The 72,089-nt window shown below is 31.8% G+C and overlaps 2 protein-coding genes and 4 non-coding genes across 6 annotated transcripts; all 6 read left to right on the forward strand.

Annotated features, from left to right (window-relative positions):
* The first annotated feature begins 13,625 nt into the window (after window positions 1-13,625).
* LOC124915127 (60S ribosomal protein L8-3-like) lies at window positions 13,626-15,833 on the forward strand. Its single transcript, XM_047455789.1, has 2 exons — window positions 13,626-14,114; window positions 15,334-15,833. Exons 1-2 carry the CDS (start codon window positions 13,675-13,677, stop codon window positions 15,671-15,673), a joined length of 780 nt encoding a protein of 259 aa, XP_047311745.1. The 5' UTR covers window positions 13,626-13,674; the 3' UTR covers window positions 15,674-15,833.
* On the forward strand, window positions 14,378-14,496 carry LOC124916899. Its single transcript, XR_007096973.1, has one exon. It is a non-coding gene; the product is annotated as a small nucleolar RNA snoR83 (small nucleolar RNA).
* On the forward strand, window positions 14,700-14,820 carry LOC124916896. The gene has a single exon (XR_007096970.1). It is a non-coding gene; the product is annotated as a small nucleolar RNA snoR83 (small nucleolar RNA).
* Window positions 14,882-15,003, forward strand: LOC124916903. Its single transcript, XR_007096977.1, has one exon. It is a non-coding gene; the product is annotated as a small nucleolar RNA snoR83 (small nucleolar RNA).
* LOC124916898 lies at window positions 15,104-15,226 on the forward strand. Its single transcript, XR_007096972.1, has one exon. It is a non-coding gene; the product is annotated as a small nucleolar RNA snoR83 (small nucleolar RNA).
* A 12,310-nt stretch (window positions 15,834-28,143) lies between the features above and the next one.
* LOC124915887 (UDP-glucosyltransferase 29-like) lies at window positions 28,144-29,508 on the forward strand. Its single transcript, XM_047456636.1, has one exon. It carries the CDS (start codon window positions 28,144-28,146, stop codon window positions 29,506-29,508), a length of 1,365 nt encoding a protein of 454 aa, XP_047312592.1.
* The last annotated feature ends 42,581 nt before the right edge of the window (window positions 29,509-72,089 follow it).

Genomic DNA, 72,089 nt, shown 5'->3' on the forward strand with positions numbered 1-72,089 from the left:
GGATATTTCGTTTAAGAAGGTCACAAGTAAAATAAAAGTAAAAACGTTGTAGGCGCTAATTGATTATTGTTATTGTCTGTAATTCAATTATTGTTTCATTGTCAAATCTAGAAATTGTCTAGATCTGATCTTAAACTTTTGTATTTTTTTTCCCTCTTTTGGGTTTTTTTAATGAAATGGCACTAAGCTGTTTTCCAAAAAAAAAAAGTTGAAAGAAGGGTCGTTGATGACCTTTCTAAAAGTTGGAGGGTGATTTGTTTCAAAAATTAATTTGTGGAGTGAGCAATATAAATAATTAAAGAATCGCCTAGGTAATTTGCCTAAAATTAATAGAGATATATAAATTTGTAAGCACTTTTGTATTTTTTATTTTTTAAATGTCAACTAATTTATATATATACTATTCAAATAACACGTCATTTTTTAAATAAATAAATGAATCAATTAACTCACTTTTAATTATTATAGGGTAACTGAAACAAATTATATAAATATATAAATATTAATTAGTTAATATATATATAATATTTTATTATTATATTATTATTTTATTTATATATATCAATAAAAATTTTATTATTTTTATTATTTTTAATAACTCTTATCTCAATGGGTCATACTTTGCTGCTACAAATTTCAGACATATATCCCCAAGATCTAAGGGGACCCTCATTTTATATATTAAGATTTGACTTATACTTGACAACTCATTTTCATTAATAATGTTGTTTATACATTTATACTTGTGGACTTTTTTGCTTTCATATATTATGATGACATTATTAATTTTTCAAATACTGTGATATTATTTATTGAATAATTTTTAAATATTTTTTTTTTATATCTCATTAATTATTTTAATTATATTATATATAAATAACATTTAAAATCCTATACTAAATAATTTATTTTGTTATAATCTTAATTCAAATAAATAACTAAAATAATTAAAAAGAATTTGAATCTAAAGAAGACCTTAAACCGTCTAATATGTTATTCAACCATTAAGAATATGTGAAAACTCTTTTTTTTTTTCTTTACCTAACTTTTAAAATAAAATTAAAGTGTTTAGTTTTTAATTTGTGAAATATAGTTTAGATATTTTATGGAATAGTGAATTGATAGCAATTAAATATGCTCAAATATTTTGTTAAAACGACTTATATAAAATATGTCCAAAATATTAAAATTTTGTAAGTATTATTTTTTATATATTTATTTGAAAATGAATCAAAATAATTTTAATATATTTTAATATTTGTTAAGAATGCTCTAATTAAAATAAAATAAAAAAGTTTTGATCAATTTTAATATTGGTTAAGAATGTTATTATTAAAATAAAAACAGATCAAATAAAACAAGTTCTATTTTTATTTTTTATTTATTTTTAAATGTTAAAAAGACACATGCATGTGACCTTTTTTATTATAGAATTATTGAAATAATTTGTGAATTATTTCAATAATTTTGTTTGATTTGAAAAATAATATATTTAAAAAATATATGATAATAATTTATTTTTTTAAACGTAGAAAGTTAAAAATTTAATATTTTTTATTTTAACAACAAATATTTCTGTGCGATTCAAACGGATAAAAATATAAATAATATAAATTTAATAAAATAATAATAATAATAATAATATGTATTCAATATTTAAAATTCTTAATAAATTACGAATAATATATTAAAATAAAAATTAGAACGTTTATTCCACATTTTATTCACTTCGATAAACAACTTATCTTTTCACATATTTTTTTCAAATGAACATTTCATCTCGTAACCTTATAATTTTATTTTGGTCAATCAAATATTTGATTCATATTTTTTTAATATTTAACATCGTGACCTCACATTTTAGTCAATCAAATATTTGATTCATATTTTTTTAACCGTTTCAGTTGATATCGGTCTACTATCCCTCGGCAAACTACATTCCAATCACACTTGGTTAAAAGGTTGTACTTGTTTTGTTATATTACAAATTCGAAACATACATATAACATTTTTAATTTTATTTTTAACCGTTTTAAGTTTATGGACTGGTCAACCCACAATTAAACCCAAATATCCATTTACTCTCACATATATATCCAAATTAACCACAGCTATCGGCCCCAAAATCCGGACACTTTAAAGATTAAGCATAATTATATATATATATATATATATATATATATATTAATTAGTTAAAAAGTTGAACTTATATTGTTAAAATGTCGAACTTATATTGTTAAAATGTCTCGCCTTCATTAAATTTGGTGTTGAATTTAAAATATATAGTGTTATTATCCTAATTGGTTAAAGGGTTATACTTCTTTTCTTAGGTTACAAGTTCGAAACATACGTATAGTATTTTTTAATTTTATTTTTAACCGTTTTAAGTTTATGGGCGGGTCAACTCACAATCCGACATAAGTATCCATTTACTCTCACATATATATCCAAATTAACCACAGCTCTCAACACGACAGTCCGAACACTTTCAGAATTATGTTTCATTATAATTATATATATATATATTATATATATATATATTTTTTAACTAGCATGGATCCCATTATTTGCATAGGGTTATATAAAAAAAATATTAAGACGGTTGTTATGAGTGACGAGACTCCTCTAGCTCAAATAGCTTATCCTTTAATCTAACTCTTCATCTCAAATTTATCATTTAATCTTGACTTTTCCATCTCAAACTTATAATTTAATCTTGACTCTTCCATCTCAAACAAAGTTTATTCTCTAATCTCAACTTTTCATCTCAAACATATCATTTAATCTCGACTCTTTCATCTTAAATGTATCCTTTAATCTAGGGGTGAGCATATTATGGGTTGACCCAACCCTAACCCAAACCCAAAATATTAATTTGGGTAAGTTAATTTGGGTAGGGTTGAGTTTAATTTGGGTGGGTTAAAATTACCAAAATTATATAAATTTAATTTAATTCTCTCTTATTAATCCAATATAAACTAACCATATTCCAACTTCAATATATTATCTTGATTTTTACTACGTTGATCTTCATTATTATTTAACACGTTTTTGACATGTTTAACACGTTCAACATATTTTTCACACGTTTAACACATTTTTCGCGTTTTTGGCACGTTTAACACGTTTTTGACATGTTTAACACATTTTCACACTTATAATATGTTTTTGACATGTTTAACAGATTTAACACGTTTTCATACTTATAATACGTTTTTGACACGTTTAATACATTTTTCACACGTTTAACATGTTTTCACGTTTTGGGCATGTTTAATACGTTTTTGACATGTTTAACACGTTTTACACGTTTATCACACATTTAACATATTTTTCACGTTTTTGACATGTTTAACACGTTTTTGACGTTTTGACAACTTTAACACGTTTTTAACATATTTAACATATTTTTAGCACATTTTGTTATGTTTAAAATTTTTTTCACGTTTTTGTCACATTTAACACATTTTTAACATTTGAACACGTTTTTGCATATTTAACATGTTTTTTGACATATTTAACACATTTTTGGCACGTTTAACAATTTTTTTGCAAATATAACACGTTTTGGCATGTTTGACACATTTTGACACGTTTAATACATTTTCACATTTTTTATATGTTTAACACATTTTTTACATGTTTAACAAGTTTTTCATATTTTTGACATGTTTAACACGTTTTTTACGTTTTTAGCACGTTTAACACATTATTGATATATTTAACACGTTTTGACACATTTAACACTTTTTTATGTTTTTGGCATGTTTAACATTTTTTGACATGTTTAACACGTTTTGACACATTTAACACGTTTCTTACGTTTTTGGCATGTATAATACGATTTTGCATGTTTAACACGTGTTTGGCACGTTTAAACTTGTCAAAATGTGTTAAAAAATTGTTAAACGTGCCTAAAACGTATTAAACATGCCAAAATATGTTAAACGTGCAAAAAACATGAAAAATATGCCAAAAACATGAAAAATGTGTTAAATGTGTCAAAAACGTGTTAAACATATTAAAAACATGTTAAACGTGCCAAAACATAAAAAACACGTTAAACGTATCAATAATGTGTTAAACGTATCAAAAACGTGAAAAATGTGTTAAACTTATTAAAAATGTGTTAAACATGCCAAAAACGTGAAAAATGTGTTAAACGTGTGCAAATTTTATTAAATGTGTCAAAAACGTGTTAAACGTGTCAAAAATGTGAAAATGTGAAAACGTGAAAAACGTGTCAAAATGTGTTAAACATGTCAAAACGTGTTAGATATGTTAAAAACGTGTTAATCGTGTCAAAAAATGAAAAACGTGTTAAACGTGTCAAAATATGTTAAACGTGCCGAAAACGTGTTAAACAAGTTTAAAATGTGTTAAACATGTTAAAAACGTGTTAAACTGATAAAAATGTGTTAAACATGTTAAAAACGTGTTAAACGGATAAAAAATTGTTAAATGAGTCAAATACATGTTAATGAAAAATAAAAAATTAATTTGGGTTACTCAACCCATATTTATTAATATGAGTTAGGTTATGGGTTGAGTAAATTTAATTTGGGTTGAATATGGATTAGGTAATACGGCTTGGATTTACCCGTTTGTTCACCCTACCTCCATCTATGCTCGAAGATTTCACAATTCGTTTGATTAGTTTTTTCAACCTCTTTTATTCTCGTTTTAATAGAAAAAAAATTGTGACAAGAGATTATTTTGATTGAACATATTCACTTGGAAAGCAACATTCCTACTCTCATCCTAATCACATATAATGTAACTCATACACTACTTTATCAGATACAACATTCTTATAAATTAAAAAAAAAAAAAATTATCATGTAACCACATAGAATAATCTAACCTAACAGGAAAAGAAAATTAGTTTCAAAAAAAAAAAAAAAGATTATTTTTATTATTTATATATATATATATATATATATATATAATTAAAACATTTGTTTCTTAATTAATTTTTACACTCTTATCGTTTTAATATATTTATATATTTATATCGGAAGGGAAATAAATTTTCTTATAAAATGAATGATTATAGAGATAATTTTTTATTTTTTATTTTATAATTTATCTTTTCATTATATATATTCAAATATATAAATAGAGTAAAATAGAATTAAAATATTAGTTTTTATATATTAGAAATAAAAAAAATAATTATATATGATATTTATATAATAAGGTAAATAAAAAATTATATTAATAAGAGAGAAATATGTATATATAAATTAGGTAGAAAATATAATTTATTTTATCTTTTAAATAAGTTATTTATTTATTTATATAGATTAATTAGGAAAGATAATTAATATAGATTATATGAGAGATAAAACTTGATTAATTGTGAGAGTGCACAACTCCAAATTATTTTGTTAAAAGTTATTATATATACTAACAAGATTCACGTGTTGCACACAAATAAAAATATAAATAAAATAATAATAATAATATGTACTAAATATTTAAATTTTTTTAATAAATCATAAATAATATATTAAAATAAAAAATATAACACTCTCATTCCACAATTTATTAATTTCGGTAAAACAATTTATCTTGTCACATATCTCATCATATATTTTTTTCGAATAAACCTCTTATCTCATAACCTTACACTTTCACTTTGTTCAATCAAATATTTGATTCATATTTTTAACATTTAATACTGTGACCTCACATTTTGGTCAATCAAATATTTAATTCATATTTTTTAACCACTTTTAATTGATACCGACCTATTGTTCCTCGACAAACTACATCTCAATCACACTTGGTTAAAGAGTCGTACTTGTTTCGTTAAGTTTCAAGTTCGAAACATACCTATAACATTTTTAATATTATTTTTAACCGTTTTAAATTTATGGGTGGGTTAACCCAAAATCCGACTCAAATATCAATTTACTCTCACATATATATTTAAATTAATCACAGGTTTCGACCCGATAATCCGGACACTTTTAAAATTAAGCATCATTATATATATATATAATAGTTAGTTAAAAAGTTAAACTTATATTATTATAATATCCCGCATTCATTATATTTTTGGTGTTGAATTTTAAATATAAAGTCTTATTAGCCTAGTTGGTTAAAGTGTTAAACTTGTTTTGTTAGTTTGTAAGTTCGAAATATACATATAGAATTTTAAATTTTATTTTTAACCGTTTTAAGTTTATAGACGGGTTAACCCAAAATCTGACCCAAGTATCAATTTACTCTCACATATATATCCAAATTAACCACAACTCTCGACCCGACAATCCGGACACTTTTAAAATTAAGCATCATTATATATATATTAGTTAATTAAAAAGTTGAACTTATGTTGTTAAAATGTCCCGCGTTTATCAAATTTGGTGTTAAATTTAAAATATAAAGTCTTATTAGCCTAGTTGGTTAAAAGGTTGTACTTATTTTGTTAGGTTGCAAGTTCGAAACGTATATATAATATTTATAATTTTATTTTTAACCGTTTTAAATTTATAGGTGGGTCAACCCAAAATCTGACCCAAGTATTCAATTACTCTCACATATATATCATAATAACCACAACTTTCAACCCGACAATCTGAACACTTTTAAAATTAAGCATCATTATATATATATATATATATATATATATATATATTAGTTAGTTAAAAAATTGAACTTATATTGATAAAACTTCTCGCGTTCAAGTAGAATTTAAAATATAAAGTTTTATTAGCCTATTTTGTTAAAAGGTTGTAATCGTTTTGTTAGGTTGCAAGTTCGAAACATACATATAGCATTTTTAATTTTATTTTTAAGAGTTTTAAGTTTATGGACACATGTTTAAATATATTACTTTTAGATGCATGCATGCCCTAGAATTAGATAAATGAATAAGATATAGAATAATATTCTTTTAAATGACCAAATCTGAACTGCCAATGATGAGGTAGTAGCTTTCGAAGTTGGTGCAACTTTTTATTCCTCGACTCTTCTTCTTCCAAAAGCATAATAGAGTAATATTATAGGTGACCTGTAGGGCGGGAAGGTTATATCTTTTTAGGGGTTGGCTTTCGATTCGAGGATTTCCATGGCTAGTCTAGATGTCCCTGCCTTGCTTGGTATGAATGAGGTAAGCTCGATATTTTGGGGAAAACAATTCATAAAATAAATCATTCAACAAAAGTTTAAAGTAGAGACAGTCATGTGATAGACACGTGAGATATAGCGTGAAAGTCATTTCTCATGTGTAATCAAGCTCCAAACCAAAAGATGAATCTCTAAAATGCGTTTGAACACGCAAAATATTTTTTCTTTCTTAATTTCTCGAAATGTAAATTAAGTGGCGACAATAAATAAATCAAAACAAGTCTAAATCGACGTTTTTAAATACACTAGTTAAACCTACCATTTTGGTTCATCATCTCACTCGAGACTCGGGATCTACAGTCTGTGTTTAGCTAGTGTCGACTGAAAACAGCCCAAGACTTGAGAGGATTGTGAGTTATGGGATGCGACTATCGAGTAACGAAAACCCCTTTATAGGAATGGTCAATTTTTGGCGTTAGTAGTAATCATTTACCATCAAATCGCCTCTAAAGTTCTCGAGAGCATATCTTTATGGAGTGTTGTGTGGTGAAAGAGAAGAAAGATGTCTAATATATTACGAGAGGGACATTTGAAGAGTAAGAAAATGACAATACAATAAATAAAGAAGAGAGAGTTAAAATGATGATAAAAACGTAAAAAAAGATAAAACAATGTCATTTTCAATGTGGGACACAATATCGATGTCCCACTTAGGACATCGTTGTCCCGAGAAATTTGATGAAATTGCCCTCATAATAGGCATAATTCTAAAAAAGTTCCACGCTTGATAAACCTTGTAAAAAGGGCATTTTCGCCCTATGAAATGCCGGTCATGACCCCGATAAAACTTTTACCGCTGATGTGCGATCATTACAGATGTGAGAATCGTGTAATGCTCGCACATTATCATACGAGCATTACACGATTCTTGCATCTGTAATGCTCGCACATCATTATGCGCATTACAGATTTTTCGCACATATGTAATGCTTGCATATCAAAGTATATAAATTCTAATTCTAATTTTGACCCTCATTTTAAAACGTTTCAAATTTGATTTCTCCACTCTCCACGACTCCACTCTCCAACGTCTCATTTCAACCCGCACCACTTCAACTGGGAATCGTCCATCTGTCTCGTTTGAACTCATCATCATCGTCTGTCTGTCCTTCTGTTCGTCTTGTCGTTCCATTATTTAAGTCAGTTTAGGGTTTGAGTTTGTGTTTAAGGTTGTGTGATGTTCTTATTCAATGTGGCTTTTATGTATAACTTCAATGTATGCTTATATATTGTTGGATAATCCTTAGTCTTTAGGGTATTTGTAGATTTTAGGGTTTATCTATTTATATTGATGATATATGGTATATGTATCTGCATCAGTTCACTCACGAGCATTGTATATTCACGAGCATTGTATATTCACGAACATAGTATATTATGATGTTTCTTAGCTTATCCAATGTTGTATATTCACGAACATTGTATATTCTAATGCTGCTTAGCTTTTCCAATGTTGTATATTCATTATTATTGTATATTCTGACGTATTTCTAACAACGCCGAATGCAACATGATATAGTTGTTCGTAATCTATATCATTTTGAGTTTCAAAGACAACCTCCCGCTGTTGAAACTTCGGGAATACGTCAGGATAATCAATTGCTGGAACCACTACACTTTCTTGAGTTGGATTTGTTGGGTTTCTAGGTAGTGAATTATCTACTAAAGATACACACAGGGCAGGGCAATGGTGGAGTGATATCGATGTTTCAAGTAAAAAGAAGTTCACATTCATATCTTGTTTGATATCAGTTATATAGGAAAAATTTTCATCCATACCCGAAGTATTATACTTGGTTTGAAGCAATTAATCATATCTAGATTTATCAACATTAGTAGCATAATAGATCATATCAACTAATTCAGCATATGTAGAATTTAAGGGAACATTCAAACCTCTGGTTGACTTTGGAACAAAATGAGTATTACAATCCGTAATTTTTTACTCTCCATCAAGGTAAAGAATTACTTGAGTTGTAATTGAAAACAATTCAACGATTATACGTGTATTGTAATGTTCTGTTATTGCTTCACATAAAATAAATTTACCCATTTAAAAACGAAGAGTCGTGGGTCTTCAGCTATTGAACTTGAACGAACGGAGCTGAGAATATACAATAACCGTAAGTTAGCAATAACCAGAATTTTACACATAAATCCAACATTGGAAAAACTAAGAAACATCAATATATAAGCATACATTTGAGTTATACATAAAATCCATACTGAATAAGAACATTACACAACCTTAAACACATACCCAAACTCTAAACTGACCTAAATAATGGAACGACGAGACGAACTGACGAACTGACGAAGATGAATTCAAACAAGATGGACGGACGGACGATTCCCGGTTAAAGTGGTGCGGGTTGAAATGAGACGTTGGAGAGTGGAGTCGTAGAGAGTGGAGAAATCGAATTTGAAATGTTTTAAAATGATGGTCAAAATTAGAATTAGAATTTATATACTCTGATGTGCGAGCATTACAGATGTGCGAAAAATTTGTAATGCTTGCATGATGATGTGCGAGCATTAAAGATGCGAGAATCGTGTAATGTTCGCATGAAGATGTGCGAGCATTACATAATTCTTGCATTTGTAATGATCACACATTAGCGGTAAAAAAAAATTGGGGGCATGGTCGACATTTCATAGGACGAAAAAGACCCTTTTTACAAGGTTTATCAAGTGTGTGCCTTTTTGGGAATTAGACTTATTATGAGGGCCATTTCATCAAATTCTCCGTTGTCCCACCTAGGACAATAGATCCGAAGAGAGAAGGGGGTTAGAGCTGTCCTAATTGCCTTAACTATCATTAAGAGATAGTTAGTGGAAGGTTTTTTTATTAGGTTTCTTCATAAAAAAAAAAAAATCTATTTGATAAAAATGTAAAAAATAAATATTTTTTTTTCTTATACCAGAATATTAAATAAATGATAAATTAATTTATATAATTAAATAAATGGTAAGTTTAGTATCTTAATAAATAAATAAATTATTAAACATGGTTCGGTTTGGGTTATTCAAATAACTCAAACAAAATCAAACAACACTTCACTCCCCTCTTCTTCATTATATTACTTAATTAATTAAGTAAATACTAAAATACTTTCTATTTTAAAATATTATTTTTTATTTTATTTATATATATTAATACATTTTAAGTCTTTTTATCAAAAATAATTATTATATCTTCAAAATCATCATCAATCATTATTTTTTTTCTCTAGGTTATTTAAATAACCTAATTCAAACAAGGCTTTAGATGAATAAATTAGTATTAGATTTTAAGTAAAAGAAAAGTTTAAAAAAAATATAAAGTGAAACATCAAACCAGCTCTAACTGATAAGTGTTTTCAAGGACACCTAACTGAGCTACTAGTTTCTAAAAGCCCTATATGTATATTTATTTTTCGTTGGGTTAAATACTATATTTGTCAACGATTTTGGTTGAAAGTTTTAAACTTATTCATTAACTAGAATTAAATTATCTATTTATTTAATGTTAGTTGAAGGTCTCAAATTTATATAAATTAAACACATTAAAATTTGATCATGTAGTTACACATTTATTTATATTTGTAAAAGTACTTAGTAAAAAGTTTATAGAACTTTGGGCACTGAGTGATCCATAATCTGGGTTACACCCACAAATATTCCATAAATTGAGTAACTAAAATCTAAATTTTTATATAATTTATGCTCTATATAATTTATGAAACCTCATCATTTATACAAGGCATCAAATATTATCATATAATCTACTTTGGTACTCATATCTCTTCAGACATTGGATACCTTATAATATTAAATATTATGTCATTTCATTGTTTGGGATACCTTATACTAAACTGTTAATATGATCTCATTTCATTGGTTGATTTTTATTAACTTAGATTACAAAATAGTCCAAATTTGTTAAAGCCCAAAAGACAAGATACAACCCTATAAAAGACCAGAATAAATTAGTTACTTTAACTACTCTAACAAATTAATAAAAGAAAATTAAATATATTTATATTTTCTCTATGCAAATGTAATATAATTTCGATGCCAATTTTTGTTCAATGAAAAATCTGTTTTAACAACAAAACAAATATATCACATAAAAAGGTGGAGATTAATCTCATTTAAATGTATGAATTATTATAAATTAATTTAAAAGTTTGTATTATTAAAATTTAGACATTTAACGTAGGAAAGAAACTATTAACCTTATTAACTGTATTAATTTAAAATTCTTTTATTTTATTATTATATTAATCGATTGACTTTTTTTTTTCTTCTAATTATTAATTTTTTAGACTTGTTTTTTATTTTTAATTAAAAACTATGAAAAAACACAATTATAAAAACTAGAAAAATTTCAGTACCATTACATACACGGATAAGAATAAAAATAAAAGAAATTAAATAAATTAAATAAATTATAATAATATTTATTCAATATTTAAAATTAATAAAATAAAAAATATAACACTTTGTCAATCAAATATTTGATTCATATTTTTTAATAATTAGGATCGTGATCTCACACTTTGGTGAATCAAATATTTGATTCATATTTCTTTAACCACTTTCAAATGATACCGGTCTATTATCCCTCGACAAACCACATCTCATTCACACTTGGTTAAAGGTTGTACTTGTTTTGTTATGTTGCAAGTTCGAAACTTACAAAATAGCATTTTTTAATTTATTTTTAATCGTTTTAAGTTTATGGGTGGGTCAACCCATAATCCGACCCAAATATCCATTTACTCTCACATAAATATCCAAATTAACCACAGCTCTCGACCCGGCAATCCGGACACTTTAAAAATTAAGCATCATTATATATAAATATATATATATATATATATATATTAGTTAGTTAAAAATTTAAACTTTTATTGTTAAAATGTCTCGCATTCATCAAATTTGGTGTTGAATCTTAAATAAAAAGTGTTGTTAGCCTAGTTGGTTAAAGGGTTGTACTTGTTTTGTTAGGTTGCAAGTTTGAAACATATAAATAGTATTTTTAATTTCTTTTAACCGTTTTAAATTTAGGGTGGGTCAACCCACAATCCGACCAAAGTATCTATTTACTTTCAAATAAATATCAGAATTAACCACAACTCTCGACCCGGCAATCCGAACACTTTAAAAATTAAGCATCATATTATATATATATATATATATATATATATATATATATATTGATTTAGTTGTAATTTTATATTGGTAGACAATCTTGATATGCCATAAAAAAAAATACATGACAAAATGCATAATCTTATTTTAGCTCAATTTGAATAATTAATATATATATATATATATATATATATTTAAAATAAATTAATTTTTATTAATTCAAAAAAAGTTATATATCAAAATTTAAATTACAAAATAATTAATGTCAACAAAATCAAAACAACTAAATACAAATATATATGTTAAATAATATGACATATTTGCAATAATTAAAATTTTAATGATCTAAATCGAACAATCTTGTAATTTTTTGAGATTACTCCAAAGATTCGTAACGATGAATGATGAAGTAGAACAAGCTGAACAAACAAATCAAACGATGTTGAAAGAATCTCTATCAAATATTCTAAACGACATTAAATTTTTTCCTCGACAATGGTCGGTAAGTAACGCTGAAAAATGTTATGTCAAATTATCTGACCATATATATATATATATATATATATAGATGGTCAAAATATGAAAAACCCGTATATTTGACGACTCTTTATTGAAAAAATGAAAAAAATTTCATATCTGATAACTTTATCTATTTTGTTGTTAAAAAGAGGACGAATATAAACTCGAGAAAGCATTATCAACACAATTGTAGGATATGAGTAACAAATAATTCACCGAAGATTTAAAGAATTATTAAATCACAAAAAATCGGGATAAAAATATGATGCGACTAAATAATATTTCGCATCGACAAAATATAACACTAACTCATAAATTTTTTTTTCATGATATCCTCTAATATTAGAAAAATCATCAAAATTAAGAATGTTTTATTTTTTATTTTTTTATACATACGAGTTTAAATGCTTAAACAAAATAGAGAACCAAAAACTCAATTTTAAAAAATAGAGTAAAGAGAAAAGATTATATATATATAATTACTCTCTTATTATCTTGTTCTCTAGGTTTTAATATAAATATATATATTGCTCTCTAAATTTTAATATAGATATGTTTAACCCATCAAAAACTTTATAATTAAATAGAAGATAAATAAAATTATTTTTTATAATTTATATGTCAAATTAAAATTTTATTAGCTCAATGATGAAATTTTTTTATAATAATTTATAATAATGAGAGAAAAAATAGATTAATTATATATATTTAACATTATTAACACTATATGTAGGAATCATTTTTCCTTGAATTTTTTAGATTGGGCTCTAAAGTCCAGCCCACCACCCAGAAAAACCCTAGATCCACAGTCGTCTATGTATATATTTCTATGCTCCCCATAAATCATCTCTCTTCCGCCCACAAAAACCCTAACTTAGAGAAATGGGTAGAGTTATCAGAGCTCAGAGGAAGGGTGCTGGATCCGTTTTCAAATCACACACCCACCACCGCAAGGGTCCGGCCAAGTTTCGGAGTCTCGATTTCGGTGAACGTAATGGCTACCTAAAAGGTGTAGTCACGGAAATCATCCATGACCCAGGTCGTGGCGCCCCACTCGCCAGAGTCACCTTCCGCCATCCTTTCCGCCACCAACACCAGAAGGAGCTCTTCGTTGCTGCTGAAGGTATGTATACCGGCCAATTCCTCTACTGTGGAAAGAAGGCTTCTCTAGTTGTCGGAAATGTTCTTCCTGTCAGGGCTATTCCTGAGGGAGGCGTTATTTGCAACGTTGAACACCACGTCGGTGATCGAGGTGTGTTTGCTCGTTGTTCTGGTGATTACGCTATTGTGATTAGTCACAATCCTGACGATGATACCTCTAGGTATTGAAATCGAATTCATTTTTTATTGTTTTAATTGCATTGATGTGAATGATCCTAGTATGTTAATCCATTTTAGATTTCAGTTTTATGTTCTCAATATGACAGATCTATGTTTTATTTGCATTGGTATTTTCTGTGATATCTAAATCCCTGCACTAGATTGTTAGTACTGTGTACATTTGATTGTTTTATCAATATATGCAAGTTCTTGTATTTGTATAAAAGAATTAGTCTCTTTTAAGTTTGCTATCAAAGCCTTCATAATCCCAGCTAAAGTTATTATATTTATCTGATTCATGGGAGGCACATATTAATGATGGCAGTTCGCTGATAGCACCTTTTTATTTGATAAGGTGTTTTGATAGTCACTCACCATAAATACTTTTTCAATAATTGTTCTCTATTTTTGAATTTGTTAGGGTTCATACTTCACTTGTAGAAGCTGTTATTTATGTAGTTTATATATTTGACTGTTGAGAATATCACTAATTAACATTTGGAAAAGTTATTTATCTAAAGAAATTACCTTTTCACGAGTGTTAGGATATTATTAGGTTCTTTTAAATTTGTATCTTGGTCTTCATAATCCCAGCTAAAGTTCTTGTGTTTATCTGATTCATGGGAGACCCATATTAATATTGGAAGTTCGCTGATAACACCTCTTTTTATTTTATGAGGTGTTTTAATAGTATCTCTCCATAAATGTATTCTCAATAACTATTTTGTATTTCTGAAACTTTTTCAATGTTGATACAATGTCCTTCATAATCCCAGATAAAAGTCTTTTGTATTTGTCTGATTCATGGGAGGTCAATATTCACTATGGAAGTTCGCTGATAGCACCTTTTACTTTAGTGGGGTGTTTTGAATAGTTCCTTACCATAAATAATAGATTCTCAATTTTTTTTAAAACTTCTCAATCCATTGTTGTTTACTAGTTTGTTAGAATTGGGTGCATTTCAAGTTTTGCTTCAATATGTGCCTTCATAATCCCAGCTAGATTTTGTTTGTATTTATCTGATTCATGGGAGGCCAATATTAACACTGGGAGTTCGCTGTAAACACCTTTTGTTATTTTATAAGGTGTTTTGATAGTATCTCACCATAAATAGATTATCTTAAATCACTCATAGGTTTAAAGACTCTTTAAGTTTCAGTTTATCTGTTTGTTTACCCATTTACTAATATAGCATCATTTGATGTGTGATATGATATGCAGAATTAAGCTTCCATCTGGTATAAAGAAGATTGTCCCAAGTAGCTGCAGGGCTATGATTGGTCAAGTTGCTGGCGGTGGAAGGACAGAAAAGCCGATGTTGAAGGCTGGTAATGCTTATCACAAGTATCGTGTGAAGAGGAACTGCTGGCCTAAGGTTCGTGGTGTGGCTATGAATCCAGTTGAGCATCCTCATGGAGGTGGTAACCACCAGCATATTGGTCATGCTAGTACTGTTCGTCGTGATGCACCACCCGGTCAAAAGGTTGGTCTTATTGCTGCTAGGAGAACTGGTCGTCTTAGAGGCCAGGCTGCTGCAACTGCTGCTAAGGGAGATAAATAGATCTTTTATTATTAATGATATCATCCTTCACATTGTTTGTCTGCTTTTGTTTCAAGTATTTGACTATTATGTCTTGGATTTTTGTGTCAATTTTGTTTCAGCATAAACCTGGATTTAGAATGAATTTGTCTACTTTGTTAATGGATGATACTTTTTATTTTATATATTTGTCAATATCTTCTCATTAAATGTTCATTTCAAAGTTTTCTGTTATTTGTATTTTAATAAATTAGAGCTATTTTGAAAGTTGAATTTATAACTTATTTTAAAATTTTAACTATACTTTAGAGTTAAGAAAATTATGAAATTTCCTTTCGTAAATGAGGGTTTAATACAATATTATATATATTAATATAATTTATAGTTGAATAGAAAGAAAAGATGATTGGGCTGTAAATTATAAATTTAATTTTATATATGTTAGTATATAAATATTATTTTTTGAAAATAATATTTCAATTTTATATATACAAATAATCATTATAATTTATATATATGATATTTTTTATTAAATTATTTACATATACAAATAATTACATAGATTTTTATACTTTATATTCTTTTAAAATAAAATCTTATAAGTTTAGGGTAGATTTTAATTTTGGAGTTTAGAAGCGTTTAGAGTCTTGATGTATACTTAATTTGAGTTTGATTTTGATACTAGATATTTAGTTTAGATGCCCTTCTCCATATTAAACTTGAAATTAAGTTTAAGTTGAAAAAAACATTAGTTATATATTCGTAGGGATAGAAAAAATTACAAATTATAACTAAAAAATTGTATCACAAAATATCAATTTTTTTAATATATCGAATTAAATATAAGATATCAATACCATTGGTAAGGTAATAGGTATATGTATAAATATATGTATAATTACGAGATTTTAAAATTTTCAATATACCGAAATAATATTTAAAAATTATTATGAAATTTTAAATAAGATTTAATGGTAATCAACAAATTAACTAATGTTAGTAAAACATATTTAAAACTCATCTTTTAAGAATTTATTATCTCTCTCTAAACTTTAATTTATTATGTTTCCAAATAGATTAGATTTAATTAAATTATAAAAAAACATTTTAAAAATTAAATTACGTTAATTCAAATTATTATTATTATTATTATTTTATTATTGTCTAATGTAAGATGTATTATCAATTTATAAAAAACTTTCAAATGAGATTGAAGAAGATTACGAATCTGATTATAACTAAATTTAGCTTCTAATATTGGTTAATATGTAAAAATATTTGGATTATTAAAATTAAACTTTTATTTTATTTATATATTAAAAAAAGTATTAAAATAACACATAATTTATCTTCACTTAATTTTATAAATATGATATATATATATATATTATTAAAATTAAACATATTAAATAAGAATAAAATTGAATTAGAAAAACAAAATATGTATTTATTTTAATATTAATAAAATATATTTTATTTTAATTTATAATATTTATTTAAATTATTTAATTGGGACTACATCTAAATTTTTTAATTGATTACTTGTTTAATATATATATATATATATATATATATATATATATATATAAAATTAGTCAAAGATAAAATAAATAAATATACATTATATAAGCATTAAAATAAAATATTTAAAAATAAACTAAATTTTATGAATAAAATTGAATTCTTGTTCTACCACCTAAAATTAAAACTCTTATAATAAAATTGAATATATTATATTTGTAAAATTAAGTAATGTTATAAATAAATAATTCAAATAAATATATATTATAAAAAATATATACAGATAAAATAAAATCCACCTAAATTTGAAATTCCTGTCCTATAATAAAATTAAATTTTAAGTAAAAATAAAAATAAATAATTTAAATAAAATTATATTATATAAAATATATAAAGATAAAATAAATTTATATGAATAAAATAAATTTATAAATAAAAAATAAGTTTTATTAATATATTTTATTTTAACTTTTATGTAATATATTTTTATTTTAATTTATAATATTGGTTTGAATTATTTAATTTAGTATGTTTAATTTTAATTATATATATATATATTATATTTATAAAATTATATAAAGATAAAATATATTAATATTTTGATGTAATATATTTTATTTTATTTTAATATATAATTTTTTAATTATTTAATTAAGCATTATTAATTGGAATTCTATATTTTATATTTATAGAATTAAATAATTATTAAATTTACAAGAAAAATGAGGAAAAAATCCATTCATTTTGTGGTTGTCCTAGATTTTGCAAATGAAATTTTGATTTAGTTATTGTCTTATTTTTGTAAATATTCGTACATATTAAAAAACAATTAAAATTCTTTAAGAACAAAAACTATATATTACAAAGAAAAATAAAATAAAACAAAATATCACAAAAAACATGAAAATAAAAATAAAATGTAATCATATTACCCGGTAATTATCTTGTTAATCCAACAAATAACCACTTTAGCACGTCCGACTCATTGAATCTCAATCTCAACAAGTTGTCCTAACTTTTGTGCGGCTGTTTTTTTAAAAATACTTTAGCTGGAGATCGAGAGATTGATCCGTTGTATTAACTACTCACTGTGTGATTACTCTAGCTCTCTCTAGCTCGCTATCTTTCGAAAACAATCGGCCTCAACTCTCATGCCTCATCTCTCACTTTGCTCCTTGCTATCTGATTGTTTAATCTCTCTCAAGCTTAAATGTGAATTAACTACTCAACTCACTGTGTGATTACTCTGTAATTAATTTATTATTAATTCTGTGTGAAATTTTAGTATTGTAAGTTGAACAGAGATTGTTATTTTCAATAGAGAGTTAACTAGAAATTCAGAAGCATGCAGTTGTTAAGTCCTGTGGTTTCTGACTAGATTTGTGTAGTGTGTTCTATACCGATCAAAGTCTTCTAGTTAATATCTTTACCGTTGAGAAAGAATGAGTGACGTTAGAGTTTTATCTCCGAACATCCATAAAACTCTATGTGTTCTTTACTTTATATTGTTTGCATTTCTTTGTCTGATGCTTCAAATCCAACAAGCTGTTCCGCACTTGAATCCGTTTCAAGAGCTTGTGAAGATTTGCGAAAAATAAAAACAGATTTTAACTTCTAACAGAGTTAAAATTGAATTGAAAGTCATAAGCTGTTAACAATAGTCAGACTCCCGTCTTTATTGTCAACACCGATCCTAACAAAAATTATTGAGTAAAACACAAAGAAAAACATAAATAAAATGTAAAATTAAAGTATTCTAACTAAGGATATAAGAGAAAAACAAAATCGGCCATTGAATTGGCCATTTAAAAAAAAACTTAAAGCTAAAAATGAACAATATGTTTTGATTTGTTTATTTATTTATTTATTTATTTATATATTTTATGATTCTAGGTTTAGGATTTTACTTTATATACTTGTTTATAAATGTGTTATTAACATTATTATAAAGTTTTATTTAATTTGTTATCCATTTGGATCACCAAGATTGTAGTTAGTTAGGATATTGTCGAAATTTAAGAGCAGCGTACTTTGCTGCTGTAGCGTACTTTGTTGCTGTAGCGGCGAATTCCTGACGCTTGTTCTTCAGCCTTTCAGCGCTTCTTCAAGGGTACCGACGCTTTCTAGGCGACACTTGCTCTGCTGCTTCCTTCCGTTTTTATTTATTTATTTATATATATTATTTATTTATTTTCTGCTTTTTAGACTTAGGGTTGTTTGGTTAACTTTTTTATTTTTATTTTCTTAGTTAAAAGTTTGTATCTTGCTTGATTCTAAGTTAGAAATTATTATTTTAAAATTAATTTTTTTAAACTAAAATTAAACCTAGCCATAACTTAGAGATATGATTTTTGTAGACTTATAACTTTTTTCCTTTAAACAAAAAATCATTTTAAAAAAATCAAAACATTTAGAGTCTCTATATAATTCATTTCAATAAAGATTTTTTTTAAATATTCTAGAATTAAGCTAATTAAATTAGGATTAATAATTTACTTAGTTTTGATTCTTTAGGATAACTTTATGTGTGAATTATTTGTTCTTGTTTTTCTTTAAGTTTTGTATTTGTATATTCTTTCTTTGTCTTTCATCTAATGCAAACCATTTGAATGTTAAAATGGAAAAATTCTAAATCGTAAAGCGTAAGGAATTTAAAAATGGTCAAAATTAATTAATAGAGACCTTAGGGACGTTGTGGGACATAGAGTCTAAAAAACCCTTTCCTACACGTACCCATACGCCGAACTCACTCTCTTATTTCTTAATTTTTAAAATTTGGTGGCGATTCTCTAGTCGCGAGGTTAATTAATATTGAAAAAGTTAAAGTAGGCCTATGCCATACTTCCCATTAAAAACTAACAATCTCTTCCAGATTCGACGGGATGGTAAGTTATGGAGTTGTCTACAAAGCCTTGTTTTATAAACTTAAAATTTTCAAACCTCAAAATTAATTCCCCTCATCAAAATATATTTTTTAAAAAGACGTCCCATAGTTTTCAAACTCATCGATCGATAAAATGTTTTAAAAAAAAAAAAAAACCGATCTTAGTTTTCTGGCGACTCTGCTGGGGATATTCGATGTTTAGCTCCACAAGTAATTTTTTGGCCAAGTATTTAAATTTTCTTACGCTTTAATTCATACTCCATGATAACATTACTTGATTATTTGCATAAGGCTTGGAGCTCCAACGTGGACGTGTGTGAGTATACATCGTTGGATGAAGCTCACACATCTATATTTTATGAGCTAGAGGTAGTCAATGTTGATGACACCATCAGCCCAAGCCAATGAGGCTTTTGTGCGATTTTTATGAGTTGAGAAAAAACCTAGGAAAAACCTTAGACTAACCCTCTTTTCTTTTCAAATATCCTCTACTCTTAAAAATGAGGGATTTTAAAATAGCGGTGATGAGAAACGTCCAAATTGAGGATCCCCACTTGCATCGATGGTCTAAGGACTTTCCTTGTTGGAGGACAAGATCTTCTCTTAATCCACGTCAACTTTAGATCAAAAATCCAAAAATCCAATTCTACCAAGCCATTGCCTCATCTCGTCCTGTCGAGCAACAAAGACACGTCACGAAGCCCTTTACTTGACTACTATCTATATGATAAATACATGTATGCATATTGATATATCTAGATGCTCAGTTTATCCATTCAAAGTTTTAAAATTCCATGAAACATGTGTATAATTCCAAAATTTTGAGGCTAAATCTAATAATTGAAGGGAGGAAAATTGAGGAAACCGAGAAAAGATAAAAGAAGAATCTAATTTAACTAGTTTTCTTTGTATCTTTATTACTCAGATTCTAGACGTAAGCATGGTCAAGAAAAGTACCATCGAGGAACATATATATAATTTGAGCATTCAAAGGACACTCGAGGCCATGAGAGCCAAGAAATTAAAAATAGCATCGAAAGATCTCGAGGCATGAAAATGAGACGCAAGACTTGCTCTGATGAACGCCAAGAAAGATGAGCGAGGCATGAGGAAATATTACCCACTCAGAACAACGCGGGAATACATCTCTATTTAAACCTTATCATTCTTGAGATCAAAGCTAGTAATGATAGGATGAGGGGTGCTTGTTTTCATTTGATGTCTTGTGTTTGTGGCTTTATCCAAAACACTTAGGATTTTATTAAAATAAATCATTCCCATGTTACTCATCTTTTCTAAATGCTATATATTGCGAATGGGTAAATTGAACATTTATTGCGTATTAGGGATTATGCGCATACGAGCTACGCATTGCTTGTTTTTATTTGATAAAGGGTTCAAACTCACTTCATTCTCTTGAATGCAGCATATTCATATTCATCATCATTCGCAACGACTAACCCACCAAGAAGGTTCAATGAGTCGGTTCGTCTAAGGCTAGACGATCTTCATGATACGCTGATACAACTGGGGCAACATTTTAAAGACCTCACAATAGAAATCGAAACTTATGCAACAATTGAATCCCCCAGACCGAAGAACCTGCAACAAGAAAGAGAAAGGGAATGTATGGCGTTCATGGACGGTTGGAAAGCTGCAGAAAGGTCTATTCAAAATAAGAGTCAGGCGAGCACGTCAAACCCAAGGACGAGACTTTTAATCGATAAAAGTTTAAATGTGTTAGAAAAATTAAGATAGTTAATTTTCTTTCGGTTTAAATAACTTAATCAAATTTCTTAATTACATTTGCAGGAACAGCTTCAACCGAATCGGCTGAATCCACTAAATCGGCCAAACCATAATGCTCAACTTAATCTATCCTCTCGGATTAAACAAAATCGACCAAAGCATATGTTGAAGATAAGTCGGATCGGCTCAAACTCATGCCCGACAAGAAGTACTAAACCGAAAAATTCTGGCTGGCTTAAAACATCGAAGATCATATGGCCAATGGGAAAATTATTCAAAATAATAAATAATCTGAAAATGACGTAACGAAAATATCTCGGGAATATGCAAAGAAGGATCTGTTATAAAGCATGCGGCAAATCTAATGATTACAGATCTTACCCAAGTTTACAAGCAACCTTCACGGTGCAGGCGGCTACCCTCATGCATGACCGCCACATGTACAAAAAACAAAGCTACCTACTCTAACCCGCTCGGCTAACCAATCAACAGATGAGAGAGAAATATGATCGTTGTCACATTTCCCATATAAAAGGGAGCCAAAGGCATTGAAGAAACAACAACGCGCGAGCAATAATTCCAGCATTCACCTGATCAAACCTGAAAAGCATCTGAGTTCATACAGTCTTCTTGATCAAAAGTAAAACAGTTGTAAACGTTAAATATTCTGTGAAAAAGTGTATTACAATACTGTGTGAGTATTGTAAAATGTGTATCGAGCAATAAATAAGACTCAATAATATTGTGGTGTGTAATATTCTATTAGGGTGTGTTTGATAGCCCTAGACTTGGCATTATTGGAATTGGAGGGTCCAATTCCAATTCTTATGTTTGTTAGACACTTTAATATTAAGAATTGAAATTGGAATTAGAATTCCAATGGAATTCAATATAGTGTAATTTGATAGTTCTCAATTCCTATCTTTTTAGGTCGGAATTATAATTCCAAATTAACACGTTTTTCATTATTTTGTCATGTTTAACACGTTTTTCACACATTAAACACGTTTTACACACGTTTTTTACACGTTTAACATATTTTCATATTTTGGCATGTTTAACACGTTTTTGGCACGTTTAACACGTTTTTGGCACGTTTAACACGTTTTGACACATTTAACACGTTTTTCACGTTCTTGACACGTCTAACACGTTTTTGACACATTTAACATGATTTTCACGTTTTTAACACGTTTAACACGTTTAACACGTTTTTGTCACGTTTAACACGTTTTGACACATTTAACACGTTTTTCACGTCCTTGACACATTTAACACGTTTTGACACATTTAACACGTTTTTCACGTCTTTGACATGTTTAACACGTTTTTGACACGTTTAACATGATTTTCACGTTTTTAACACGTTTAACACGTTTTTGACACGTTTGACACGTTTTTTTAATGTTTTGGCACATTTTGCACGTTTTGGCACGTTTAACAAGTTTTTCACATATTTAACACGTTTTGACGCGTTTAACACGTTTTTACGTTTTTGACACATTTAACACATTTTTTTTACGTTTTTGACATGTTTAACGCGTTTTCACGTTTTTGACACATTTAACACGTTTTTGACACGTTTAACACGTTTTCACGTTTTTGGCACATTTAACACATTTTTTTACGTTTTTGACACGTTTACCACATTTTTGACACGTTTAACACATTTTGGCATGTTTAACACGTTTTCACGTTTTTGACACGTTTTCACGTTTTTGACACATTTAACACATTTTTTTACGTTTTTGACACGTTTAACATGTTTTCACGTTTTTAACACATTTAACACTTTTTTTACGTTTTTGACACGTTTACCACATTTTTGACACGTTTAACACGTTTTTCACGTTTTGGCATGTTTAACACGTTTTTCACATATTTAGAACGTTTAACACGTTTTTGACACGTTTTCATATTTTTAACACGTTTAAAACGTTTTTAACACGTTGTTGACACGTTTCACATGTTTTTTTACGTTTTTGACATGTTTGACACATTTAACACGTTTAACACGTTTAACACGTTTAACACGTGAAAAACGTATATAACGTATAAAACGTGTAAAACGTGAAAAATATGTTAAAACATGTGAAAACGTGAAAACGTGAAAAATGTGTGAAAAACGTGAAAAACGTGTTAAAACGTGTAAAAAATGTGAAAACGTTTGAAAACGTGAAAAACGTGTTAAAACGTGTGAAAAACGTGAAAAACGTGTAAAACGTGTAAAACGTGAAAAACATGTTAAAACATGTGAAAAACGTGTGAATAATGTGTGAAAAATGTGAAAACTTATTAAAACGTGTAAAAAATGTGAAAACGTGTGATAATATGTAAAAAACGTGAAAAACGTGTTAAAACGTGTGCAAACGTGTGCAAACGTGTTAAAACGTGTGAAAAACGTGAAAAACGTGTGAAAACGTGTTAAAACGTGAAAAACGTGTGAAAATGTGAAAAAATGTCAAAAACGTATTAAACGTGCCAAAACGTGAAAACATATTTTAAAAGTTAACATTTTGAACCGATATTTTATTTTACAAACATTGGAATTAGAATTGAATTACAATTCTATCATTTTCCCAAACATAGGAATTGGAATTGAATTACAATTCTATCATTTTTCCAAACATAGGAATTGAATTTTAATTCAATTCCAATTCTGCAGAAAGGTCTATTCAAAATAAGAGTCAGGCGAGCACGTCAAACCCAAGGACGAGACTTTTAATCGATAAAAGTTTAAATGTGTTAGAAAAATTAAGATAGTTAATTTTCTTTCGGTTTAAATAACTTTATCAAATTTCTTAATTACATTTGCAGGAACAGCTTCAACCGAATCGGCTGAATCCACTAAATCGGCCAAACCATAATGCTCAACTTAATCTATCCTCTCGGATTAAACAAAATCGACCAAAGCATATGTTGAAGATAAGTCGGATCGGCTCAAACTCATGCCCGACAAGAAGTACTAAACCGAAAAATTCTGGATGGCTTAAAACATCGAAGATCATAAGGCCAATGGGAAAATTATTCAAAATAACAAATAATCTGAAAATGACGTAACGAAAATATCTCGGGAATATGCAAAGAAGGATCTGTTATAAAGCATGCGGCAAATCTAATGATTACAGATCTTACCCAAGTTTACAAGCAACCTTCACGGTGCAGGCGGCTACCCTCATGCATGACCGCCACATGTACAAAAAGCAAAGCTACCTACTCTAACCGGCCCGGCTAACCAATCAACAGATGAGAGAGAAATATGATCGTTGTCATATTTCCCATATAAAAGGGAGCCAAAGGCATTGAAGAAACAACAACGCGCGAGCAATCATTCCAGCATTCACCTAATCAAACCTGAAAAGCATCTGAGTTCATACAGTCTTCTTGATCAAAAGTAAAACAGTTGTAAACGTTAAATATTCTGTGAAAAAGTGTATTACAATACTGTGTGAGTATTGTAAAATGTGTATCGAGCAATAAATAAGACTCAATAATATTGTGGTGTGTAATATTCTATTAGTGAATATCCTTCTCACTGTTTGAGAAGAAAGGGTGACGTGTGAGAGTTTACTCCGAACATCCATAAAATTCTGTCTCGTGTTCTTCATTATTTTCCAGCTATACTATCAACCTAACCGAATCATTAATCACTCCAACCGAACCGAATTATCACCTTATTAACCCAACCGAATTTCCTCAGTCTAACCGATTTCTCTACTCTACCTTCTCTAACCGAATTGTGTGTGTTGCTTCAAGTTGAAACAGACACTTCTGCCATTGAACTCGGTTCAAGAGTTTGACAATTTGCACTACCATAGAAGAAGGCGGACTAGGAATACAAAGTTATGTTGAATGGAACAAAGCCCTCACCATCAAGAGCTTATGGGAGTTGGAGCAAAAAGTGGACTCCTTATGGGTCAAATGGGTGCATACAAGATTTATGAAAGAAGAGCAGAGTATCTAGACACGAAACATCAATGAGAGAATGGCATGGTCATTGAAGAAAAATCATAAAAACAAGAAAAAATGCCTTTCAAATGGTGAAAACCACAATTGGAAATGGAAGAGGGGTACTATTCTGGCATGATCCTTGGCTGGATAATATTCCCATTATATTCAAAGAAGAAATGCAAGGAAACAGAGTTAGAAGAGAATACATCAAGTACTCATTTAGAGACGTCTATGAAGGTAAATGTGATTCACTTTTGAGTCGTATTCCAGAAGGTGATAGAATCCTAAACCTAATGAGGCAGAAGCAACTTAATGATGAAATATGCTGGAAAATAGAAAGCAATGAGAAGTTTATTACAGAAAAGGCATGGGAAATGGTTAGAACAAGAGGACAGGAGGTAGATTGGCATAATGTGGTATGGTCTCAAAAGATTATTCCTCATCACCAATTTATTCTCTGGCTGGTATACAGGAAAAGGTTGACAACAAAAGACAGAATTCGAAAATACATAAACATTCCTGATATCAACTGTGTTCTATGTTCGGGAGTTGAGGAAAACATAAACCATTTATTTGGGGAATGCTCTTTTGTAATACAAATCTGGAGGATGTATGCTGCAAACATGAACATCATCAACTTTCTAAGAATATGGAAAGAAATCCAAGAGTGGATGAAGAATAAAGCAAAAGGAAGATCCTTCTATGTAAGTATGTTGAAATGCTATTTTGGTGCAGTAATCTACAATATCTGGAAAGAAAGAAATTCAAGAACTCACAGTGGAAGAAGTAGAACCGCTGAAGATATTTGGAGAGATATAACTTCAGATGGAAATGCACTCATTCAATCCTGAAGAGGAATCGAAAAGAATGAAGAGAATAGAAAGCTCTACCAGATATGGAATATTTCGTTTGAGAAGGTCACAAGTAGAATAAAAGTAAAAATGCTATAGGCTCTAATTGATTATTGTTATTGTCTGTAATTCAATTATTGTTTCATTGTCAAATCTAGAAATTGTGTAGATTTGATCTTAAACTTTTGTATTTTTTTCCCTCTTTTGAGTTTTTTTTAATGAAATGGTACTAAGCTGTTTTCCCCCCCAAAAAATAAACGGTTCTAATCTCTAACCGGATTAGTGCCAATTGGTATTTCACTTAATTAATTTTTTAATATATAATAATTATATAATGTTTATTTATATTATTTTTTTCTAACTAAATTTATTTTAAAAAAATATTAAATATTTTTTGTGTTTTATATTTATATATATTTTATATTCCGTAAAGTAATATATATATATATATATTTAAGAGAGAAAAAAAATAATTAAAAAGAAGAAATAATTGATGACATCATATATATATATATATATATATATATATATATATATATATATATATATATATATATATATATATATATATATATATATATATATATATATATATATATATATATATATATATAATTGAGAGAGAGAGGGGGTAAAAAAGAGGAGAGAATTGATGATATCATTATATATATATATATATATATTTTTTTTTTTGTTTTTTAAATAATTATTTTTCAAATTATCTATAATAAATTTATCAACTAAATTATTTAAATTATTAATTAAATATCATATTGTAATTACTTTCTTTGTAAAAAAATGAAATATAAAATGTTATATTAATTATTTAATATAAAATAATAATATATATTGATTAAAAGTTTAAGTTTATAATATTCTAGGATTGTCTAAATAATCAAGATTTACTAAATATTTACAACTCAATATGTAATATTTTTCATTTAATTAATTTTTCAAAATATAATAATTTTATAATATTTATTTATATTATTTTTTTCCTAACTAAATATATTTTTAAAAATATATATATATAATAAAAGAAAAAAATAATTAAAAAAGAGTAGTTAAGAAAGAAAAGATATAATTGATGACATCATTATATATATATATTTTAAGAAAAAAAAAGAGAGAATTGATGACATCATTTTCTATATATATATATATATATATTGTTTTTAAATAATAATTTTTTCATGATTTAAAATAACTTTATCAATTAAACTCTATAAATTATTAATTAAATATCATATTGCAAATACTGTCTTTGTAAAAAAATATATATATAAAATGTTATATTAATTATTTAACATAAAATAATAATAAATATATTGATTAAAAAATTTTAAGTTTATAATATTTTAGGATTGTCTAAATAATCAATCAAGATCTTCTAAATATTTAAAAAGTCAATGTTAATTATGTCATCTCTATGTAATATTTTCAATTTTATTATTACGAAGAAGATTACTACAATCTTCTTACGTTCTATATAAGTGTGTGAGGAATTAGAGATATTGGTAAAGAGAGAGAGATTGATGGAAGCTAAAGATACAGTCATGTTGAATATTGTGATGTTTCCATGGCTGGCTCACGGTCACGTCTCTCCATTCTTAGAGCTAGCCAAACGGATTGGAAAAAGAAACCTTACAATTCATCTATGTTCTACAAAGGTCATTCTTGACTCTATTAAGAAAAGAGTAAATCAAATCGACCATCCCTTCCTCCATTTCATAGAACTACAACTTCCATATCCTCCCGAGCTTCCTCCACACCACCATACAACCAATGGACTCCCTCTCCACCTCAACTATACACTCATGAAAGCCCTTGACAATTCAAGTCCCGCATTCTCTACCATACTCCAACAAATCAAGCCAGATCTAGTTATATATGATCTCCAGCAGCCATGGGTTCCAGAACTTACCGCTTCTCTCTCCATTCCTGCTGTTATGTTCCACATCACCAGTGTTGCCACACTTTGTCATGGCCTACACTCGACGATCAAACAAGGGGTCGAATTCCCATTCCCGGAACTGAATCCTCAAGACTCATATTGGGTCAAAAAATATGTTCAGGAAATGAAATCCGCAGAAACTAATGATAAAGAAAGGGTGTCTAACCTTTTCTCATACTTGAGATCTTCAGAAATAGTCTTATCAAAGACTTTCGGGGAGATTGATGAAAGATACGTGGACTATACGTCATCGATCTTAGGGAAAAGAGTCATTTCCACAGGCCCGTTGGTTAAAGATGGTGCAGAAGGTGACGCAATAAGTGAAAGCGGCAAACATGTAATGGAGTGGTTGGATAAGAAAGAGAAAGGGTCCACGGTCCTGGTGTCGTTCGGATCCGAATGCTACCTGTCAAAAGAAGAGAGAGAAGAGATGGCATACGGATTGGAACAAAGCACTGTAAATTTCATATGGGTAATTCAGTTTCCATTTGAGGAAAGGATTAGTGTTGAAGAATCTGTTCCTGAAGGTTTTCTTAAAAGGGTCGGTGAAAGAGGGCTAGTGGTTGACAAATGGGTTCCTCAAGCAAGGATCTTAGCACATGAAAACACTGGAGGTTTTATAACCCATTGCGGTTGGAGTTCGGTAACTGAGGCAATAGGATTTGGGGTACCAATCATTGCTATGCCTGTGCAATACGACCAGCCGATCAATGTTAGGTTAGTCGTGAACGCTGGCGTTGGGTTGGAGGTCTTTAGAACTGAGGATGAAGGGTTCAATAGAACAGAGATAGCACGAGTGACTAGAGAAATTGTATTGGAGGATAAAGGGGAGGAGATAAGAAAGAAAGTAAGATATCTGAAAGAGAAATTTATTAAGGAAGGGGATGATCGAGAGATAGATCTACTTGTTAAGGAATTGATTGGAATTTGTAGGAAACGCAACTGATCTTGATAATGTTGTTGTGTTTGGGTAGATGATAATAAATGATCACAACTGATTAAGAGAATATTTTAAGGTTGTTTCAAAATATTTTAGTTTGAATAAATTGATTTGGCAATATTTGAATGTCAAACTGTTAAAATAGGCTTCTAGTATTGAAGTGATTAGTCTTTATTTGAATTATCTAAAAGTTAGTGATTAATTAATTTATAACTATATTTATCAATGTTATAAAATGAGGTTAAAAAATAAGACAAGGCATTATTTTAAAAGTTTATAAAAATCAACTAAATTATTGTGGATGGAATTAAACAGAAATAAGTTATTATCTGATTTTCATCGTAATTAAAAAAAAGTTAAATGTCCTTGATACATTTCTTCCTCGTTAAATTTAAATAAATTAAGAAATTTATATATCTTTTTGCGACAACTTCCCGTAGTAATAAATAGACAATCTTCGTTGTAAATCAGGTCAAATCTATAAAGCTATCGATTGGATATGAACAAAATGAAATAACAACGAAGATCCTAAACATACTTGTTTGTCTCAAAATTTCAAATTCAGATTGAAATGTATTTGAGTCATCTATTTGACTGTGTGCTTCAACTAGAGATAAGCTCGCAATCTACATGAGAAGAATATTTTAACAAATCAATCATTTTGAGTGAAGAATCGTAATGTAGTTGTAGAACACAATAACTCATATCCTCATGGTAATGAGTTCGAGTGTGGTTATAATACATTTAAACATAAGTTCATTTGAAGATAAATACCTTATTTTGGTTAGAAATTCTTTGTTTCAACTTGTGATTGTCATAATTCTTAAATTGTTGCATTGGGAATTCATAAATATACATTTTTATAATTTTAAAAAATCTGAAATTTTCTTATTTCATTCAAGGCATTTTCAAATCTTAGGGAGGCTAACTCTAGTGATAGAAAAAAAAAAAACAAATTTCATTTTTAAACAAAAAGACCCATATGTCATGGGGACATTAAAACTAATGAAAAAAACGAAAACATTGAATCCATATTAGGAGCATTTTTATAAAAATAATAAAAATTCCATCATACTTGAATGCGTGAAAATAATCATTTTAGATGAAACAATAAGAATATTTGAGTGATCGGCTTATTTTTCAATCCCTTAGAAATATGTTGTGAGTTATCTTTTAACACAAGCTCTACCCCTTCCCTAACAAAATAATTTTATAGTTGTCTTGCATGTAGGAATTGTATGATCTAACTTGGAAGTATCGTCTTGAATTTGACTTGTTTGAATTTAGTATGATGTTGACTTTACTTCGTCCAAATAAAGGGTATCGCCCCAAATAATACTCATCTAGAGTTATTATAGTGTTAACGTTAATTCGCCAAATTCAGAGATCATCCTAAATATTACTCGTTTGAGTAGTATGATATTCACTTTACTTCACCCAATTCAAGGGTATCGTCCCAAATAGTACTCGCCTAAAGTTGCTATGATGTTAACTTTAATTCTCCCAATTATTTAGAGGTAAAATCCAAATTAGTACTCGTTTGGAATAACTATGGTGTTGACATTACTTTGTGAAATATAAATGTTGTCCCGAGTAGTACTCTTCTGGAGTGACTATGGTCTGAATTTACTTTGCCCAATGCAAGAGTATCGTCCTGTATAGTACTCGTCTAGAATTACTATGGTGTTGACGTTAATTCTCCCAATTCAAATGTATCATCCTGAATAGTAGTCGTTTGGAGCTACTATGGTGTTCTAATGATATTTCTAATCTAAAACATTATCTTAAGTAGTCCTTGTTAAGGAGTGACTAATAGATTCACTATATTTTTATTTTTAGAAATGTCCAGATATACATATTAGTAGTTGATCGAATCCCTTAGAGATGAATCAAGTCCACCAAGATCGGACCGCTGATTGAATCTGATAGGTGAAGGGATGTTACACAAGTCTCCCAAGAGATTCATCATGTTTGCTTTATTGTTTTATCATTTAAAATAAATGAGTTCGAAAGAAAGTATAAATTTGAAAGTTCGAATGTAGTGCCTATTTCTCAAGCTTGAAAATACATTTTATTGAAACAAATTGAGAGATATTGAGAGAAATCAAGAATTCTCACTATTTTTTAGATTCATAGACCCATTTCGATTTAGTGGGATCTTTCACACGTTTTTTCCCACCAAGATCGAGTGCTTTCTTAAAATTTTGTCAAAGTGGACATTTTATAAATTCTCATTTTCACTCCCCGGTTTTATATATATATTAATAAATCTCGATTTTATTGTACAGATTATTAAATAAATAAATTATTTTGGAGACATCGCTCAGTCAATCGGACTCCCCAAATAATTAATTTTGGAATAAAAAATAAAAAATAAAAAATAAGATAATAATTAGGATAAATTTGAATAATTAATTTATTTTATTTAACTTTCATTGTTATTAAATAAATGATTATTTTTAGAGACATTGTTGTGCCGATCACTTTGTAAATAATTAATTTTGAACTAAATAAACCAAAATATATAAAAATGAGTGATAAGTTAATATATAAATGAATTTAAATGAATTTATTTGTGATTATTATGATATTATTTGTTTTCCTAAATATTTTAGGAAAAGAGAAAGAAAAAAATAGTTATAAAAAAGTGATCGGAAAAGTGTTGGATCGGTGATGGCTCTAGTAAGACCACCAACGGAACAATGATAGAGCACACTAGACCATGTCATGTAGGATTGTCAACAAAGCCCAGACCAAGGCCACGATGTGCGCCTAGGCAGAACTCGACCGCGTGTTTGGGCCTATGCAAGTCGCTGACTGTAGAGCCGACCCTGATAATTGGGGGCTCAATGTAAATTTAAATTTTGTGGCCCCTAATTTTTTTTAATTAATAATTATAAATTTTATAATTAATATTTATATATAATATAGAATTAGTAATATATTATAATACGGAAAGAGATAAAAAAAGTTATATATATTGTATAATATATATTTAATAAAAAAAGAGAAAAAAGAAAAAAAGTAAGGTTAATAATATAATATATATATATATATAATTAATAATACTATTATATGAAAAATTGGGGGCCTATAAAGGTGGGGTCCCCTATACAACTGTATAGGTTGCTTTACCTTAAGGTCGGTCCGGTCTGGCTGACTAGCGTCCTAATGCAATTTTCAAATTGCTTGGGCTTATTCTACGTTTCTTGGTGGATCTTCAACGATTCTTCTGACTATCTATCGCGGTAGCCTCCAACTCTCCCAATAATTTCCTAGAATGTGTTTTTCTCCCTCTATTCTATACATAATTTAACTCTCAAAAATACTATGTCACTATCGGATGTGAAGAATCCAATTTAGCTAGCAATATTTAAAAAAGGATAACCATGGACTCTCTATTTAATTCAAAATTTTGTAGTTCTACTCTTAAGTATATTTTTTATAATGATTTTTTTTCTATTTCTAATCGTTTTGTGAGCCCAATTTCATTTAATCTATATATTGAAAATTTTAAATTATGTATGCGTTTGATGATTGAATTGAAACATTTCATATTGGAGTAATTCTAAAACTTTATGTATTCATGTTGTAACGGAACGCGTTAGATGATGTAAGCAATAAAGAACAACACAAATTTAACATGGTTCACCAAGATAAATTGGCTACGTACACCAGAAAGAGAGTTAAAACGTAAAAAACGTATCAAAAACGTACCAAAAACGTGTTAAATTTGTCAAAAAAGTGAAAAACGTGTTAAATATGTGAAAAAATGAAAACATATTAAACGTGCCAGAAACGTGTTTAACGTGTCATAAACGTGTTAAACGTGCCTAAACGTGTTAAACGTGCCTAAACGTGTTAAGCGTGTTAAAACGTGTCAAAACGTGTGAAATGAATTAAAACGTGTTATATACAAGCGAGTCAAAACATGTTAAATGAATAAAATATTTGTTAAATGAGTTAAAAACGTGTTGAATAAGTAAAAAAAAATGGAATTATAATTCCGACATAAAAAGATTGGAATCGAGAACTATAAAATTGCACACTATATTGAATTCCATTGAAATTCTAATTCCAATTCTTAATATTAAAGTATTTACCAAATATAAGAACTGAAATTGGACCCTCCAATTCCAATTCCAATGCCAATTCTAGGGTTACCAAACACACCTTTAGGCTTGTTTAGTTTCCTCTTACACCAAACAATTTTTGTTAATGGATTGGAGCCTCTAAATGATTTTAAGAAATATCTCAAAACATACAAGATGGTCAAAAATATTATTTTTCAAAATTTTAGGACTTGTTTGGAAAATGGTCTATCTTCAGAAATTCATATCTTGAATTCTACAAGTCTAAAATTATGAACTTTTAACCATAGGTCTACCCCCATAAATTAAAGGAATAGGGCTACCCCATAAATTAGACAAAAGTTAGGATACTCACAAGAGTAAAAGAGTTCTAAACTCAAAATACATGTATAACAATCCTCTCAAACAATCAATGGTCAATTACGTACGAGTAAAGACTATTGTAAACCCTTTCCTAATGTGTAATTAAGTACAAAACCCTTAAAATAAATATGTGATTTTCTTTCATTTAGTTTCTTTGTAAAGTAAACTAAAGTGACGACTCTCAAAGTCAATTAGCTTATTACGTCTAAGTACATACTACTCTAAAATCTATTCGGGCCAAATGAAAAAGTCCATGTTATTGAACTCTATTTCGGTTCATCATCTCTAAGACATGACAACTTCCAAAAGAATAGTCTTCATATACTTTTTTTGAGATCCTAGAGAAATATAAGGATTCTATAACAGAACCTTCGTAGAAAAGATTTTTCTTAAAATACATATCTGAGGTTGTGTCTATCATTAAAGTCCATCGTTGCATCCCCTCCGCGGGCGGAGCACCAGAAATGATAAGTAAGACACGAGATCGACCAATTTTCGGATTGTACGAACCAACCTTAAAGACAGAGCATTCGAATAAAAAAACCGGACAGATCCTTTCAAAGAGATTAAATATTTTATTCTTAAAAATATCTGGACAAAATAAAATGCGTACAAATATCAATATTAAATATTTCTTTAATTTATCTTATTTGTTTAGTATTTTATTTATTTATTTGTAAAAGAGTCCATAATTTAATTAATTTTGATTCCTATTTTATACAGCATTGTTTCTAAACTAATCATTTATTTTAACATCGTGTAATGAGTCCATATATGAATTAGTAGAAAATTAGTTTGTTGGCCTGAATTTTTAGAAGTTTTAAATTCTGGTGTAAAGAATGAGTGTCACAAAATACACTTTTGGACAAAGTTTGGATAAACGATTGAGTGTAGAGAAAATGCATGTCCAAGCTTGACGATAAACACGAATTTGTACACTAGATTTATAAATTTTCTTGGACATTTTTTTTATAAAAATAGTGATAATAGATAGAAGTTTCAAACCTACGTACTGCCAAATGAGAGTCACGTGAATTTCTCGCTTGGTAGGATTATTTAGTCACGTGAATTCTTTTCACTTGAAATGCTCGATATATATTATTTGCTACATTGGATTTTCTCTATATATGTTTATTTTGGCGTGTGTAGTTCCAAAGTGATATTTGTTTCACCTTAGAACTCATTTAATGTCTCGTCTTTGTTGGATTTAATCAATACATACTTCTTTTGATGTGTGTAAATCAAATACATGGCCTTGAGATGATGGAAATGCACCACAACGGTAAATAACAAATGCGGAATTTATCCTTCGTTTGTAACACTTTCCCAAACTGTTTAAACCTGTGAGGAAGATAACAAATAGGTATGCACAAATGCAATCAACACAGCCCCTAAATCAGTGAGTAATACACCAAGCAAGCACGCACACAAACAACACAAAATTTTAGCGTCGAAAACCCCTCAATGGGTAAAAACCACGGGACACCTAGTGCCGCTTAAAATCCACTATCACCAGCAAGAGAGTAATACAAAAGTCTTCTCTAGACAATACTAGAGGCATAAAATTCATAATACCCTTGGAAACATGCACATCAAGGATATAGAAACAATCAAAGAACAAGAAAGGAAGAATATCACCAAAAACAACTCCTACTGTTCCGGCAACGAAACCCCGATCTCTAGACCTCAGATTCCGATCTCCAACGTCCAGAATGTTGGCCCAGAAGTTGTGAAGCTGCTGTCCAAAAATTAGGACGATCCAACGGTGCAAACTCCAGCAATCATCAAAACACTAAGGCTGTTAAACTTGAAGTTTTCCTCTCCTTTCTTTCTTGATTTTCTCTCTCTTTCTTTTGCTCTTATTTCTTGCAAAAGAAGATTTCTCCCCTTTTATATTACTCCCAAATAAGTGAATCAAGTGGGGGCCTAAATGGACCGATTTGCTGGGCTTTTCCTCATTGACCAAGGAAAACAAAAACCCAACAAATCTCCTCCTTTTCCCTACTATGAGGAAGATTTCGCCATCCCGGCGATCGAACAACACACCTTCAACTTTTCCCTTGCCAATGCCTTTGTCAACATATCGGAACCATTATCATCAGTGTGAACTTTATCAAGTTCAAACAACCCATCTTCAAAAGATTCTCTAATCCAATGATACCGCACATCAATATGTTTCGTTCGCTCATGAAACATGAAATTCTTAGCAAGGTGTATTGCACTTTGATTATCACAAAGAACCACGTAGCGCTGTTGCTTGAAGCCAAGCTCCTGCAGAAATCTTTTCAATCACAATAGTTCTTTGCAAGCTTCCGTTGCTGCCATATACTCAGCCTCTATTGTCGATAAGGCCACACACTTTTGCAATCTTGATTGCCAAGAAACAGCTCCCCCTGCAAATGTCATCAAATATCCAGAAGTGGATTTCATGTTATCCTTATTTCCAGCCATATCAGAATCTGTGTATCCCATAAGCACCAACTTTTCATTTCCAAATGTGATACCCAGTTTGGAAGTACCGCGCAAATATTTGAGAATCCATTTAACTGCTTCCCAATGCTTCCTACCAGGATTTGACAGAAACCGACTAACAACACCAACTGCATGAGCTATATCCGGCCTTGTACATACCATAGCATACATCAAGCTACCGACCGCTGAGGCATATGGAACCTTATCCATATCTTCAATGTCCTCCTTTGAAGTAGGACAATCTTTACCTGTTAGCTTAAAGTTGGTAATAAGAGGAGAACTAACCACTTTAGCTTTGTCCATGTTGAACCTGCAAAGAACCTTCTCAATGTATCGCTCTTGTGACATATGCAACTTCTTGGCAACTCTATCTCGAGTGATCCGTACCCCAAGAATCTGTTTCACTGGCCCCAAGTCTTTCATTGCAAAAGACTTGCTCAACTGCTGTTTCAACTTAGCAATTCTTCCTGCATTCTTGCCAACGATAAGCATGTCATCAACATAAAGCAATAAAATGATGAAATCATCATCACCAAACCTCTGAAAGAAAACACAATGATCTGAAGTAGTCTTTCGGTAGCTTTGCTCCCCCATAACAGACTCAAACTTCTTATACCACTGTCTCTGTGCCTGCTTCAGCCCATATAGACTTTTCTGAAGTCCACACACATAGTCTTCTTTACCTTCTACCTTAAACCCTTCAGGCTGCTCCATATAGATTTCTTTATCCAATTCAACGTGAAGGAAAGCAGTCTTGACATCCATCTGCTCAACCTCAAGATCAAGACTGACCGCTAAACCGAGATCCACCCGAATAGAACCCATCTTCACAACCGGAGAGAAAATCTCATCGAAATCAATACCTTTTTTCTGGCTGAATCCTTTGACCACCAATCTAGCTTTGTATCTGGGTTGTGAGGTGAACTCATCAGTCTTCACCTTATAAACCCACTTGTTCTTCAATGCTCTCTTGTCTTTAAGCAACTTCACCAACTCATAAGTATTGTTCTTATACAAGGAATCCATCTCATCTTGCATAACTTCAGCCCATTCTTTCTTGTGCTCATCTTCAATAGCTTCTGCATAACATTCAGGCTCCCCCTCATCAGTGAGAAGAACATACTCATTTGCAGAATAACGTACAGAAGGATGACGATCTCTCGTAGATCGTCTGAGTGGAACACATGGTGGCATGTCTGGAACTGGTAACTCTGGATGAACAACTTCATCTACATTTTGCTCTTGAGCATCAACATCATCAGCACCATGGTCATCAATAGGAACATCATCTCCAACCTGTGTGTCAATATGTTGTAGAGGAACTGGACCCAAATCAATAAGATCATCACTATGTCGAGGAATTGTCTCTGTCTTCTCAACATCCTTCAAAATCTAATCTTCAATAAACACAACATCCCGGCTTCGAACAAGCTTCTTCTGAACTGGATCATAAAGCCTATATCCAAACTCATCATCGCCATAGCCGAGGAACGCGCAAAGCTTAGACTTCACATCAAGCTTTGACCTTTCATCTTTTGGAATATGCACAAATGCCTTGCATCCAAAGACTCGCAAGTGACTGTAAGAAACATCTTTGCCGCTCCAAACCTTGTTAGGAACATCAAACTGCAAAGGAACACAAGGGGTTAGATTAATAACATGCACCGCCGTGTTCAACGCTTCACCCCAAAAAGAACGCGGCAACCCTGAATGTGAAAGCAAACATCTGACTCTCTCAACCAGTGTTCTGTTCATCCGCTCTGCTAAGCCATTCAACTGTGGTGTCTTTGGAGGAGTCTTTTGATGCCGAATACCATGCTCTCTACAGTAAGCATCAAATGGCCCAATGTATTCACCTCCATTGTCTGTCCGAATACACTTGAGCTTTTTTCCAGTCTCTCTCTCAACTGAGGCATGAAACTGCTTAAACACATCTAAAAGTTGATCTTTAGACTTCAAAGTATAAAGCCATACCTTCTGAGAGTGATCATCAATGAATGTGACAAAATATGAGCAACCACCAAGTGTTTTTGTCTTCATAGGACCACAAACATCGGAGTGAACAAGATCAAGTATGTTCTCTCTTCTGTAGGGAGGATGACTCTTGAAGGAAACTCTGTTTTGTTTACCTGCAAGACAATGAGAACACCTCTTCAGCTGGACATCATTTACACCTGATAACACTTCCTTCTTTGACAATAAAGCCATGCATTTTTCACTCATATGACCAAGTCTCTTATGCCATATCTCAGTCATGTCAGCATTCTCCACAACATTAACAATGCTCTTAGAGATATTCGGTTGTACCACATACAACTTTGAGCACCTTTTACCTCTTGCCACGATCAAAGAACCACGAGTGAGTTTCCACAAACCATTACCAAAGTAGTTGTTGTACCCATCATCATCAAGTAAACTTGTAGAAATCAAATTTAATCTCATATCTGGGACATGTTTTACATTTTGTAAAACCAAATCCATCCCAGTATCAAATTTCAAACAGACTTCTCCAATGCCAACAACCTTTGATAGCCCACTATTACCCATCTTGACATCCCCAAAATCACCTGGAGTGTAAGATGAATAAAAATCTCTTCGTGATGTAACATGACACGAAGCTCCACTTTTAATAACCCAACTCGCCTCATCATGTGCAAAGTTCACCAAATTATCATCACAACAAACAAAGAAATCATTAGTGATAGTATTCACTTCAACCTTGTCACTGCCATCGTCATCTTTCCTTTGATTGTTGTTTTGGTTGTTGTAGTTTTTCTTCTTGTTCTCTTTCTTTGTCTGTCTGCAGAACTTTACTGTGTGCCCCTTTTTACCACAATAGTAACACTCAATATTAACATACTTCCCTTTACCGGAGCTGCTAGTACCACGCTGATTTCCTTTGTTACTCGGACTTCTACTCTGACTTCTCCCCCGCTTTTCAAAGACCAAGACATCTGATTGTGAAGAGGAACCCTGTGACTTTCTTCTCATCTCTTCATTCATAACACCGCCCTTAGCCAATTCCATGGTGATAATACCATCCGGTGCAGAGTTGGACAAGGATGCCCTAAAAGTCTCCCAAGAATCCGATAATGTACCAAGTAGCCATAGACCTTGAATCTCATCATCAAACTTGATACCCATTCCTGAAAGCTGATTCACAATGCCCTGAAACGCATTTAAGTGATCTGTAACAGGAGTGTCATCTTTGTACTGTAACTGATCAATTGCTTAATCAAGAACAGTTTATTGTTCCCAGTCTTCCGAGCATACAACTGTTCAAGCTTGTTCCACAAAGTACGAGCATGTGTCTCCCCAATAATATGATTCAGCACATTATCCTCCACCCATTTCCGAATATATCCACAAACCTGTCTATGCAAAATAGTCTATTCTGCATCAGTTTTATTCTCAGGTTTATCAGTATCTAAAACAGGTAAGTAATAATCTTTCACATATAGGAGATCTTCTATTTTTGCCTTCCAAACATGATAAATAGAACCATTTAAATTAATCATCCTACTTGTATTAGTTTCCATCGTTCAAACAGTTCAATTCACAAATAAGCAACCAAGGCTCTGATACCACTTTGATGGAAATGCACCACAACGGTAAACAACAAATGCAGAATTTATCCTTCGTTTGTAACACTTTCCCAAACTGTTTAAACCTGTGAGGAAGATAAAAAATAGGTATGCACAAATGCAATCAACACAGCCCCTAAATCAGTGAGTAATACACCAAGCAAGCACGCACACAAACAACACAAAATTTTAGCGTGGAAAACCCCTCAATGGGTAAAAACCACGGGACACCTAGTGCCGCTTAAAATCCACTATCACCAGCAAGAGAATAATACAAAAGTCTTCTATAGACAATACTAGAGGCATACAAATTCATAATACCCTTGGAAACATGCACATCAAGGATATAGAAATAATCAAAGAACAAGAAAGGAAGAATATCACCAAAAACAACTCCTACTGTTCCGGCAACGAAACCCCGACCTCCAGACCTCAGATTCCGATCTCCACCGTCCAGAATGTTGGCCCAGAAGTTGTGAAGCTGCTGTCCAAAAATTATGACGATCCAACGGTGCAAACTCCGGCAATCATCAAAACACTAAGGCTGTTAAACTTGAAGTTTTCCCCTCTTTTCTTTCTTGATTTTCTCTCTCTTTCTTTTGCTCTTATTTCTTGCAAAAGAAGATTTCTCCCCTTTTATATTACTCCCAAATAAGTGAATCAAACGGGGGCCCAAATGGACCTATTTACTGGGCTTTTCTTCATTGACCAAGGAAAACAAAAACCCAACATGAGACCCATTTAACTTCTTTCCCCTTTGATATGTTGGATTCTCTCAATAGAGAGTTCTTTTTACATGTGTGTCCAAGACAAGATTCATCTTTCCTTAGAACTCATTTAACACATTTTCTTTCATTACGTTTGATTCACTCAACGTAGTGTGAGCTCCACGTGTGTAACTCCAATGCAAGATTCGTCTTGCCTCAGAACTCATCTAACGTCTTGCCCTTTTTACTGTGTTGGATTTGATCATCAATTATTTATTTTAACTTGTGTGGCTCTAAGACAGGATTTGACTTGCCTCAAAACTCTTTTAACGTCTTTTTTTACTACATTGGATTCGCTCAATGTATTGTCGGCTCTGCGTTTGTGGCTTAAATACCGGATTATCCTTGCTTTGGAACTCATTTAACGTCTCGTCTTTTTAATGTATTGGATTTTCTTAACAAAAACTACTTGTGACATGTGTGGCTCTAAGACATGATTCACCTTGCCTTGAAACTCATTTAACGCATTTTATTACACTATGTTGGATTCGCTCAACGTAGTGTCGAATCCATGTATATGTCTCTAAAGTAGGATTCTCCTTGCCTTAAAACTCATTTAATGACTCTCCCTTTTATTCTGTTAGATTTTCTCAATACAGACTTCTTTTAACTTGTGTCTCCAAGACATGATTCCTTTACCTTAGAACTCATTTAACGTATTTTCTTTCACTACGTTGAATTTGCTCAATGTAGTGTCAACTGTACGTATGTGCCTTCAATGTAGGATTCGATTTGACTCGTAACTCATGTAACGTCTCTCCCTTTGATTGTGTAGGATTTGTTCAACACATACTTCTTTTAGACATGCGTGGCTACAAAGTGGAATTCTTCTCACTTTGGAACTCATTTAACGTCTTCTCTTTCACTAAGTTAGATTTGCTCAACCTAGTATAAATTTCATGTGTGTGGCTCCATGGTGAGATTTAGTTCATTTTGGAACTCATTTAATGTCTCGCTCTTTTATTGTGATGGATTAGCTCAACACAAACTTAAATTCGACGTGTTGCTCCAGAGTTGAATTTGTCTCACTTTGGACCTCATTTAACGTCTTTTTTTTTAAACTAAATATGCATTGTGTCTCTGGAAATTGTCTATTGTTTTGTTTTCATTTCTATTTCAATTAAAAAAAACCCATAGTATTGACATATGGGTTTTATTGTTGTTTTTATAACATTCCTGGTGAACTTTATTTTGAAAACATCCTTAGCATTGACTTATAGTTTTTGTTTTTTATTTTGAAGATATCCAAAGCTTTGGCTTACAAATAGTTTAGACTTATGAATCTTTTTTTAAGACGTTCCTAGCATTGGATTAGGAATTTTGTTTTCTTGAAGAGGTCCCTAAGATTGTCTTAGGGGCTGTTTTTTTTTACATCCATAATCTTTGACATAGAGATTTTATTTTGAAAACATTATTAGCATTGGCTTAAGGATCTATTTTATTTGTTCTTATTTAAAATGTCTTTAGTGTTGACATAAGAGTTTTGTTTATTATTTTTTAGAACATTCGAAGTTTTGACTTAGAGATTTATTTTTTTAAAATGCCCCTAGTGTTGACATAGTTGTTTTGTTTATGTTTAGAATATTCATATCTTTGACTTAGGGGTTCTTTTTTAAAATTCCCTTGGTGTTGACGCATGTGTTTCATTTATTTTTAGAACATCCCTACCTTTGTCTTAGGGGTTCCCTTTTTTACTATGACCTAATGTTGAAGTAGGGGTTTTTAATGTTTTTGTTTTTACAATCGAGAGATGGAATAAAATTTTGACCTCTTTTTTTTAAGCATCTATTTATTTTAGATTCAAGACGTATTGATACTTTAGTCTTGAATATTGTTTATAAATCATCTCAAAAGGAAATCAATTTTTTTTTATAAAATTAATAAATCATGGGTATAATCTTGTGTATGAATGCTTATCTTGAATTTTAACTCCTCAAAAAGGTTTGATCAAGCATCAATATTTTGATGTTCTAACTCAAGCTTTCACTTCGGCCATTACATTTTCAAATGTTTACTTCATCTTAGAAATTTTTTTTGGAGAGATTCTTATAACTTTTGGCTTCAAGGAAAGAATTTCATTAACTCGTAATGTATCTCATAAAATCCATACGTATGAGTTCTTGATTTCAGCAATCACTCAAGTGTTAATTTCATTATCTCACCACAATGAGTTTTCTTTTAACGATTGTGGTGTATCTGGAAAACTCAATATAATTATGCCCTTGCCTTTTAAGGAAATTATGACTGTGGTCAAGATAGAAAATTACTTGATTTCAATGCCTCAACTAAACATGGAAGCTTTTTTAATAATATCTCCCGGGTGTATCTAACAGAATAGCTACAACTAAATTATTGTCTTTTGAGAAATCAAGACGAAAATCTAGGTGAACTTTTGTACACGTTTGAATTCGCTCCCTCTACCCCACGTACCAAAAGAACATGTGTTTCTTTGTTACGCAAGATATTCTCCCTCTTTATCTTAAGCGTCTACCAATTTTAAAAGTCCACATAACGTCTTGTAATTTAGGGCATGAAGGATCTAGTCTTAAAATAGATATATCCATTCGAACGCTCCGTCTTTAAGAGCGTTTTGTATAACCTAAGTTGGTTGGTCCCATACCTTACCTATCATTTCAAGTTCTCCAACCATGGAGAGGACGCATCGAAGGACTTAAAAGGTAAACACGAGCCGTGCACTTTTTAGAAAAAAGTTTGTTCTATAAATCTATTCTATAGAACCACGTGGCTTACCTTCCTCTTGAATCTCACAAAAAGTAGATAAGAGAACTATCCATATAGGATGTTGTCCTATATGTTTGAAATGAGGAACCAAAGTGGAGTTCTATATCATAATCTTTTTATGCTTGACCCATACAGGTTCCAGATTAGTACGTGTCATAACATAATAATCCGGTTGACTTTAAGAGTCACTACTTTAGTTTACTCCACAAAGAAACTAAAGAAAGAAAATAGAGTATTCATGGATTAAAGGTCCGTCATTTGATTATGCTTCAGGAAATGGTCAAATAGTTATGTCCTATGCGCCTAACCCGTGGGATAGTGTCTACTACGATGTAGTTGGCCATTGTTTGTGAAGGTACGTTACACAATTGCATTATGAGTTCAGAATTATTTTGTATGTGAATGCCCTAACCGTGTCTCTAATCCAGAAGGAGTATTCCTAGGTCTTGATTAGATTCCAATGAAGGTTGGCACCAAGCCATTACAATTCTTGAATGTCCATTTATCATTTCTTAAGTCTATTTAAGAGAATATCTTAAGCTTAGTCTAAAGGTGATTTTGGACTCTCGTTTGATATTCATAGACTTAAAGATGATGAAATGTTTCCTCGAATGCGCTCCTTGGGCACACATGTGAGCCACAATGTGAACTCTCGCATTTGCTAATTTTACTTGAATGTTTGCTTGTTGGTAGACTGTGAATCCTTGCACATAAAGGACTTCACTAGTTCACAGGAATATGAATTAAAGAAACAAAAGGGTGAACTTGGTCCCCCTGAAGGTATGCAACAACTAAAATCTCGAATTTCTCAAAAGAGTTGGAAAATCTCAAGAGTTCTTGTGCATGTCGAACATATTTTTAGGAAAACTTTGCTCTCTATTACAAAAAAAATCGGGGTTACAAGACACCCAATACGACTCCAAAAAAAGGAGCTTTTTCATAAAATGTTCTGAAAATTATAAAAAAAGGAGGTCAAAAATATTTTTATGAACCTACTACGGAAATTTCATAATTTTACGGGCTATGGAGCTCTAAACATTAGCTTTCTAATTTAAGCCGTTTTTCAATTAGGCCCCAAAAATTATAGAAAAATATTATTTTGTTTGAAAATAATATTTCAAACCATACCTGAATTTTTGGAATTTTTATAAAACGTGTGAAGGCTCCAATTGGAAGAACAAACTTGTTTTGAATAAAAAGAATCCAAACAAGCTCTAAATAATTTCACAAAGTTGGAAATTGAAATTTTACATCCAAATTTAGATGAATATAAAGTTGGAAGGCTGAATTGGACGTTAAAAAAAGTCTAAGGGTCAAATAAAATCGAATTCTCAGAAAATAATTCGATTTTGGAAGTTTGGGGTTAAAATTGGTCAAAATTGAAAGTTCATGGGCCTAATTAATTATTATTTAAGAATTAATTATGGATTTTAACTTTTCAGAAAAATTTAAAATTAAGAAAAGTTAGTGTCTCTTCGAACATCCCCTAGAACTTTAGGAATTTGAAAATTCCAAAAGCTGAAAAACTGAAGAGTCGTTCTTCATCTTCCACCTCCGCCTACCTCGACGATTCCCAAGGTCACACTAGAAGATTCTCCGACAACAGACAAAGGCCTCATTTGATCTTTGAGTTATTTGGATAAAACCCAAGTTTTATCCCAAACCCCAACAAATCCCATCACAACTCAAATCAATCATTTTATTAATTAAAATACCAAAACTACCCTTTAATTAAAATTAATATTATTTTTATTAATTACCTTAAATAAAAATTAAAACCCCATATAAATCTAACTATAACATATCATATTATTTATCATAACATTTAAATTTTAAATAATTCAAATAAATAAATATACTAAAAAATAAAATTTATATATTTATCTAACAAATAGAAATTAATTTATAAAAATATATTATCTAAATTAAATATTTATAAACAAATTTATTCTAACTTTATTTTTTATATAAACTAACTATAAACCATAATTTTAAATAAATATATTAATTAATTTAAGTTCATATTTTTTCAATTTAATAAAATAAAAAATATTAGAATGTAATTTTAAAAACAAATATTACAACTCTAACAATCTTATATAAACACATCTATTATCAAAATTTTATTTGTATTGATATAATACATGACATTCAAATAAAAAAAATAATGAAAATAAAATCTTAAACAACCCATATATAATTATCATTTATTCATGTCTAATACAATCATTCACTTTTTTAGAAAGCTCATCTCGAAATTGATCCATTTCATTATGAGATAAAACATTAGGCGACAATAAAATATCATCGTCTACTAGTACTTCAATGTCATCGTTGGGGTTATCATCCACTATGACTTCTATATTATTCTTCCGAACAAAATTATGTAAACCTGAAGTTGCTTGAATTATTTGAAGTTGATTCTTAAGATTAAATCCACGTAATGATTTTCCGTTTGAGATAATTCGCCACTTATTTTTCCAAATTCCGATTGTCCTCTCTATGGTTGATCTGAGCGAAGAGTGTTGCATATTGAACATCTCTTTTCTCGTAGAAGGAAGTACTCCTCCGCAATGATGAGGATGGTAATTTGTTCGAGGATATGGGGCTAAATACCCTATTTGATTTGAATACCCAGAATCAACCAGATAATATTTTCCTGTAACAAATTAATAATTAGTTATAGTATTATTTACAATAAACCTGATATGTGTTTAATTAACGTACCCGGGAGTGGATGTGGAAAAAGATATTGAGGAGTATGTCGTGCTATATCAAGCACCGTTGAGTCGTGCATTGATCCTTCTACACCAGACACAAAATAAGTGAACATGAGATCATGGTTACATATTGCTATTACGTTAGTGGTTGTGTGCCCCGATCGTCCACGCCAACAATACAAATTTTCTGCTTTAGGATACACTTCCACGTGAGTACCATCTATAGCACCAATGCAATTCTGCCATGACAACATAAATTAGATAATTTCTTACATAAGACAACACATATAAAATTAAAAAAATAAATTGAAACCTTAAATATTTGACGTAATGGTGTTGTTGTAAACTTTGGATGTATAATATTTTGATCAATCGGTTGTATCTCAGCAATACTTAGTCGATGAAGGGAGTTTAGTACCATTGAAACGTATCGAGATACTGTTTGTTTAGAGTGACCAAATGTTATTCCCACACAAGACATACTATGACCATGTGCTAAATATTGTAAGGTCATCACCACTTGTTCCTCAACTCGAATTGAAGATCGTAAGATAGGCAACCCATACACTTGTACAAGTTGTTCTATAAGCAGTCTAAGACAATGAGTCTCCATTCTAATCATGTTTAGACATTTCTCATTGTCAGACATTATCACTTGTACAAGTTCTATACCTCGAGTAGAAGGATCCTTCATTGGGCGTGTTAATGAATAATTGAACGTGTCTCCCAATATCTCTATCAATAATGTTAAGAAAGATAGATCATATTCGTCTAACTCTGGTGGTAAATTAGAATGATCCATTTTTTTCCTGCAATGTAATGAAAATATAAAAATTAAACTATATAATTATAAAATACATTCATAGATTAACATATAATAATAATAATATATTAATTATAAAGGTGACACATAATTAAACAAAGTACTTAAATACCTTAAAAAAACTCATACATAATTAATACGATAGTGGTTAAATAACAAATACAACAGATCAATAATCCGGTGGTGGTAGGTAAGGATAGTATGGTGGAAAATTAAGGTCACAGGGTTGATGACTTGGGAGATCTTTACTCATTGTTCCTGGACGAATATGCTTATTTTCATCAACTATGAACCGAAGATAGTCTAATTGTTCTTCTTGATCATCAATTGCCAAGAAACTAACTATTAGATCTAAAAGGGCACTAAAAACATTCACTCCAACCCTGTAGAGCTCTGATCTACTACTAATTTTCTGTACTTTAAGCATTGTGTCTATACACTTCTTTATAGAAGGTTGAGACCCCACCGATGGATTTACAGAACCGTGTGCAAACTTCATACTATCATTCGTGTGTTCATATGGTTCCAATATATTCATGTAGTCAGATTTTCTTTGTGCTTATCTTTCTATTGAAATAACATAGAAATTACTTTTTTACAAGGAGATAACCATGCGTTCTTTTTTTTTGGGTGCATTGGATGAACTTGCTTTTCGTTTGCTCCCTGAACTGTCATAATTAGACTCCGTACATTGGCTCTAGTTACCAACAAGTGGGTCATGAAAACCTTCATCAATGGTTTTATAAGAATCGCCAGACCCCTCGTCTATATTTAATGCATGTTCCATATTTTCACCAGTAGTAACACGATGAGCCTCAAAATTTTTTTCCAACAAGTCATAATCTGCTATTTGTTTGTTTTTTAATTGTAATAGCCCTTTCTAATTCTAAAAAAATATTCCAATAAAATTAGAATCCAATAAAAAAATTATTGTGGATTGACTTTCTAATTTCAATTGAAATATTATTACCTTATGTTCTGCCCACCATTCGTCTGAGGCCGTAATATCTTTTGTGTCATTGTTAAATCCATTTCCAGTTGATTTTCTAGCCCGGCGTATCAAGTTCCACAATTTTTTTTATTCTTGAAGTGGTTTTTGAATTGTTCATTTGTGTGATAAATTCGAAATCTCTCCCAAAATCTTTCAGCCAACATTTCACATGTGGGTTCCGAAGCCCTCCTTCTACAAGTTTTTTATTCTCTTTTTCAATGACTAATAGTTCAAGAAAGTAGGTTGCTCTTTCGGGACATGCTTCCCACTTCGCAGTATTTGGAGCAATACCTTGCCACTTTGACAAACTCATTTTCCTAACTGAAGGGAAGTTATTATTATAAAATCCAGCAGGTAATATTATCTTCATATACTATCATATCTATTGTACCATATATACATCATTTATATAACTTAAATATTCTACCAAATAAATACACCGATACAATAGATACATGTATTATTCTTTTCTATAACTTAAATATTCTACCAAAACAATACAATAGATATATGTATTATTCTTTTCTATAACTTAAATATTCTACCAAAACAATACACAGATTCATATTTTTTTATAAATTACTTCATTCACAGTAATTCACAGACAACAGTATAATTATATATAATAATGATAATTATAATTTCAATTATTATTATTATTTTTTAATTAGTTCATTCACAAGCAGTAATTAATATATGTTTAAACAAAAAATCTCTTTTAACGGAAATCTTACTGATCAACATACAAAATGAAATGAAAAGCAATACTAATCGGCATACAAAATGAAAAGTAGCACTAATCAGTATATGTTCAAACTAAAAATCTCTTTATTCAAAGAACGGTACTAAACCGCATTCGAAATGAAATGTAATACTAATCAGTATACAAAATGAAAAGCATATGAGAACAGAACATAAGACTAACCTGGAGTTGCATCCGTTCACCTGGAATTAGGATGCGACAAAGATCTTAGATTTTTTTTAAATGAGTTATTTCCAGGTAACTACAAAGTATCAATGATCAAGTTTATATAGGGTTGATGAATGATAAAAATTGATCATGAAGGATGAGAACAAATCTTACCTGCTTCATATTCGCTGAAAATATTCGCTGAAAATATTCACTGATTTCTGATCAGATTCCTGATAAAGGTTGAGTTGAAGGAACTGATCAGGTTGAGTTGAAGGAACTGATCGGTTGAGTTGAAGGAACTGATCGGTTGAGTTGAAGGAACTTATCGGTTGAGTGAGTGGAAAGATCAGAGGAGAAAGGAAGATCAAATGGGTTAGAAGAGAATCTGAATCATATCTGATAATTGATAATGAGATCAAATGGAATCAGTGGAACTGATAATTGATTTGGGTTAGAGAGAATCTGAATTATCTGACATTTGATAATGTATCAGTTGAAATGAGATTTGAGAAGAGAGGAGAGGATAAGATAAGATAGAAATAAATAAATAATTAGAAGGGCAAAACTGGAAGAAAAAAAAACTTAGATTTTTACCTAATTTGGTCAAACATGGGTTTTTTAGAAGAAACCCAAACATTATCCTGATAACTTAAAGATCAAACGAGGCCAAAGACAGCCGCAGTTTCCAAGGAATCTTATTTGTTCTTATCTCCATGTTGTTTGTCCCATCGTTGCTAGAATCTGAAGTCAAAGACCATAACGTACTATGTTCTTCCAATTTGAAACATCATCCTCTCTTGTAGAATTCTGTGTTGGCTCCGATGCTTCTCTAGAAGTTAGGAATTCAATGCAATGGAGGTTCGTCGAAGTAATTAATACCTTAGATAGATATTATGAAGCGCGAATAAAGAGAATGGAGGAATCCGAAAGTTTTTCCCCTACGGATCTGAAACAGAAATAGACGACAATTATCATTTGTACTTTGTTCATCGATGATGAGACACCTTCTCAAACAGCACATGAGAAATCCTAATCATCTATAGCTCTGAACGCACCAACGTCGCCTTGAGGAATCGCTTGAAAACATTACCGAAGAATTGGTCGGCAATTCTTTTCTGGTGACAAAAATATGATGTTTTCGGCGAAGAAGGAATCTAGATACGAGGTTAGTCTCGACCTAGCCTCTTCTTAAGTCTACACTAAATTACCAAGAACTCTACCAACTAAATTTAACCAACAATTTATCCAAGCATTCATCAATTGACAAACTGAAATATAATTAGTAAATCAAGATGAATCCAACTCAGCGTCGACATCCTGCATTATTTACAATGTCATTAGGCTAGAGAAGACCTACCTGAAGTAAAGAAATAAAGAAGCAATCAATATAACTTGAACTCGCTAGAATCTTCAAAGACTCGTCGGAATCGCCTTAATTCATGTTCTTCTTTTTATATCTTCTTTCCAAGTCTCTCTCTAATCTCTCAAGTATGTATTCTAAGCAAATGAATGTTGATGGTCGTAACTACCTTGCCCCAATAGTGGAAAACTCTTTAAATATCAATGGGCAAACTCTTTAAATACCTCTTCTCTAGTTTGAATCGACTTAAATTCCTATATAACCACGCTTGGGATAATTTTTCTTGTGTAGGTAATTTGTCACTCTAATTTTCAAGCCCTTGCTCCGACCAAATAGTTAAGTGTAGACCGAGTTCCGGATTTTTGAAGTTAGGCCTATTCTAGTTTCAGTTTTCTATTAATCTAATCAATTCAAACTTCAAACAACCATAACATTTGACTCATGCCATTATTTGGGCTGATCCAACATGCGTTTGAAGAGTGAACGTGTTAGTTTCTACTTTGGTGTTGGAAGATATATTTAAGACTGGACGTAGGTCCATGCTATTCTCAATGGAACGCTAAGGGTCTCGAAGTAGACAACTTGACTTACGGGCGACCTCACGTGGGCTATAGATAGAACCATGAGTGATACTTGATATCAAGTAAAGTAACTCTAAGATCTTTCCAATGATATCTTTTTTTTCTAAATGGTTAAGAAAAACAAAATATATGAATTTTTAAAATCACCCCATGCTCCTGTTCTCTCATAGAACGAAGTGTGTGAGCTTGGATCGGGTTGACATGCCAAATTGACTGCCATGGCCCTTGAATGTAGATGTTATATGGGTGTCATTTGAAAGGGCTATGTCTTAGATTTTCATCCATTGATTGTAATTCAATAACTAAGCCTTGTAGTATTAGTTATGAATCAAACACCGAGGGCATGACTAGTTTGATGATGTCTTGGTTGCAGCATGTTCAACTGCCTATATGAGGGGTCTAAGAGCATTGGAGTTATTTAGGGTACAAATAAACATTGTAGAGGGCTCTCCCAGCTTTCCAAAACATCCAAGAACACCTAAATGCATCGAGTATAGAGTCCTAGGTGATATTTTGAAGTTGAGCTCCTCCTAGTTTTTCTTAAGCAGAAATCAACCAAAAATACATTGTTTTGGCCAATTTTCAAATGAACTGCACGCCTGACATCAGCATGACGTCAGCACACACATTTTTTAAGTTGCATTGACCCTGTTTACTCGCTACCGACACTGCTGTTTCGATTTAGTTTTGACGTTTTTGCCCTGTCAAAGGTCTTCAGCACAAAATTGTTAACAACAATATTATACTCAAAATTAAAAAGATTTCAAACCGATTAATCTATACATTCCGGTTACCGAATTCTGACTCTTTTTGAAAATTAACGTTTGAGCACATAAATGAGCCCCAAACTGGATGTTTGGTACATTTTGTCCAACAAAAATATTACACTCAAAGTTCATAATTTTTTAAGATGGTCATTCTAAATGTTTGTAAACATAGGAAGCTGCATTTTTTAAAATTAGTGTTTTGACAGCTACTTAAGGGTCCTTACGAGCCAATTTCAAAAAGTGATTTTATAAATTTTGTTCTCGTGGTATAGTAATCAAGTATGAATATCATATCATACGTTCAGCACAATCGGCACGATCGACACGATCAAAACGTTCGACACAGTTGCTCGGTCGCGCGATTTAGTTGATTTGGTAGTTGGTTACGGGAAACGTGATCGGAGTAAAGATCGTCGGCATGTATGGCACGTTCATCACGATCGGCATGACAAGTACGTTTGACACGTTCAACACATTGGGGGAAAATCGTCTAGGGTTTGAATAAGGTTGTTTCTAGATTGTTGTTCTGACTTTAATCCTCTGTTCTAAAGTCTTATTGGAATATGAGTTAAAGGAAAAACAATAAGACCAAAGAAGTGCAAGACTTTGTTCTTAAAGGAGTCAAAGAAACTGCTAAGAAGGAAATGAACAAAATAGTTGAAGAAGATATTATCGAAAAAGTGCAGGAAATTATAAAAGACCCAATTATTGCCCAAAAGCTTTTGGAAAATAATACAGGGATCAAGGAGAAGAAAGAAGGAGTTTGGATGATAGGGTATAATCAAAGAGCCAATTTATTTGGACTAAAACCAAATCACCAAACTCCTGATGCATGCTAAGAAAGGAGAAATTATACTCAGCAAGGAGAAAATACAAAGCACAACCGTCCAACTTAACATTCACTATATCCAAGACTGGAATTTACTCAAGAAAGATGAATATGAAGTGATAGTAAAATGGTTTGTTGCAACAATGAGGGAGTTAATGAATGCTCCTAAATCAAAGACTTATACTATCAGAAGTAATTCTATATGGAAAATCAATAAAGTCTGGAAAAACAACATTGGGAAAAAGGCTGAAGATCATGTATACAGAGGAAAAATCTACTTGGACAATGTATAGACAAAAGTGGAGGTACTGAATTCTCCTTTTGAATTTAAATTGCCTGCTATAGTAGAAGAAAATTGTGTTAGGGAATGGGAAAATGTAGTGGTGGAAAACTACATAGGAAAGAATAGAATTTTCTTCATAGTCACCAAAGAGACACTTATGAAGCAATGGGAGAAAGATGAATTAATGAAAATTTCAGCAAATGTACATGATCTCCACTTTCTAAAATTTAAGAAGGGATCAAATTTGGATGAAATTCTGGAAAATGGGTATACATATATTGGATCCAACTACATGAAGTTGGAAAGATGGTCTGAAGATTTGAACCTATTAAACAAGCCTAAAGAAACATCTCAGATATGGTTCAAACTTTGGAATATCCCTACACACATGTATAATGTAGAAGCTCTTAGTTATTTTGCAGGTTTATTGGCTAAATTATTATACATGGACCCAATTACTGAAGGAGGAGAGTGTCTATAATTTGCTAGAATTAGCATTGAGGTGCATCCTAAAAGCACACTACCGAATAGTATGACAGTAGTAGACAGAAAAGGAAAATCTACTATCATGGAAATCACTTATGAGTGAAGGCGATACATATACACTTTCTTCAATACCTTCCAACATGTAAGCCCAAATTGTGATTTTGCTAAGGAAGAAGATCAAAAAATTCATAAAGGCCAGAAAGTAAAGATGCAGGAAAATGAAACAGAGGTGCCTATTATCAAAGAGCAAAATGTGGTTAAAGATCAGGAAACAGAAGATAAAAAAAATTATGTACAAGACGAAAGTAGTACAATGAAGGAGGTGCAACCTCAACCTAATCATATTGAAGAGATAGTTGAGAATTCTCAATCGAATCAAGTTGAAGTGGTTGCTGATGAAAATAGAGAGGTAGATACTCAGGCTAATCAAGAGGAAGAAGAGAATTTTAAGGTTGATATAGAGGAATCCAAAGTTGTTGAGGATTGTAAAACTGAAACTGAAGAAAATAAAGACAATGATCTTGAAATTCAAGTTGAGAACAACAAGGTGAAGAGCTCAGAATTCCCAAAGAATAATTTTTTTTATCAAATTAGAATGAGTTCATATAAAGAAAAAAAATCAAAATGAGAATAGACAGTACTCATCATCATCTTCAGTTCACCCCTCTTTTTTTTTTGGGAAAACAGTTCACCCCTCTTTCATTACAAGAGGAAGGAGAAGGGGAAGTGGAAGGACAAAGGGAAGAGGAAAACAACCTGTTGAAACATCAGGTTAGTATGAAAATAAAAATCCTGATTGGGATAATTAGGATTTAATTCAATTTGTAATCTTTGTTTGTAAACTCTGTTTTTCGTATGTTTGATGGCTACTAATTAGTTTCTTTAGAGTCATTTGATTGTCATCTTTTAATAATAGCTAGAGTTTATCTAGCTTTGATTCTTGACTCTCCCACTTTTGGGATTTTAATGAAATGGTTTTAACCGTTCTCCTCAAAAAAAAAAAGAATGAATATCATACTTAACCGAACAAACCTATTTTAATTTTGGGGTGTAAAAATTGAGTGTTTACAACTTTAATGGTGATTTTAATATCTCAACAATGAATAATTTTCTTTTTTTAAGCATTTATTTTAAATTCTCGCTTTCTTAAGATTAAACGTTTGAAGACAAATCATACTTTTTTTATTTATGACTCCAATTTGCTTTAGTTTTTTTTCTTTTCACAAATATTTCTAAAGAGTTAACTTTTCCTAACATTTACGCACACACAAGAGAGAATTCCAACTAGATATTTTTTTATTCAGACTTTTAAGAAATAATGAGAGTTTTATTTTTCCAGAAATGGTCATTAAATAAATAGTAAACTTGACCTATTTTAATTTTAGGGTGTAAAAATTGAGTGTTTACAACTTTAATGGTGATTTTAATATCTCAACAATGAATAATTTTCTTTTTTTTAAGCATTTATTTTAAATTCTCGCTTTCTTAAGATTAAACGTTTGAAGATAAAGCATACTTTTTTTTATTTATGACTCCAATTTGCTTTAGTTTTTTTTCTTTTCACAAATATTTTTAAAGAGTTAACTTTTCCTAACATTTACGCACACACAAGAGAGAATTCAACTAGATATTATTTTTATTCAAACTTTTAAGAAATAATGAGAGTTTTATTTTTCCAGAAATGGTCATTAAATAAATAGTAAACTTGACTTACTTTTTTTTTTTTGTTTAAAACTAGTCAAACACTCATTTCCTTCTTTCAATCTCAAAAAATAATTTAAAGTGATTTTTTTAAACTCTCCTATTACTTGGATGCATTTTTTAAAACACTCATAGTACTTGTATTAAAGTTTTATTGCATTTTTTAAAACACTCCTACTACTTGAACTATTTTTGTTACATCTATTTTTGAAATATTTCTTATACTTGGACTACGATTTTATTGCATTTTTTAATTTTATTTCCCCTAATTTTGGACTAGGATTTTATTTGCACACATATATTTTTAACCCAAGGGATGAGAATTTATTTATTTATTATCGACTGAATCTACAAATATGTTGCCTACGTAGAATTAAGTCACACGTAGTTTCGTTACATACCAAGGGTGAAACACATGCACGTCAAAAAGACTTGTTCGGGTTATATAACCTTTTTTAGTGTAAATTTTTTTTATGGCCAATTATTCGTTTCGAGTCAAGCATCTTGTGTCCCTAACAGCGTCATCAATTTATGTAATACAAATTTTTGGGCTTTCCCTTTTTTTAGTTTTTATGAGCCACCACGTAGGAAACTAGGAAAGAAACCTAGGAAACTAGGAAATAATGTAAAGACTCTAGTGCAGTACTTAGATATATGTAGGAAAGGTATCAACGCTATGTCTCTAATGCTTCTCATAAAACTAACAGTCTTTACTTTGAATAAATTGGTCATTCTTGAAAATGTTATATTTACACTTGTCTAAACTAGAATCTAGATAATCAATTTTTATTATGTTCCTAGGGAGGTTTTTAGGTTATAGTACTTGATAAGGTAATAAAATTTATATTTAAAATAAACATTATACATGTAGGATGGATGAGTTGAATTGAGCTAAAACAAATAGTTTAGAACAATTCTAAAAGTTTAAACTTAGAGGTATTCTTCATATTTTCACGTTTTTTGGCGAATTCTTAAGTCCGACTAATTCTTGATCGGCTTCAATGGAGATTCTCTATTTTTCTTCCTGCACGCGATAAAAAATCACTCAATTTTGGTTCTGGAAGCTTACACATTTATATCTTCTTTTTATTTTTATTTTGTGAGGGAATCAAATTTTTACGTGGTAATATACATAAATTACATCCCTATATTTGTGAGAGATTAGGAATTTAATGATTAGTTAACATAGGTATTTTCTTATTACAACATCACAACTAGAGAGTCACCACCTAGTTAGGAAAATAATTTAGGCGTAGTACGCCACAAATAGAGATTCTTTTCGAGTTCGGTTCTTGGTTACATGTGGGAAATGGCTCTCGTTCTATGTCCCACAACATTCTGTAGGTCTCTACTAAATTAATTTTGGTCTTAAAAATATATTTTTACGCTTTACCTTTTAATTTTCCATTTTTATTTAACCTAGAGCTAAGGGTGATTTGTCCATATTTACGTGGATCTTGTGTTTTTGTACAAGTATAAATAAAATAAACACAAACCTTTACAGAAATCCAACAATAACTAAAAATAAAATACAAGAGAGAAAAGATTTTGGCAAAACCGAAACTAAAAGGGTCATATGGGCCGACTGTGCGAAGGAAGCACGGAGAAATAAGTATCACTGGAAGGTGAGAAGTGTCGGAAGTGGTTAAAGCGTTGAGAAAATAGAGTCGATTGTTCTTGGTTGCAAGCTGGAAGAAGACCTGATGGTAAGCATCGGGAAAATAACGCCCATAGGAGTGCTGAAGTTGTTGGTTCGCTAAAGCATCGACAAAAGCAATGCAATTCTTTTTATTAGGTCGTAAGTGTTGCTAGAAGTAGTCTAGATTCTTTCTTCGGTCTGCTGTTGGATTTCTTAATTGGTGAGATGATTCTTCAGCCAAATGACCCTAAAAACAAAAAAAAAAAAAGACCAAGTAGCCGAAATCAAATCAAATCTACAATATTTTGGACTTTAACCCTTATTTAAAGTACAATTTTAATATACAAACATCATTTAGATTAAAATATTATTAAATTAAAATCAAATAAAAAACACATCAAGAACACCAAAAAGCATTAATGTTTTGGATCAGTTTTATTTTTTATTCAAAACATCTTAGAATTGTCTATTTTTTTACTTGTTATCCTATTTACAGTGATGAGCGTGCCCATAAAATGTTAGCTAATGATCACATCAAAAGACCTAAAAATTTTCAACATGCTAAGTATAAACGTTTTATGCTAGTTTTCTAAGTTTTCTATTTTTTTTTTGTTTTTGGAAAAAAACTTATTAGAATTAGGGGTGAGCAAATGGGTAAAACCAATCCGTTTTGTTCGATCCGTATTAAATCAAATCTAAATTTATCCAATCCGTAATCCAAATCATTTTACTAATTAATATGGATCAGATACAGATTGAATTGAAAATGGTTTGGATAATCCAAACTAAAATATATTTATATATATCAACTTGAAATTAGTCAACAATATATATATAAATATATATATTTTAAATTTGAATTTTAAAAAATTAATAAAAAAAAAATAATTATAAAAAAATAATTATAAAAAAATAAAAATAAAAATAAATACCATTGTCAAAGTGATGATAAGTAAAATATATATTATATTGAGATGAAATTTTATTTAAAAAAAATAAATTAAAAAATATATTTTTATTTAGATAGTCTGGATAATTTGAATAATCCTAATTCAATCCGAACTCAATCCGATCCGATCTTAATCCAATCCAAAATATTCAATCCGAATTACTATTTAAAATTCGGATTAAATTGGATTTCGAATTAATTCACCCAATGCTCACCCTAATTAGAATGATTGATTTTTATTTTTATTTTACTATGTTATTTAAAGTAATATACAACATATAAGTTAAGGTATCTTTTCAACCCCTAAAGCATGTAATTGAGTATGTTTTCAACCATTAAATAATGTATAAGAAATTTAAAGATTATAATTGAAATTAAACATACAACAACAACATGCATAAATTTCATTTTATGGAATTGAAATACAAAGTAAAAGGGCATAGAGATTTTACAATTCATTATTAGGATCTTCTATGTCAAGAAAAAGAGTAATCCAAAATCGAAGTTAGACCCCAAGGAGAGAAGCTTGGGGTTTTGGAGGTGTAAAACGAGGAGACAATTTCGTCTAAAAATATTGTGGAAAAGTGCTTTTTTTTTACGGGGTGGGGGTTTTATATGGAAGCTAGGGAAATCCTATGACCCAAGCCCATTAAAAACAAAATTTCTTGGGGGAGTTTATTGGAGAATTATCTCTAAATAAATGAGTTGGAAACTCCCAATTTATAGAAGTGGACTTTCGGATTTCAGATTCAAAGGAAAACTATCTCCTTTTGAGTTTGGGAGTGAATGGTAGAAGTGACCTTTTGAATTTTCGATTCAAAAGCAAACTATCTCCTTTTCAATTTTATGGGAGTAAGTTGTAGAAGTGACCTTTTGAATTTTCGATTCAAAAGCAAACTATCTCCTTTTCAATTTTATGGGAGTAAGTTGTAGAAGTGACATTTTGAATTTCCGATTCAAAGGCAAACTCTCTCATTTTCGCTTTGGTGGTGAATTGTAGAAGTGATCTTTTAAATTTCGAATTCAAATTGATAGGATCGGCTTAATCAATGGAGATGGGGTCTGGAAATTGATGAAGACTTAGGAAAAACAGTTTGAAAGAAATCTTGTTATGGATTTAATTCACTTTCTATTCTACGCAAACCCTTGTAAACACTTGAAACAGAATCAAGTGCAGAAATATTTACTTAGGTTTGGAGCTGGGAACCAAGAATGAAAAGATGACAGAAAGAAACAACACATCAGTTTGTTTATGGATGTTCGGAGCAAACTCTACTACGTAACCCCTTCTTCCAACCACCGGAAGGATTCACTATAATATGTTTTGAATCAAATACAGTTTGCACGAATAGCTCACTGTTGAACAGAACAGACTCTGTTCAACTTACAATATGATGAAGAATATATCACTCAGCTAAAACGATACTTTGATTCTAACTCTCTTTTAATTAACACACAGTAAAGCAAGAAAGCAGCTAACAACTTGAATATTCAAAGACTTGATTTCTTAGTAATTCCAGAGATTCTTCTTAGAATGCGAGCGAGAGAGATCGAGAGGTTGTCCGTTGTCCTTTAGATTCTTTAAGTAAGGAACGGGTACCAACGGTCGAACCTTCATAATGACACGTGACGAGCTTTCATTAGAACGCCTCCATAGTACACATACGACTCTGAATATAAAGATCGTGGCCGTACACAATAGGTAGTGTGCCGAATATTCTTCAGAGATGTACCTGCAAAACAAGTAATGTGAAGGATATTCTCTTACGTGACATTGATTGATTGGTTGCAGTTGTCTGTCGTACTGATCTTCACTAGAAAGTAGAGCAGGAGTAGCGTACATCTACAGCACGTGGATAGGCGGGTGCTAGCTTCAAGCAACTGCTTAAACATGGGATTAGATGTATTTCATTTAGACGACCTCGTCTAATAAAATTAGACGTCCCCGTCTAATAACAAGATCCATTAGACCACCTGGTATAATGGAATTAGACTTCACGTCTAATTATAATCACTTTAGACTAATCTGAAGGAGTTAGACTGTACGTCTAACTTTCACCAGTTAGACTGCACGTCTAACTTTTACCAGTTAAACTGCACGTCTAACTTTCACCAGTTAGACTGCACGTCTAACTTTCATATTCCATTAGACTCAACGTCTAATTACGGTTCCACTTCAGACTAGTCTGAAGGAGTTAGACTGCACGTCTAACTTTCTCTTTCCATTAGACTCTACGTCTAATTCAACTAGTTAGACTGCACGTCTAACTTAACCAGTACGACCTCCGCGACCACTTCCAGATCGCCCACCACGATCAATACCACTTGTTCTGCCTCCGCCTCTTTTGGTTGGCCTTGAGTTTTCATCACTAGTTGGCTTTCGTTTAGATTTGGTGTCGGTTGATACATCGTCACCTCTTCTATTAGGCTCACCTTGAGTAATACGAGTCTGTTCTTTCTCAGGATCAACTTTCATATAGATTTCCCGTGTTGTGAAGAAGATTAAGAATATTCTCATAGAGATTACCAGCATTAATCTCAAGAAATGGTAGGGCTTGACAGTTCTAGCATTTTGATCATGTTCCCCCTAAGATGAGGAACTTTCTTCGTCATCTTTGTCTTTTGAGGGTTCCCCCTCAGATCTGACAACCTCACACTGACTAACTTCAGCCTCTTTTTCTTGAGATCCCTCTGTTCTGACAGCAGGGGATTTCACTACCTCTTCTTCATTGATGTTAGGAGTTTGAACGTGCTCCTCAATAATTTCTTCCTCTCGCGTTACAAGAGCTTGGACCGGCTCTTCAACAACATCTTCTTCTTGAGTTTGTTCAGGCTCTTGAATAATTTCTTCTTCTTCTAAGGACGGATTCTCTTGAATGGGTTCCTCATCTTGCTAGATAACAGGTTGAGCTAGTAAACGTCTTTATTCTGCAGAGAGATTTCCAAGTTCTATCATAAGAGCGGCAGCTTGCTCATCTATATAAGCATGATCAACAGAGATATCCATTGGTTCGTCTTCATCGGAGGAACTACCAAATAGCTAACTCCTGAGCAATTAGCTCCATCAACATACCGAATGACTATAGACAGATAGTCAGCCATGATCTCGTCTAATCTCTTTAAAACTTTCACTTCCACTTCAGCACCTTTCTCAATTGGATTGAAATTAAATTTTATGGCTTCAAGAATGGGGAATAAAGCTCTTCCTCTTAGACATGCTTTTATAAGGTCCTTTCTCTTTAGAGCTTCAGACACCTACGAAGTTTTGGTCCATTTGAGAACCTTCTTTTAATTGGATATAAGCTTACGCCATTGACTACTTATTCCTGAACCCATGATGACCTCATCATACTAGATTGACAATCTGTTCTAGATCTAAGAGTAAAAAATTTCTATCTTCTCAGCAGTTATGGCTTTGACTTGATTCATCATGAGGTCAACAATGCATGTTGCCTCAGAAACATCTTCATTTACGTCTGTTACAACATTCTTCCCTTTTCCAATAATCTCAGCAGATTTTGGAAAGGGTCTTGGTTCACCAAATACAATTCCACATGACTGTCTTGTGGAGCGCATCAATTCATAAGCAGATTGTGGTTTCTTGAAGAGTCCAGGAGGAAGTTCGCCTCGAGTGACCTTTCCGATTACTATGGAATCTTTTGAAATGGGATTTGAGGAGGAAGGCTCTCTAACAGAAACAGAGAGAGAGCTTTTTCAGCAGTTCCACCAGTAACAAGGGTAAGGACTGCACCTTGTTCTGGTTGAACAAACTCTGTAGCACCAGAAGCTACTAGATCTGGTTTGCGAACAGGAGACACAGTCCTTTCAAGATTCTCAATGTTTGGACTAGATGACTCAACAGCAGGCCCTACAGCAGATTCCTTTTCAGGAATAAAAACAGATTTATCCTGTTCCATCACAGGAACATCAAATTTGGGCATTATCGGCCAGGGGTTGGGAAGAGATTACCTTTGATGACGCCTTCATCGATTAGACACACGGGGCGCCTTAGACTTGTCACCTTTTGAAACAGATGACCTTGAAGATCTCCGCAACTGACTAGTAGCCAGAGACAGGGGAGACAGTGGAATGGTGGCAAGTTTGACTGGACCTTTCCTGACTTTGGAATCGACTGTTTCAGAATCCTTCTTTGAAAAGCTCCTTAGGCTAGTAGAACTAGCCTCTGATTCGTTGACTGTTTTCGATCTCTTTGCTCCTGTCGATAGGATGTAAGCGGTTGGTTGTCTAGATCGAGTAATAGATTTTCCACCTGTCTGTTGGCTAGAAGCACCTGAAGGCTGTAGACACTCATTTTTCACACCTAATTTTATAGTTTATGCTTTACATAAATCTGAGTCTATAAAATTTTCTCGAATTTATTCACGGACTCATTGCACGATTTATATTAAAGACGATTATTTTTAGAACAATTGAGTTTTTGAAAATAATTGATTTTGGATTCTTAATAAAGTTAAGGTAGTAATTTGTCTATGTTACAACACTTAGAGAAGTTATTATACTTAGAATATTCAAGGTTTTATTTAATTAATTACCTTGGGTATTTATAAAAGAAATTAAAAAAAAAAATATTTTACAAAATATATATTAGCGTTTTTATAAAATTTCGTTAGTTATATTTTGTTTGTTAGACTAGTTAGATTAAACTTTGAAATTTGATTTCTTGAATAAGTTAGTTTGCATTTTATTTATTTAATTAGAATTGTTCCTTATAAATAGGAATAATTAAAAATAAAATTGTTTATTTGTGTTTTTAACAAAATCTTTTTTTTGTAGGATGAAGGGGTGTGTAAAGGGATAACGTGCAAAAATAAAAAGATAACGGTGTCTACACAATAATGAGAAGCATCCTAGGTCAAAGAAAGAAAAAAGAGATTGCTAAAATAAAGGAAGAAGTTGTCAAAGAAGAATAATTCAGCCGCGTTGAAGAGAAGCATGAAGGCTTGGTCATTTTTAATTAAAAATTAAAATGACCAAGTATTACATCATTTATTAAATAAAGCTTAAATCCCATTGGATGAAAACTTGACATTTATTGACATGTCAAGTGGAGATTGCTCCATTATTTTAAACATTTGTAAATGTTTAAAATAGTTTTTTTTCCAACGGTCAAGTGTGTTAAATGGGCCTTTGGGCCCTAGGGTTTCATAGCTTTTGCCTATAAATACCTCTCTTAACACCCTAGCAAAAGGGACTTCAACTTTCGACCTTCAATCCTCACCTTCTTCTCTCTCTTTACACATTAGGCTAGATTTGTTGAGTCAACCTTCTTCTATCTCTTTACACATTAGGCTAGATTTGTTGAGTCACAAGTCTCTTGATTAGGGTTTTCATTTTTTTGCAAGAATATAAAGAGTAACCCTTTGTAAGCTTTTTTTCCTTTCTTTTGTTTATTTAAATTTGAATTTGAATTTTACTTTCATTTGATTTTTATTTTCTTTGTACTTTATATTATGCATGATTTCCTTTAAATTTATTGTTTTGATAGGCGTGTAGGTTTTATTTATGTACCTTAATCATGTAAATAAGTAGAATAGAAATAACATGTAAATAAATAAATAAAAAAGCAGAAAAAGTTTTCAAAAACACTACCAAAATAAAAAAAAATGTAAAATTTGCCTTATTTTGTATAGTTGATTTTTTTATTCTTTTAAGTAACTAGATCTAAAGTTTTTTTTTTATTTATATAAATGTTTAATTGTATTATTATAATTTTTCTGCAAAGTTTCATGTTAATTGGGATCCATTTGGATCACCAAATAATTTTTTTTAGCTAGGATTAAGTGGAAAAACCAAAAAAAAACAGCAAGTTATTCTACAAGGAGACGCATGTTCTTCAGCCTTCCAGCACTTCTCTCAAGGTCTCGGCGCTTTCCAGACGACGCTTGCTCTGCTCCAGCTGCTGCTGAATCAGACTTCTGACGCTTCCCAGGCGACGCTTGCTGTAGTCTTCAACTTTTTTATTTTTTTTATTTGTTTATTTGTTTATTTTTTTTATTTCTGCATTTTAGATTTAGGTTTATTTTTTGTTGACATTTTTTTTATTAGTTAAGAGTTTGTGGCTTGTTTGATACTAGGTTAGAAAAAAAAATTAAAATTAAATCCTAACTAAAATTGAACTTAGCCCAAACTTAGACTTAGAATTTTCTTTAGACATAGGACTTTTTTTTATTTTATTTTATTTTATTTTATTTTATTTTATTATTTTATTATTTTTTTTTATTATTTTCATTATTATTTTTATTTAAATAAAAAACCCCAAAATATTAAAATTTTAGACCTTTAAATAATTCACTAAAATTTCTTAAAAATTAATCTAGACTTAGGCCAATTAATTTTTGATTAATAACTTGCCTAGTTTTGATTTTTAGGATAACTTTATGTGTGAATTATTTGCTCTCGTTTTCTTTTATCTTTGCTTATTTGTTTATCTCATGCAAACTCATTAAATGCTTAAAATAGAAAATCCTAAAATGTAAAGCGTAAGAATGTTTAAAGAAAGGCCAAAATTAATTAGTAGAGACCTTAGGGGCGTTGTGGGACATAGCGTCTAAGAAACCCTTTCCCACACGTAACCAAACGCCGAACTCACATCTCTTAAATTCCTAATTTTTGAAATTAGGTGGCGACTCTCTAGTCGTGAGGTTAATTAATACTGAAAAAAAGTTAAAAAAGGCCTATGACATACTTCCCATTAAAAAACTCCCAATCTCTCCCAGATTCGACGGGAAGGTAAGATATGGAGTTGTCTATAAAGCCTCGTTTTTAAAACTTAAATTTTTTCAACATTAAAATTAATTCCCCTCACGTTTTCAAAAAAATAAATTTTTAAAGAGTGCCCAGAATTTTCAAACTAGTTGATCAAAAATTCTTTTTTTAAAAAATCGATCACAGTTTTCTGGCGACTCTGCTGGGGACATTCGACGTTTGACTTGAAAGTAATTTTGGCCAAGTATTTAATCTTTCTTACGCTTTAATTCATACTCCATGTTCACATTAATTGATTATTTGCATGAGACTTGGAGCTCCAATGTGAAGGTGTGTGGGTATACATCGTTGGATGAAGCTCACACATCTATATTTTATGTGCTAAGGGTAGTCAATGTGAATGACACCCTCAACCCTTGCCTTGAAGGCTTTTGTGTGATTTGAGAGTTGAGAAAACAATAGGAAAAAACCCGGATTAACCCTCTCTTCTTTTCAAATATCCCCTACTATTGAAAATGAGGGATTTTGAAATAGAGGTGAGGGGGATGTCCAATTGAGAGCTCCCCTTACATCGAGAGATCCCTTTTGGGATAGTATCCTTGTCGGTGGAACAACTCTCTCTTAAGCCATTTCCAACTTTAGAACAAAAATCCAAAAAGCCAATTCTACCAAGCCGTTGCCTCGTCTCGTCCTGTCGAGCAACAAAGCCACGTCACGAAGCCCTTTACTTGACTACTATATATGATAAATACATGTATGCATATAGATATTTCTAGGCGCTCAGTTTATCCATTCAAAGTTTTAAAATGTCATGAAACATGTGAACAATTTCGAAATTTTGAGGCTAAACCTAATAGTTTTAAAGGAGTAAAATCGAGGAAACCTAGAAAAGCTAAAAGAAGAATCTAATGTAACTAGTTTTCTTTCTTTGTGTCTTTACTACTCAGATTCTAAGCGCAAGAAAGACGCGTCAAACACAAAGACGATCAAGAGAGACACATGAGGCGCAAAGACGACCAAGAAAGATGGAAAGACTTGAAGATTCGAAGACTTAGACTAGATTTCTTTATGCTTGAAATGTAAATCTCCTTATGAAGATACATGAGTGACATTGTAACGAAAGGATGAGGGGTGCTTGTTTTCTTTTCTTATTTTATTTTATGACTTGAGTTTGTGATTTTATTCATAACACTTAGGATTTTAATAAAATAACTCATTCTTATTTTACTCATCCTTTTCTACATGTTATACATTGTGAATGGGTAAATTGAGCGTCTATTGCGTGTTAGGGATTATGTGCATACGAGCAACGCATTGCTTGTTTTATTTGATAGAGGGTTCGAACTGACTTTGTTCTCTTGAACACAACATACTCATATTCATCATCATTTACAATGACTAACCCACCAAGAAGGTTCAATGAGTCAGTTCATCTAAAGCTAGACGATCTTCGTCATACACTGATACAATTGACGCAACAGCTTGAAGAACTCACAACAAAAGTCGAAACTTATGCGACAATTGAACCCCTTAATCCGAAAAGCTTGCGAGAAGAAAGAGAAAGGGTAAGAAGGGCATTCATGGACGGTTGGAAAGTTATAGAAAGGTCTATTCAGAACAAGAGCCAGACAAGCGCGTCAAACTCAAGGACAAAATGCTCATCAAGAAAACCCATTTTTCCTAAACAAAGTCAACAATCATCACTAGCAAGGAGTGCCACTATTGCTCCACCTCGTAGAAAATTTGACGACTTGGGGATGTCATTGTCGAAGGCCTTAAGGAACTTGTTGCAGAAGAAGTTGATTCAAACGTTAACACCGGAACCTGGGAGAGAAGTAATGGGTAAGTTCGCAAATGAGTTGTGCAGATATCACTAGACTATAGGGCATTCCACTAATTATTGTTTCCCTCTCAAAAAAAGATTCAAGATCTGATTGACGCTAAGATCATCCCAAAGCTCCGAAGAATGAAGACAGACATCGTGGACAAGATCAAAGAGGAAGTTCAGAAACAGCTCAACGCAGGATTCCTCGAAGTGGTAGATTACCCAGAATGGATCGCCAATGTAGCTCAGTCGCAAAGAAAGATGGAAAGATCCGAGTGTGTGTAGACTATCGGGATCTCAACAAAGCAAGCCCTAAAGACAACTTTCCACTACCACACATCGACGTGCTAGTGGATCATGCAGCAGGCAATCAACTCCTATCATTCATGGACGGATTCTTAGGCTACAACCAGGTACTGATGGCTCTAGAAGACAAGGAGAAGACAACGTTCATCACAGAAGATGGAACATTTTGTTATCGAGTCATGCCTTTTAGGCTGAAGAACGCAAGAGCAACGTATCAACGAGCTGCCATAATAATTCTTCACAATATGATCCATAAGGAGGTAGAAGTCTATGTCGACGATATGATTGTCAAATCAAAAGATCGAGAAGGACACATCCAAAATCTTGACAAATTCTTACAACGCATCAAGAAGTTCCAACTTAGGCTCAACCCAAAAAAGTACACATTTGGAGTGACAACAAGAAAGATATTAGGCTTCTTAATCACGCAAAGAGGAATTGAGGTTGATCCGAGCAAGATAGAAGCGATCACGGCAATGCCACCTCCACGAAGCAAGAAAGAAGTGCGAGGCTTTCTAGGAAAGATCTAGTATATAAGTTGATTCATAAACAAGTTGACTATGACATGTGATCCTTTGTTTAAACTTTTAAGGAAAATGAAAGATTCGTCTGGGATGACGCTTGTCAGAACGCATTCGAGAAGATAAAGGGATATCTCAAGAATCCTCCTATTCTAATGCCGCCAAGACCAGGCATACCGCTAATCCTATACTTAACAGTCAAAGAAAACGCAATGGGTAGTCTACTAGCCCAAGAAAACGAGGAAAAGATGGAAATCGTAGTCTACTACATAAGCAAGCGCATGACAGGCTACGAACTTAATTACTCTCTAGTATAAAAGGTGTGTTGGGCTCTAGCTTGGGTCACTAAGAGGCTAAGGCATTACATGCAAGCCCACACAGTCAAGTTAGTATCAAGACTCGATCCAATTCGTCATTTATTCCAGAAAACGCTTTTGTCTCCGAGGTTAGCTAAGTGGATGATGATGATATCAGAGTACGACATCGTATACACAATTCAGAAATCTATCAAGGGGAGCGTTGTAGCAGATTTTCTCGCAGACCAACCAATCGAAGTTGAAGACGAAGAGGAGTTAGCATTCCTCGACGACGAAGTGATGACTATTAACCCTACAACATGGAAGCTATTATTCGATGGAGCTTCAGGAAAACAAGGTTATGGCATCGGGATACTACTCATCGATCCTATGGGAACATACAACCCAATCTCAGTCAAGCTCGAATATCAAGTGACTAACAAAGAGGCAGAGTATGAAGCGTGCATCTCTGGCTTTAAGATTGCTCATGAAAAAGGATCGAGACGTCTAGAAGTAGTAGGAGACTCAAACTTAGTCATTTCACAAGCTAATGGTGAATGGCAAGTCAAAGGAGACAACCTCAAACCCTACCATCAACACTTATCGACTCTAATAGAAAAGTTTGAACATGTAACATTCACACATGCTCCGAGAAGTCAAAATCGATTCGCAGACGCTTTGGCCACGTTAGCAGCCATGACGCAAATTCCAGAAGGAATCAAAATCAAGCCTTTGAAGATTCGTCAGAAACAGAAACGAGACTTCGAGAAGAGGACGATTGCCAACACCGAAGTGGCGCCCAAACCTTGGTTCGAACCTCTACAGAAGTACGTTGAGCATGGAGAGTATCCTTCACACTTCCAAAAGAAAGAGAGGAGAGCTCTACGCCAATACGCAACTAACTACGCGCTACTCGCAGGAAAGCTATATCGACGCTCCTTTGACGGTCAGAACATGTTATGCATCGACCAACCTCAAGCATCACAGATCATGGAGGAAGTACATGCAGGAACATGTGGCCCACACATGAACGGATCAGCACTCGCTAAGAAGATCCTTCTCTTTGGCTATTATTGGCAGAATATGGAACAAGAATGTGTAGAATATGTTAAGAAGTGTCATCAATGTCAAGTTTACGCGAACTTGAAGCACACCCCAGCATCTCTACTTTACAACATGACTTCACCATGGCCATTCTCGACATGGGGAATAGATATCATTGGGAAAATTTATCCTCACGCTTCAAACGGACACGAATTCATCCTGGTGGCTATCGATTATTTCACCAAGTGGGTCGAAGCTCAATCATATAAGGTTCTCAAGTCATCACATGTTGCCAAGTTCATACGAAACAACATCATTGCACGTTATGGAGTTCCTCATGCTTTGATCTCAGACAATGGTGGACACTTCCGGGGAGAAGTACTCAAAGTACATGAATACATGATTGAACACCACAAATCCTCACCTTATCGTCCTCAAACGAACGGCGCAGTAGAGGCAGCGAACAAGAACATCATCACTATTATCAAGAAGATGACTCAGACATACAAAGATTGGCACGAGAAGCTTCCATACGCCTTATGGGGATATAAAACAACCATTCAAACGTCAACGGGAGAAACGCCATTTGCATTAGTCTACGGAATGGATGCAGTGCAACCTATCGAAATCGAAGTTCCTACTTTAAGAGTTTTACTCGAGACACAAGTAGTGGAGGAAGATTGGTGTAAGTCACGGTACAATCAGCTAGCCCTTATGGAAGACAAGAGGTTAAACGCATTATGTCACACGCAAGCATACCAAAGAAGAATGACTATAGCTTTCAACAAGAAGGTGAAACCTAGGAACATTCAAGAAGGCGATTTAGTTCTAAAGAAGAACTTACGGATACTAGACCCTAGAGGGAAATTCCAAACACCATGGGAAGGACCCTACCTCGTCAAGAAGGTCTTTTTAGGTGGCACCACGAGATTGACCACCTTGGATGGAGAAGAACTCTAAGCACCCTTCAATGTCGACATGCTCAAAAGATACTTCATCTAAAGCATGCGTGTTGAATCACATACATCAAAGTTCATAACTTCACAAGTTGTGAACTACGTGAGACCTGATCTCTCTCAAGAGTACGTAGGCAACCCATCTAGGGTGCGGTCACCACTATCAATTATCGAAAGAAGTTGATAGACATTTCATTTCACATTACATTCATTCATTACATACATCAAAGTTCATAACTTCACAAGTTGTGAACTACGTTAGACCTGATCTCTCTCGAGAGTACGTAGGCAACCCATCCAGGGTGCGGTCACCACTATCAATTATCGAAAGAAGTTGATAGACATTTCATTTCACATAACATACATTCATTGATCATTACATACATCAAAGTTCATAACTTCACAAGTTGTGAACTACGTTAGACCTGATCTCTCTCGAGAGTACGTAGGCAACCCATCCAGGGTGCGGTCACCACTATCAATTATCGAAAGAAGTTGATAGACATTTCATTTCACATAACATACATTCATTGCTCATTACATACATCAAAGTTCATAACTTCACAAGTTGTGAACTACGTAAGACCTGATCTCTCTCGAGAGTACGTAGGCAACCCATCCAGGGTGCGGTCACCACTATCAATTATCGAAAGAAGTTGATAGACATTTCATTTCAAATAACATGCATTCATTGCTCATTACATACATCAAAGTTCATAACTTCACAAGTTGTGAACTACGTAAGACCTGATCTCTCTCGAGAGTACGTAGGCAACCCATCCAGGGTGCGGTCACCACTATCAATTATCGAAAGAAGTTGATAGACATTTCATTTCACATAACATACATTCATTGCTCATTACATACATCAAAGTTCATAACTTCACAAGTTGTGAACTACGTGAGACCTGATCTCTCTCGAGAGTACGTAGGCAACCCATTTAGGGTGCGTTCACCACTATCAATTATCGAAAGAAGTTGATAGACATTTCATTTCACAACACATCGCATACATTCATTTCATATACATTAAAAAGGGAGTTAATCACACTCTGAGTTGACTCCTAAACCAAAAATTCCTAGTCAATACTAGGGGCATTTTTATTAAAATAAAAATGACTACAAGATCCTCACAGAGTCCCACTTGAGAAAATATAATGCCCAAAGCTAAAGTATTTTTCTCTTCGACTTATGATCTCAAAAGATTTTCAAAACATTCACACATACACAAATATTTTTCACAAGCATGTGCATGGAACTACGTTGGACCTGAATTCCCCTAGCTATGGGATACGTAGGCAGCTTGTATGAGCCCGGTCCTAAACATTTTCAAAAATCAAACCCTGTATCGACACTAGGGGCATTTTATGAAAATGAAATGATTGAAAGATCCCCAAAGAGTTAAAGCCAACGAGAAATTGGGATCACAAATCTATCCAAAACAATCGAACCTCTTGTGTCGAAACTAGGGGCATTTGTGGAAGATAAAAAAAAAAAAAAAAGATAGACCCCTGATTTTTTTCTAATGCCAAGCGAACTGATGAGCGAGTGCAAGAAATAAGTAGGGATGCGGGAAAATACGTTTCTCCCCAATGGATGTCTCTTGACGAACTAATGTAACTTGTGGAATCCGAGTAAAGCGCTTCACAAATGGATCTACCTCGAGCCTAGACGAAAGCTTAAACTACTGATATTTAAGAGGGAGCTCATAAAAGATGAATGCCCAAACTCGGAACCATGTCATCAACAAAGGCGATGTCTCATCTCAATTTGAGGTCAAGTGCCAAAGATCTAAGACCTCAAGAAAAGTAAAATCAATTAAACAAAGACTGTGTTGGTTGAGATATGAAGTACAATACTGTTGTTCATTTAGATTCTATCTAAATTGCTAAGCAAGAACAAGGTGTTTGAATCTATCAGATACACCCCGGTCATAAAAAAAAGAGGCCGAATAAAATAGAAAAATACTCGTAGAGGTTGAGATATTGAAATCACCATTTGTTGTTCATCTAGACTCTTGTCTAAATTGCCAATGTAAGAACAAGAATGTACCGATTCTATTAAATATACCCTGAGTATAAAAGAGCCCAAGGCCATAGAATCTTAAGCACATTGACCTCCGAATTCGAGAAGCGAGGCTCAACCTCATGACGCATGGTTGAAAGATTAAGCATTCGAGCGAACAAATCCCTCGAAAAACTCAGGGCAAAACGTCTCGGCGAAAGACAAGTCCCCAAAAGTGACATCATGAATCTCGAAGAACATCGATTACATGTGGTTTCCTCTCGACACACTCTAAGGAAGAAAGTATGGAACCGATTCTTGAAAGTATTTCAAGACCGTTGAAGAAGACGCTAGTGCTTTGAAAATTAAAGAAGTCTAACTTCGAACTTAATCACTAATCAGAATTGTGATTAAAAAGTATTTCGCTAAACTGACCAGCGATACTCAAATCCATATAATCTCTAAGCAGAATTGTGATTAAAAAGTGTTTCGCTAAACTGACCAGCGACACTTAAATCTATATAATCACTAAGCAGAATTGTGATTAAATAGTATTTCGCTAAACTGACCAGCGATACTTAAATCTATATAATCACTAAGCAGAATTGTGATTAAATAGTATTTCGCTAAACTGACCAGCGATACTCAAATCCATATAATCACTAAGCAGAATTGTGATTAAAAAGTGTTTCGCTAAACTGACCAGCGGCACTTAAATCTATATAATCACTAAGCAGAATTGTGATTAAATAGTATTCGCTAAACTGACCAGCAATACTTAAATCTATATAATCACTAAGCAGAATTGTGATTAAATAGTATTTCGCTAAACTGACCAGCGATACTCA

This window comes from Impatiens glandulifera, chromosome 9, assembly GCF_907164915.1.
Source record: "Impatiens glandulifera chromosome 9, dImpGla2.1, whole genome shotgun sequence".
Taxonomy (NCBI): domain Eukaryota; kingdom Viridiplantae; phylum Streptophyta; class Magnoliopsida; order Ericales; family Balsaminaceae; genus Impatiens; species Impatiens glandulifera.

Bases quoted from the DNA above. Each gene is read 5' to 3' on its own strand.
- LOC124915127 (XM_047455789.1), top strand. From the start codon at position 13,675: ATGGGTAGAGTTATCAGAGCTCAGAGGAAGGGTGCTGGATCCGTTTTC. The intron at 14,115-15,333 runs GTATTGAAATCG...TATGATATGCAG, and splicing joins CCTGACGATGATACCTCTAG to AATTAAGCTTCCATCTGGTA.
- LOC124915887 (XM_047456636.1), top strand. From the start codon at position 28,144: ATGGAAGCTAAAGATACAGTCATGTTGAATATTGTGATGTTTCCATGG.